We start from the raw sequence: 72,089 nt of genomic DNA on the forward strand, positions 1-72,089 counted from the left end.
AAAGAGCACACGACATATCTCAGCATGGAAAAATAAAATACCAAAAAAATCAGTTGAAAGATATACACTATATATCCGCAGGGGTTTGGACGACGCGGACCACATAGAAGAGAATGAAATTGGATACCGAGCAGTCCTGCATGGACGGGTAAATGGAAAACCAGAGGCTTGAAGCTTCCTGTTCGCTGCACCTCTTTTATTTCACAGGATTACCAATCTATGTATGCATTTTTCCGAGACCACCCATCGCCTTCTTTTTTATCCGACACGAGGCCGAGCGGATACCACTTTTCCTGGCGTCAATTTCGCTCCACGTGGCGAACGAAAAATAAAGCCTCTCACTTTACTTTGTTTTGAAGCTGACTTCTTAGTTTCACGATGGAGTCTAGAAATATCGTAAACGGAAAAACTATAAAGCCTAGGTATTTAAAAATTTGATTTCTTTATCGTTATAAAGGATCTTCGCATATTGGTGCAATATATAATTCATAACATATGCAAATTTTGACACAAGAGGACCTTGCGAGACCAATTCGATAATTTTAGAATTTCAAAATGTATTAATACCCGCATTTCCAAGCCAAATATTGAAGATTAATCCGTAGTCGAAAAACTTACACCATAGTAACATCCTAAAACACGTCGGAAAACGTTGAAAGTTAGCATTCTAACCTAAGTAAGCGAATTCATGCCAGCTTTACGAATTAATAGGGATTTATTAGTGACTTCAGAATATTTTATACGTTGTCTCGACATCATACTCCAAAAATGATACGGATGCACGGAAGAGATGTAGAAGTATTGAGAGGATAAAAATAACGACCCACAAGCTGAAATTATTTTATAGTTCCCTTCGCGTAAACTTGAGACCAGATAATGAAAAGCAAACCAAATTCCAACCTCCAATAAAAACAAGAATAAAGCACAGCTAAGCAGAATTCGATTCTCAAGAGAAGCCAGGAAACTGCAAAATTAAAAATATGAACCAGAAATCCAATAATACTGGTCGCTGAGCAGAAGAAAAACCAATAACCAAGGATACAAGTGTGTCTTATGCAGAGGATGAATGGAAAGAGGGTTATATATCCAAAACTATTTTAGTACTATTAATCCAATGCGAACATTAACCACTATATAACTTTAACAGACGATTTCTCTGAATTTAATATAATGAACATAAAGAAGTTGAAGAAATGCATCCCGCACACATTAACTTTAAAATTCACGGGGTCTGTTAAAGCTGGTTTTAAATTTTCTTATGCTATCTTCTAAATAGGCTAGCTCGACGCCTTCTTCAATAAAATATCTTCAATCATCTCCTTCACCAGCAACAACCCTAAGTACAGAGGAAAAAACATAAAAAAGAAAGAAATCGCGGAGCGTAAATAGTTTGAAAATGGAAAATGAAGGATATATAAAAATTCAGAGGGATATAAGAGACTAATATTCTAACAATAAACTAACTCACACGATTAAATTAGATATGAGATTTCGTAATTATTCCTACATTTATACTTTTATAACTGAGCAATCAATCGTTCTGTAATTTCTATCTAATGAAAAATTCTAACGAATATGATAAAAATTGTTAGCAACCGAAAATTTGACATTTAAAAATACTTTTCAAATATTTACTTCACAAGACGTAAGGCTTTTAATGATGTAGACTTAAATCGTGTAAATGATAATAAAGGGTAAAATATAAAGGAGGCAATAAAATTATTATCGCTTCTATGCAATAACATTTCATTTAGGGTGGTTTCAATTGAAAAAGTAATAGGACTATAATTAGTCGGAGGAACAATTTTCAACACAACGCTCAAAAAATATTAGAATAAACCTATATCAGGCAAACGCCAAAAACGTTCAAAAACAAACTTGTCGTCCCTCAGGTGCTCACAAAGCGTGAGTTAGCGGTGGGCTACGAATACTAGTGGATACAAAAAGTAACATAATATGTTGTAGAGCTGTTCAGTATATCCATTTTTAGAGTAAATAAATATCCTGATTTTAACTTTGTATCATAATCGTAAAGAAGAAGCAAAGGGGATGGGAAAACTTATAATTTTTTCAAGGCGATAAGCTCGAACGAAATTATCAGCGTGCATAACTTCATACTTTTCCCTGAAAACATTCCTATATTCAAGTTAACACACATTAATTAACAACAAAACGTCCATAACCTCTTCTTTAAACTCCTGTTCCAACTGGGAGTCTACGATAACAAGAGCCAATTTCTGACATCAATCTCAACCTCCAGATAATTACTCAGCAAATCCCACCGACAGCAATAACGAGTATGAAACAACTGCTTACCCAATAACCCACGCGAAAGCCAATGAGCGAGAAGTACTCACCTGAAAGTAGAGAAAATTGTAGAATTACACTATGAACGCTGTTCAAAAGATGAGGGTAGGTTTATAAATATAACAGAACATTTGTCACACACACATCCACCAAAAAACTACCAAATATAGTAGATGCTTGGTCTGGTACAGCCTATCTACTGTTGGAAAATTATCTGAAAGAATTTCAGCTGTAGCGGGGCAACATCATTATTACGCATCCCTACGATCTTATCATGCTACTTAAATGAAAGAGCCTTCAAATACAGTTTTCAATTTTAAAATCATCTTTTTACACAAAAATTGCATCATGAAAACAATGCAGAATCCAGAATGCATTAATTGAAAATAAATAATAGTTCACCACTTCAACATCAATGGCGCTCAATATTAGCATAGGCAACCCGCTGGTACAAGGCAAATTGGCTGGTTGCATACCTCTTGTTCAAAGCCACAAAGGAAAAAAAACACAGAAAAACACTATAAACACGCAAATACGATGAGGAACACATGATCATCATTTACGCAATGCTCACAGTTGCTTTAATTTTTCATTTAAGACACTCAACGTGGATGTCTTGATTTCACGGAATCCCGCGCATGCTTAAGACACGGATGCCTTGAATTCGAGGCATCGGTCCCCTCTATGTTTCTCAGCCCGCTATCTGTCTCTGCGTCTTGTGCTAGACCCTACAATTGTGCCCCGTGTCTTTCGCAGTGATCGGAAGCTCGTTGCTTGCTTGTAGCAGAATTTTTGTCTCCACAGTGCATATGACATTATTAAAAAAATTAGTTTCGCGTGGCGGTTTTTTTTTATATTTTTCAGCACTGAGTGAGTTAAGCATTTCATTCAGTGGTGATACGGGCGATGAACTCAACACATAAAGCCATCATCAGATGGCTTTGCATACAGTACCGTGAAATAAAGAGGGTCACGTTGCTAAATATAAGGTTAAATGTATCATTGGTTTACAAACATCTATCAGCGTGCCAAAAGAAGCAGTGCAACAACATCTACATGCAATTAATACAGTCTTCTCAGCACTTTTATCGGATTCTTTATGAAATTAAAGCAATATTTTATTGAATCATACGTCGTCGGTTACTCTAAATACGCTAATTGGGGACATATTCTTACCTACCACAATGATATGATGGAAAATTTAGCACAATCTCCATTTTAGGCCCACAAATACTATGACTCTCAATTATTCACCGCTTTCGATGAGCTAATTTCGCCATTGAAAGCAAGAAACACGTGGGCAAGTAGGGCTCTGCTATAACTACAGTGAAAATGAGATGTTGCGCAGACAGTCAAATAAAAAAGTTACGACTTTCAATTCCATTTCCGGATAATGGAAATCAATTGTGCATATTTGAATCTCGGATGAGAAAACTTTTTAGCCACCTTCCATTAGAGTCAAACAAGAAACCAATCATGCGTCGGCACGCTCACATCAACGGCCGAAACAGGTACAGACGTCTTCCTTCAAGACAAATGACAGCTATAATGTATTTGGCACTGGATGACAGTCACAAAAAACTTGTCACGAGATATTCATTCTGACGATACATAATGGTTACGCCCGCGCTGAAATCAAGAGCTGTAATCTCAAAGTTTTTCACACGCCCGCGAAGAATGTGGCAAATTAGTTTACGATTATGACGAACACTGACACTCAACACGCCGCGAAGCGATGTATACATTGACCCACGTGTTTCCCATATCCTTCCTTTTTTATGTCCGTCACCGAGCGGTGTGACTTGGCATCCGAGACCCATACGAGGAGGAAACCCAAAACCTGCGCGCCCACCGCCCGAAATAAAAAATAAAGGCCATTCCATGCCGTCCTTGATTTCGAAGACAGACGAAAGTGCGGGGAATACGTGGGCAAGCAGAGGTCTCCGATATAGCCAAAGTGAAAAAACATTGAGTAGATAGTCTTCCAAAATATAACTGACAAGCAGGCTACCCGGCGTTGCTCGGAAGGATAGTACTAAGAGAAGTGAGAAACTCGATACTTAGATTTCAGGCTCATGTAGGATTTTAATGTTTCCTCTTTAAGCTTGTCAAGAGGTGTGCAGGAATAATGGAAAGTAAAATGAGATTCTCTCGAACCAAATGGTAAAATTTCAAAAATGACAAAAATATGAATTGGAAAAAATAAAACTATAGCAATTTCATAACGAAATCCCTAACAATGGAGAACTTAAAGCATTAAATAAACTAATTAAAGAAATTAATATTAACGTATCTATAATTCATAAATTAATTAAAGATGAGTACCGCAAAATGAGTGAAGGACGCGGAATGACGTAACACCGATGTAAAATAAATCCAGGAAAATTGATACCTTATCATATCAAATTTATAAGCTGAATTAACTTTCTTAATTTATAAAAAAAATAGTAGGCCGTCACACACCTATTCCTTCGGAATCAAAGTCATGACCCATTAATTTTACGGTAGGGCCCAGGGGCGAATCCAGAATTTTTTCTGTGAGGGGGGCACAAGGCAAACGATCTTCTCATTCTTGAGATTAAAAACAAGATGCAACAATTACTGAACGAATATTCACTTTATTTTAATATGAAAGTTATTGTTATGAAATTAAATGATTAAGGCTCTGTAATGCACAGAAACAAACCGTACGTAATGATAACAGTATAAAATTTTTTGTCTAATTTTTAAGCGCTTGGGGGGGGGCACGTATCCCCATCCCCCACTAAATCTTCCTGTGGTTGGGGCCGTCAAACGGTAGAACAACAAAATCAATGGATCAATTAAGATCCATTGCTTTTGTTGTATTTTTAAAATACCACAGGCTAATGAGAAAGATTTTCCCGATGATTCAAATCCGGCTCACGAAGTCGGGAAAAGGCATTAACATGAACGGGGACTTGGCCCAAACCGATAAACGGAACATAAAAATACGAAGCGATCAACTTCTCCACATGGAATAAAAATATTTACCGGAGTATATCTATCAGCGATCCTTTTCAAATGTCTCGCAAACTGTCCGAGGCACTAAAAATACGCGACGAAACTGATATTAAACGAAGTTTTATCGCCTCTCCAAACTAAGCGAATAAAATAAGTCAAGCAGATAATGTACCGAACACAGCATGATATCAAGTAAAATATGGGACGATTTAAATAAGCATATTAAAATACGCGACGATTAGGATAAATAACCAGATGAATCACAAACACTAGAGAAGTAGCATAGATCATAAAAGATCGTCTCATTGCACTACATTTTCAAGAGGAAGGAGTTTTGAATAATAAATGCAGAAGCCAAGCCATTTTCTATCGATATACATACTATTTTCCATTCAATCAAGAATCCACGACAAACTTGCGAGGCTTGTAACTAAAATTAGCTTATTCAATACAAGTAATAATTTTAAGCTGTTTATTTGCTAATTTCAAGCAGTTTATCATCAGCAATCGGTACTTAACGGTACCAAACTGCAAAATGAAAAATTTAGCTTCATAAAATGATAATTTATCAAACAACTAAAATCCTGGTGCTCCATTTTCAACTTAACACAACTGAAATGAGTGATTAACAATAACAAAACTGGCACCGAATCGATCCGTCAACTTTTCCCTGAAAGGAAGCTTTAACTAGCAATGGAATTATTACCAAAAACCAAAAATCGAGGTACAAAAAACCAAAGAAAGGTATTCATTACCAACGCAAGGAGAAAATATACTTAACGAATTGGCTTCGAGAAAATTGAACACACCCAGCGATTAAGATTCAATTTCAGTATTAATTCATAAGCTGTTCACAACTATTTTCCCGTGTGAAAAAAGTAACTATATCCAAGACATATAAAAGCAAGTAGTTCATCCAATTTTTAAATGCCAATGATCTGCCTAATTTGTCGTCTAAGCTATTATTTCATTCTTGGAATTATTACCAAAAACCAAAAATCGAGGTACAAAAAACCAAAGAAAGGTATACATTACCAACGAAAGGAGAAAATACACTTGACGAATTGGCTTCGAGAAAATTGAACATACCCACCGATTAAGATTCAATTTCAGTATTAATTCATAAGCTTTTCACAACTATTTTCCCGTGTGAAAAAAGTAACTATATCCAAGACATTTAAAAAGCAAGTAGTTCATCTAATTTTTAAATGCCAATGATCTGCCTAATTTGTCGTCTAAGCTATTATTTCATTGAAGCATTTATTGCACACCGTAATACACTATTTCAGCCAAAACCACATGAAACGACAATAATTTATACAAAAAGAGTGCATTTGAAATATATCTTCGTTCTATTCCAGTAGATGCTCTTTCATTTCCTAAATCCCACGCTTATACTGCACCTTGGAAAATTCTCGGGTACCCCGAAGCACTTAACTTGAGGTCCTTAACACACCACCCCGGTTTATCAAACATTTAATCTATCCCTTGATAAAAATAATCCAAATAAAGAACTCGTGCGGGCTACTCATCCACGAAAAAAAAACAAGAGAGACGACCTTCGTGCGTCCTCGCAGGCAGACAGGGTCAGTAACCCCTAAGAAATCTCACCAACTAAAAGCGCATTACATTATCATACGGTCCCTGTAATTATACGAGGCAAACTTTATTTTCCAGTCCCCACTTCGCAATGAATTATACCCTCAATTTCGGACCACAAGTCTGACATAAGAGAGATAAATTCAACCTGTCCAAAAGACCCTTCAATGGAATTTCCGGATCTCTCTAGGTTGATACTGAACTAACCAAAACATTCGTTCTCGCCGTTTCTTGGAAGCCCTTTATTACTTAGAGGGCCGTAAAATGTTCTTCCGAGAAACACTTTGAATCCCCGCTCATTTCATTGGACTAAATTATGATCTCATTGGGCATTGGTAATCCCCTGAAATTGACTACACTTACTACCCTCATCATAAGTAACACATGAAGGAAACGGTCGATTGATTTACACTTCCAATTAGTATAACTTATTTCGTTGCGTAAAAAAATATTACTCTATCAACGAAATGATGGCATACTTTCTATTAGAGAGTCTATGGTCACTCAAAATTCCCAGAACCCACTCTACCGGGTGTTTTTAACGCAAACCTTAAATGATGTTAACTTTATAAATGGAATACATGGAAATACAAGATGTTCGACTGTAATTGAGCGACGAATATTTACCGACAGATCACTTACATATCAAACAAACTTTTACCTGAAAATTTCTTTACGTACTTCTTACATTAGACGTACCTCATTTCCAAAGGTGACACTCATATGATTCGGAATATTTTTTGGCAAACGGCAAGAGAACGATAATTTTTTTTAAATAACTCACAAAACAATAACATAATTAATAGCGTTATTAATTCATTTAGAAGGCTTTTATAAGTAAAAAAAAGTTCGTGGATGATATAATACTTATCTGAAATAACTCATTCAAGCAATCTAAATGTCGCTGAATATAGATTATTATTAAAGACCAAATATTAAATTACAACGAGTAAAGCGCCTGAGATAAAGACTGGCACAGGACTCTACTTCTACTTAGTCGCTCATTCACGTCGAAATTATCCAACCAAATTCTTATTTATCACTACCAATACTTTGCATAGATAAAAATGGAATCGATTACGAGTTACGAGGATCGCCTTGTTACTGAGGCATGGGGAGCCTAATTAACCCAATGTTGGAAGTCGCCAGAATATCGTAGACATACTTAATGAGTCACACACTCCTCGACGTCTTTATGTTCAAGGGTAATTCCATGAGCATAAAATGGGTTTTTAAGCTATTAACACGTTTATAACAGCCAACAATTTATAACAACCTTATTTAAAAACCGGGAAAACTTGATACAATGAGTCAAAATTATATGGGAGAGCTGAAGATACTTATAATACCCAAAAATATGTCAATCAAAATGAGATCACGTAATTAGATTAATTTTTCTTCCCCTCTTAACTTGACCATTACAAGTAAAACAGAGATAGGAATGAAATCAAAAGCCTTTAAAACTCCGTGAAGTTGAGAATAATAGTCGCGAACAAAAATTTGTTGGATCATTAAATGTTTAAAACAATGTATGAGAGAAGACGATATCAACTTACTAAAATGATTGTAATACAATACGCTAACGAGATTTTTCAAACGGCAAACATCCCAATCACATCGCATAAGGACACAAACAGGTGGCTACCCCCACGGGCGTACGACGCGGAGTCCAAGAGAACCTTGTGTAGATGGAGCCAGCCACGGCTATCGCAAGGGTGGCATCGCCGAGAAGGCAGGAGTGAGTGAATAAAAGTGAACTCCCTGACAATCAGAAAAAAAATCTCTCCCCACCAAGAGGGAGGGAGGTAAAAGAAAAACGACGGACACGGATCGGGAATAATTCATGAAAAAAAAATCGAACACTTTAACGGGAGAGAGAGAGAGAGAGACGAAACGGAGGGGTAAAATCGAGGCGGCGAATCATTCTCACTCGAGAAATGATAAATGCAGCGACAAGGGTGCTTTTAAGTTCGAAGCCCTGACTGTGCGGTGTGGGAGGGACGAGAGGTGAAGCCGAAGGGAAAATATATTAAGCAGCGAGACACTTGACACAGAAACAATGGGACAGCGAGCTCTTATCAGAGGGTTCAGGAGAGGGCACTTGACGGACTTCCCGCGCGTTGCAAAGAAACCAACGACGACAATGTAATGCAGGAAATGAAAACTCGGCTCACGGCCAGCATGAATAAAACAAAAAGTGGGCAGCGAACAATCATACGGCTGCCGACCGCTACGTAATGCCTTCCAAGTGAAACGTTTTATCACCAAATAACATCTGAAATTTAAAACAATTTTTTTGGCCGGCTCACAAGCGGAAAAGATATGAACTAAGACGCTCCTACGAACATTTTACGGGAAGTATTCGGGAGGAATGAACAACCGATCAATAAGTAAGTTTGATGAATCATGTCAAATAATCACATAGTATACGGAGAGACACTCGAGAAGAATTAAATACTACTTAAAATCAAACAAGAGACTAGCTGCAAAGAAAAAGCTTAGGGAAATTAAATAGAAAATATTTGACCGACTATTTCTTATGTGGAGTATTTTAAGAACTTGATACGGACGCTAAGTCCACGAAAAACGCAACCGTCAGCACTAATGCCCTCCGAGTGAAACGTTTATCACCAAATGACATCTGTAATTTAAAATAATTTTTTAGGCGAGCTAACAAGCGGAAGGGACGTCAACTAAGACGCTTCCATGAGCATTTCACGCGGAGTAGTCTGGAGGAAATTAATGACCGATCAATGTATATGTTTGATGAGGCATTTCAAATTAACACATAACATATGGAGAGACACTCAAGAAGAATTCAATACTACTTAAAATCAAACAAGAGACTCGCTCCATAGAAAAAAAAGGTGAGGGATATTAAAAAGGAAATACCATACCGAATATTAATTTATACGAGCCCTAAGTAAGAACTTAATCCGAACACTAAATACTCGAAAAACGCAACCAACAGTACTTAGTCAAGAGCACCAGTGCAAAAGCCAACGCTATCGCAGCACAAGTAATTCCGACAGCTGAACGTTGTACTCAAGAGCCAAAATGGCATATTAACCCTCTAACTTCACATCACAGATAATATTTTCTGGCCCAATCATTCACCTCAAACATCTACTCGAGACACAACGTGTACGATATTGATCATATAAAACTCCATGAATGATCTTTTTGAATACATCTATAGATATATATTCTTATTTTGACGATAAAATATGTAACAGAAGCAGGCGTTATGTAGTGGAATGACATTCTAAGTATTTTAAAAAATAACACGAAGATGGCAATATTCCACAAGTTTATTGTCTGTACTACGCGTTTCGACCGTTAGGTCATTATCAAGTGTGATAATGACCTAACGGTCGAAACGCGTAGTACAGACAATAAACTTGTGGAATATTGCCATCTTCGTGTTATTTTTTTAAATACTTAGATAAAATATGTATGTAGTACAGCAATACATAACAATGTTCTCACTTGTGTCTAATATGTAAAATACTTTCTCACTTTCACCGTGGGAAAAAATTTAACGATATTTACTGACTTTACGAAATCATATTTTATTTTTTTTATATAGATATAAATAGGATATTCTTCAACCAATTACAAATACAACACATATCATGAGGGAATAGAAAACGACCAGGCTTAAAATACCGGGCCATCTCAGCTAAGAACCAAGGACATTTACACGCATTTTACATGTGATAGAAAATCACACGCATAACAGCGTTGGCTACAAAAGCGCGTGCAAACCCAAGTGATTTGCATCCACGAAACATTCTACAAAGTGGCCTCACACTAGGCACTCGGCAGAGAAAACTACTCGAGATAGAGCAGGGAAATTTTCCCTTCGTCTTCCAGGCACCGAAAAACCATTAAACATTCCTCCCGACCTTACCCACCCTCTTGCTTGAGAGGAGTGCGAACCCATTGGCATAATTGAAGGACTCCCCCGTTCGCATTCCAGCCTTTGTTAGGACCGCTCTCGCCGCCACCCGCGATGGGGAAGAAGAATGCAAAGAGAGAGAGAGAGAGAGCCATTCCGACGGCCGCGAACAAACCTCCCAGACGACACGCGAAGACCACGGCGCAGATCGTAACCATGGCGATCGAATGGATGGAGCGGACAGAAATTGGCCGTTCTTGCGCGTGGAAAACCGCAACACCCCTTACCCCCTCAACGTCGCGTAGCCGTCGTTCTGGGGGAAACTCAACGTCGGAGCGGGCGAGGAACGAACTAGAGGGAAACGTGCAAGAGGATTAGTTGAGACGAGAATAGCCAGTATTTGCACCAGCAATTTCACTCTTATAGAGTGTATGGGAGTAAGGAATGGTCGAATGAAAATTCCGATTAATAGAAGATAATCAAAGTTATGAATAAGACGATTATGTTGGTTGCGATGAGGTGTCGAGTGATTTTTATTTTCAACCATATGGTCGACATCGCTGAATGCCTTAAAAATTGGGTGAATATTAATGCGATTAATAAGGAATATCTATGGACTTCTGCTGTGTAGAAAGAGGCATTGCAGAATAAAATCGATAAAAATAAATTGCGTACATTATAGATTGAGGAGAAATGAAGAGTAAAGCAATCAAATATTATCATGAAGAAATTTCGGGCCCACCATTTTCAAAAAGCATACACTATTTCAACAGGTTACATTCTCATACTTGGATAATCAATCACACCATGGCTATAATGTCAGACTGAGAAAAATTGCCTGATATATTATGAACACTATAATAATTCGAAGTATTATATGAATAGCGAGTTTTGTTGTTTCCGTGAGGTCAATAAAACAATCGGCACAAGTATTTCCCTGCATTTAAATAATTTTACCATTAGCATCGTAAAAAATATATGTCAACTAGACCCGAAAAAGTTAAAAACAAAATGTTAAAAAATTCATGAACAGAAATCTACTAAAAAATCACGACTTGATTGCATCGTAATACTCCCACATACATCCATAAAGTCTCGCTTAAAAAAATCAACTAGATCAATTTAAGGTTGAACTTAGGAGATAAAAGCGGGCAAAAAAATCACACAGAAAATGTTCCATCTCATGGCAATGAAAAATGCGGCTGACGAGTGCGGAGGTCCTGAAGCACACGAAGGAAGAGATGTTTGCATTCCATTAGCTTTCAAATCATCACTCGCTCGACAGCCGGACACATATCCCAGGTTTAAAAAATGAGCATTCTTCCGTTAAAACTCAAGTACGGAGGACTCTGAATGCGGAAGAAAATGTTCACGAGACTGTGCCGAGATTACTTTAACATCCACGGTACACTTGCGACGCATTTTGATCCCTCTCAGCAGTGTTGAAATATCGCCACTGGCATTACCACGGGATCTACTCAAAAAGTTGCTATGCAAATGGTGAACGAGGCCTGATAACGTGGAAGGTAGTTTGCATAGCTCTCATCGTCTAAAATTTCTGCCTCCGTGCATTCTGAAAATGGGCCACTCGAGAAGATGGAATAAGTTTGACGTGAAATACATTAAGTTGACCTTATTTACATAAATGAGGGCGATGGAACATTTTTTTCATCGTCGGAGAGGGAACAGCGGCGGAGGAAGACAACCTTATGATGGTGTAAATACAAAATTATTAGAAAAACATTCCGATATGTTCTTCCATGACTTGATCAAGGCATTAAAATTTTGCTCCAATTCAATCGAGGCCAATTATTTTCCGCCCTGATTGCCTCCATTACGAGGAACGACGAAATGCCGACTATGGTGGGTAAGGAGAGGCAGCCCCTAGGTACATACGGAGGAGACAGAAGGTATGGATGGAGAGAGTATTTAGCGGGGAGGGGATTTTTAAAACAGAGGATTTTTATATACAATGAAAGGGAGTTGGGCTAATTGTGATTTAAGAGGGATATCCATGAAGGGAGGGGAGACCACGAGAATACTTTGAAAATATTCCATGGACACCTAACTTAATCGGTAGAATACTTTAATAATCATAATGCCTCCATTAACAAAATTTCTCGCCAAATATTGAAAGTTAGGTGATAATTGAAGTCAAAACTACGGGTAATGAAATTTAGCCAAATATTTGAAGTTCCCAGTGAGATTTGGTGAAATATTTCCATCGTGAATCGCAAGACAAGAAAACAAATTCCACTTAAAGTGGAAATGCTATAATTACTAAAAGTAACGAAGTTAAGTGAAAGCTTTCATTCACTTCACGCGGATTTAGTTACAGTGACTTTCATTTACGCACAAAAACATTCAAATTTAGAAGCTAGAGAAAATTGAACTCCTTTCGTGATGTAAAAAAATATAAATCGATGAGATATGTGCTCCTGCAGGTATTTTGATGCATTCCTTGGTGTAACAAAGACCAAGCGATGGCATAACATGATTTTGGGGGAATAAATTCGCGTAGTTTGGCGAAGAAAGGGAACTCAGAGAGCAATACAAAAACGTAAAAAATAGGAAGGTCGCATACCCTTCCTCCACCACAGGTCTTCACAAAGTAATTACCTAATCCATAATTGCAATTCCATTAATCATGAGAACATTTCATATACATATGAGCACCTTCACTTCAACGAAATAAACATACTGTCGGTGAATCACTCGCAATCAATGATATCAACAAAGAATATTTTGTGAGTTCAAAAATTATAACCCGCTACAAAATCCCTTGAGTATAATTATTACATGCCTACCTACAGTGGCGTGACTAAGGGGGGGAATGAGGAGATGGATCCCCCCAAAGCTTCAGGGAAATTAAAAAAAAAATATTGTCTAGTTTTCACACATAATAACTACATCTGCTTAAAGTTAATTTATTTTTGGAAAAATGATGTAAAATGTATTTTCAGGCATGCCATTTTTCAAAAAGTTTACCAAATTTTGCCTGGGGGGGAAGTGATCACCATCCCATCCTCCCTCAAGGCATATTCCTAGTGACACCACTGCCCAACGATATAATTTAAAACAGATTTTGATCTCACATTTCACAGCATCTTTCACTAGGCACTCCTCAGCTCGTTTCTATTAACCTCGTAACTCCACTGATAAGCACAACAGTGTATATAATGCCTAGTAAAGAACGCCCATTGCTAGAAATCGCAGAAGGTATCTATTGGCAGAGGAAAACTTTTTGAATGTGAAAGTAGACGACGTGAAAGCAGCCTAGAAAGGAAAGATGGAAAGGCAAATCTTCTAACCTACGCAGTGGACGTCATCCATCAGGCAGTAAAGCGAATGAAAAGAGAAATAGCTCCCACGTGGACGTTCAATGATGCATTATACACACGTCTATCTCGGTAATGGGATCGTAAACGGAGAGAACAAGAAAGCGCCCAATCAAAATACTTAAGTAACTGTCCAACGATAGAGGATAACAATGAAATAAGTAACGCATGCTAGACAATACTAGGCATGACAACATCTCATTCTTCCTTGGTTGAAGCCGCTATTAGCATAAGTATGAATGCCACTCACTAATTGGAAATCACTAGACCCACATTTCACTCTATTATGAACCTTTACTAAATGCGAGCAGTCTGAAGAGACATAAAATAAAAGGAAATGTTAAACCGAAGTTTATTTTATAGTACAATAAAATCCTTACTAACATCCTAAACATAACCAGCAATACAGCGGAGAATTATAACACCTGGATTACTCGGTGGTCCTAACTGACGCGGTGGAATGCGTGGCCAAATCCTGCACAGATGACACTCGAAGGAAGCCTTATTGAACTTTAGTTCATCGAGGAAAAAATCAAGGCTCATATTTAAACTATCGTACTCTTTCCAACTTGATTTAAATATATATTTTTTTTTTTTATTTATCACAACCCCCGTAAACAGCACTTAACGGCCTTTCACAAGAAGGGTTTCCAATATTAACAAAGTACAACACAAACATCCATGCCCTGGATAGGGATCACCTACCCAGGCGGGATTCGAACCCACGATCTACGGTTTGGCAGTCGAGGACTTTACCCCACTGCCACCGAGGCCGGCAAAAGTAGTTATTAAATTAGTATAAAGTAGTTATTAAATTACATCCGGCACATTGAAAAGTAACCGATAATGCGAACCGAATGGCTTCACTCCTCGTTGGTTATAGATGAGTGCATTGTCGTCCATAATCATCACGTGATCAACACGGGAGGAATCTACTGATTTTGGTTAAAAAAGTTTGGTTTTCGTTTGGAAATGTGGTTAGAACCCAGGTGTTACCGTTGAGAAATAAATGCAAAGCCATTTCACGCTACAATCAATGATGAATCCGAAGATGTTTTCATAAAGTTAACCCTTTCTAACCCAGAGCTGCTTCTGGGAGAAATTAAATTTCCAGACTTCTCATTTTAAAAATGTGAAAATGTTCTACCCAATCATAATTACTGCATTAGCAACGTTTTTCGGCATTAAATTTTACAGCACAAAAGAACACGTAGTTTAATAGAAACTGAAAAAAACTTTGTCTCATTCCACCAATTAATTAAAACGTATGACTAGTTTCGACGCCACTGCGCTGAAATTGATAATGCCTTTACATAAATTGGTAGAAAAAACAAAGTTTTTCATTTTACTATTAAAATAAACTTCCAAGAAATTGAGCCTGAGACGATAGAGAAAACACGCAAGTGAAATTTTTCCTGAATAGAGCTGAAAATGTATTCATTTTGATGTTACTTGGTAGCAGCATAGGGTTATAATCAGAGGAAACCAAAACGGAGGGTGAGGAAGAAAATCGAATGTGAACAGGCGTTCTCGAATCCCGTCCCCTCTTGGCAACACTGGGACTGCCGGGATCCCTCGCGACAGAGCAGCAAAGCTACCAGGGGGTAGGACGTGCGTCGTCGACTGCGGCGGCCAGCCTCCGCATTGCCCTCCGGGTATCGAGCCTTCAAGGTCTAATGACGTCACAACGCGCTCGAAGCAAACCAACCACTTGCCACGAGACGTCACGGAAACCGACTACAAGCGGTGGAGGAAGGGTGATGCAGAAGACGAGGAAAGGGAGTGAGAGGGAGGAAAAATAAGTTCCTTGCTATTAGTTAGGTAATTGATGGAGGTAAAAGTCAAAATCTCTATTATTCAATCGAGGGAAAGCTATATCTGGGGCTCATAATATTAATGGTATCAGTCAGTTTTCGGATCCACCAATTATAATAGGTGTTACTATAAAGAGAACTATAGAAAGGCGTTTGCAGTAACTTCTTGGTAAAAGTAAGGTTATAAATAGAGGTCAAAGTCAAAATATCAAATTATTTTATCTAGGGAAAGCTATATCTGAGGCTCCTAATGTTAATGGTTCCAGTCGGTTTTCGAATCCACCAATTATAATTGGTACTACTACTTAAAAAATTACAACAAAGTTTGTGCAGTTACTAAGGGGAAAACATAAGCGAAGAATCATAGAAGAGGAAATACAAAACCTATGGGAGGTGGACGAGAGAGCCATTTATTTCCAAGAAGCAAGTCAATTCGGTCGTAAGACGATTTACACGATCCGGATGAGAAGGAACTTTCAAGAGCGATTTCAGAGAACACACAATGTATTAGAGATGAATAAGGAATCAACTATAAAAGGTATGGTGGATTGGTGGAGAGAATGAGGCAAGACTGGAAAGAAAAAGACTTGCCAAACGCGAAACTAAAAAGTCCAAATGAATATAAAATAAAGAAAATCCATTCCAAGCCCATAATATAATCTAAACAACCTCAAAACAAGTATTTAAGGCAACATAAAGTAATAAATACTAAGAAAACATAAAAGAATTATTTACTGGAATGCCTCCATCTATATGAGACTCTTGTCTCTGACAGTAAGGCAATTCTTAAAACTTTAAGAGGAATACCAACACAGTTTCCAACTACATCACGCTCTATTTAGATTAAAGAGGTCGAATGAGCTATACGTTCCATTAAATTTCCTCAGTTTCATACCGAGAATTTTTCAATTAAGATTTAAATACTTAAGCATTTCCAAGATACCATTACTACTAAACACAAGGGCAGTATAAATAGTAGTGTAAATATCAACAAAATAAAAACACCCACTGAATTATACACATCTATCTATTCTTTACTTTTTTGTCTCCTTTACCATGACTTCCCGAACGATCCAATACGACGCCATATTCCCTTAACTTTATTTACCACTCATAGTTTTTAGATATCATTCGAGCTCAATTTTCTCTGATATAGTAAGCATAGAATTATTTTATAGACTTCGAATTGTCTCCTCTGCACCACAGGGTTACTGAAGTTAGGTGATACGGAATAATAGCTGTTAATTAACTCGAAGACAAAATCCAAATGGCCGTTAATTAACTCGAACATAAACTTCCCATGGCCGTTAAATATACAGTGTCGGTCGCACAAGTGCCCCCCAGCCTTCCTCGGCCATTTGCGGATAGGTTCTTCCCACGCTGGACATATACTGCGCAAACTGAAATTACGTCCCCGATCGTGTAGTTTTTATGCAAATTTCCAACATAGTTCCGCCGTTCGAAAAAAAAAAAACAGAAAACGAACACGTTGGAAATTGAATAAGTACCTTAGCATGGCACAACGTAAAAGAAAAAGTATGAGGCGATGAAACACGACCCAAACTAAAACATCAGTACAGGAGAATGAAGGTAAAAATGAGTACTCCCCAGCAGATAACATCGACCCAACAGAAAGATCGATATCTCTTAAACTTGGATCAAGAGAGGTCTAATATATATTCCGATCATGTCACAACCGGTCGGTAGCCGTCATTATCAAAGGTCCTGCATCATCGAGAATCCAGAAACATGGCGTCCCACAAGGCAGCGTCTTGGGCCCCGAGCGTTTTGTGGAGGTTGCTGGCTTGCTGCAGAGGTTTTGTATCTGATCCCCAAGGTCGCCCCGGCGCTGGACTGGTCTCCTACGTCTACACCACCCTTCCCCTCCTCCACTTCCCCTCCTCCGCGCCCTCATGCACCTGCTTATACATTTTTCCTTCTCTCCCCACCCATATCATTCCTCCTGCCTCTCGCCTCCTCCCCCATCTTCTATATTATTTCTACTGTATAGATACCTTTTTCTCAACTTATACGCAACCAAACTCTACAAATGAGGTACCAAAATGCACAGAATTTATCAGAGAACATGCGACGGCATATCTTACTTCCAAAATATTGGTATTGTTTCCTAAAATTGGTTTTTAAATAATAAAAAAACGGTAAATATTCCCGACGTTAACGGCGCACAAACTGATACATTTGTTCATTTGCAACAATATCTCCCATTCATTAAATAACTTTTATCAAAATGCGGCTGATTCCACATTCAAGTCTCCTGTTGATACGTAACTATGAGTCATCATGTGCGTTTAACAGAGGATAGTGTAATTACTTCCAATGCTGTGTTTAAAGAGGTCCTCTGACCTCAATTTGTACATGAACATTCCAATTGAATTTGTACATAAGACCCTGCCTTTTTTTCTACATTTTAAAATTAGAAACGCGCCAATCCCTCCGTGGACCTGCATTGAAAAGAGCGGGGGAAGCCCGCTGGGAGCGGGCGCATCACGCTCGTTCTTACTTACTTCCACTCTCTCTCTATCCTCCAGATCGTTTCCGGCGATCGACACGACCGTTCCTCCACACTGCCTGTACTCCCACTCACAATGGGCAGAAAACCACGAAGGGATCGCCCCGGACCGGCATTCTTTGCGTGCCTGACCACCACGGAGAGTCCCAAGCAACCCTCCGCCGCCGCCGCCGTACATTTCATATTCGAGAAATTATGCGCTCATCAATGACCCCGACCCTTGAGGAGTAAATATTCCCTCAGGAAAATGTCTTCGAAAGTCACGAAGTCGTCACAATACCAGGAAAATAGTTTGCCGCGCCGACAGGTTTATGACGCCTTCCTTCCATCGTAAGATGAGGGAAATAGAGAGTTTTATACAACAAATACGAATGTGATTAGGTAGGTAATACAAGCGGAAATAAGTGATACAACCATAATTAAAGAACATTCCAACTGGCTACCGATTCTTTTAAAAACGACGAAATTTCTCCAAGTTCACAGATGAAATAGTCATAAACATAAATTTTAAAAAATTATTAAATAATCACATCCAGGGAAATAATAGGCAAAATGATAGATCTCAACGTATAATTGCTACCCTCGGCATTGATCTTCGTTCTGCATACATCTACATGATACCCAGCGAGCCGTCTCTAGGGTGTTTGGAAGGGGGAAAGAGATGTTTTCAATTAGATATTCAGTTTTTGTATTCTGGCAATAATCAAGCAAGTTATAACGACACAGCATTTATTCATTAGAAAAGTATTTGGAATGATGATTGCTTCCATCGCAAGACATGAAGTGAAAGGGAATTGCACAAGATACATGGCTCAAGGACAGCCGAAATCGGAGCATATAATATTTGTACCTTCAAGGCAGAGGTTCCTACGCAGCAATTAAGGGTGGGAGGACCTGTTATTTCCCATCGAGCGTCCCTTCAGAGCAGTCCGAAAATCCAGACAGACCCTCGAAATTCAAGGAAGAGTTGAAGTTGGTTCTCAGCTACTGAGGTCATTGAGGCCTACGCCTCTCGAGTATGTAAAACTAAGAACACACTAAGACATTAACCCATGCACAACTCATTTCTTACAATGCGTTTTCCAGGCATTAGCTGGTAAGGTTAAATTATTTTAACGCTCCCATTTACCATGATTTTTTTACATTAAAAAAAGTGAATCTATACTTTTTCAATGAGCTAATTGTTGTCGAGAGAATTTCGACGTAAGGAGTCTGTCTGCCAGGACAGTGCAGAAGGGAAAACTTAGGTTTCAGCGACTCAAAAAAACAAGTTAATTTCAAATTAATATTAATCTGTTTCCGTTGTTTCTGAGATAATTCTCTTATTTTCTCAAATGCCATACCCAGGATGCATACACCCATGCAAGGTAAATTTTACTGATTTTTTCACCAACCATAAGGTCGATTCAAGGCTGAAATTTCTCAGTTGTCTTCATACAACTTACTCTCGCATTATGTATTATATCTCGAGGCATTTACCTAACGGTGGACCAATTACTTCTTTAGTACAGAGGATAATGGTTATAATTCAACTGGCCTTAGAAAGGGGTGAGAGTTGTGTTTAGAAGTAACGTAGGATTTGAGAACTTCCATTCGAACTCAATTCACGTCTTTTCAGCGGCAGCCTGCTCCGACCTACCTCCACATCCTCCCAACATCGGTTCGCCTCTGAACCCATTAAAAAGGCTTGGCCGACACCCGCCAGGGTCATCCTTACTCCCCTTTCCTTTCACGTCCCACTAGAAGTTCTCTAAGGAATGAATCCGCTTTTAGGCCCTAATGTGACTTGCAAGGCAAATTGTAGACATTGGCAGGCCCAAGGCCTCGAGTGGTATTCTCCGATCTCGTGTGAATCGTCTCTATACTACCTTCCGATCAATAAGCACGTTAATAGAGAAATAAATACACATTCCATTTACATACCATTTGTATCCAGGAATGCCAGACCATTTCGCCAATTTTCAGACATTTTTCTTTTACTTTTTAATTACGAAAACACGCCCATCTATTTTTTTATAATTTCTGTTGGTTACTGCCATTTTATTTCATACTACGTCAAAAACATATGAGGCAAGACCGCCAATTTTAAAAAAAATATTTAAGGGATTATGAAAAATACGGCTGATAAGGAACCTTAAATTACCCGGATTAAACCATATTGACAAAAACCAAAGTTCGGAAAAAATATACAACTCTCGAGCCGCAAATAGTCATCTTTACATTTAACTTCGGATTTCCCAGCGTCTTTAACGTTTGGGATAGCATCTATGTAATAGGTAAATTACACTGGCGCAATAAACAAAAATATGAAGATGAGTATTTATAAAATAACATGGTTAAACCTTAATAAAAGATGTTCCCGAATAGACACCATTTTACTAGTAGTTTAAACCAAAATAATCATATGTTTCTAATCATTTCCTTAATTTTCCAACCTTATGATCATGTTTCTAGTCAATAAAACAATGTTCAATTTAATTTTATTTCAGCCCCGTTACGGCATTAATTTATATGAGAAAATATGGCAATTTTTACCACTTCCGTTCTTTCTCGATATTATTTTATTCCCGACCATCTCTCAAAAAGCGCACGCTATTCCTCGAGAGTTTCATACCCCCTGCTTTCAAGCGAGGACGGCAGGCGAACTTGGCTCGGTGGCATTCGCGAGAGGTTTTACGTAAATGCTGCGGGAGCGCAGCGTAATTCTATACGCACCGCATTCTCGCGCCTCATGGTTAACCTCCGAGCAAGGTTTTCGAGAGCGAAAGGCGGGAATGTGACGGTCAAGGGTTTTCACCGTGAAAGCGTAGGAAGCCATATAGCTGGGTAGGTAACGAAGCCCCCCATTTATAATGCATCGTAGAGTTCAGTTCACCGTGTGTAAACTCAGATAAATTCTGGGCTGCTTAGGACGTTCACTCAGACCAAAAATCGCAATTCAGTAAAGGAATTCGGTAGATAGAATGGAAATATGAGTCTACAATCCTCGATAAAATCTCGAGTCTACCTAATTCAGTCATTCTCGCATAGTTTTGAAATTAAAAAAACGCGAATGTTCTCGCTCATTTTTTTTACGAATTTTCAACCGAGGAAGAAGTCTAGGGTACCCCATCAGAGGACTTGGAAAACTATCATCCCGGTCAGGGGCGTGTCTTGATGTCTGACTCGAAATACACTCACGACGATTCTCATAAGCGTGAAAAGGAGAGCCACTGCAGCGTACACACATTGTAAGGGAAAGTAAACATATATTAATCAAATGATACATAATTTTATAAATGAATTAAACGGCTACGATCAGGGAAGTAACCAGGACGATTGTTCGGGGGGGGGGGGGGGGCATGACCCGGGGGATCAGGGAGGTGGAACTCTCCGGGAAAAATGTGAACCTTTTTACCTCTAGAAATACCATTTTACGCTATTTTGGAACTAAATATTACACAATTTATGTGTCGTCGGCAGGCTGTTTCGCTAAAACATATTGGTGGAGTAGAATAAATTTGTTTTAAGGGTTAACATTATTCTGCTAAAATTAATTGCTTTGGGGGGCACATGCCCCCTGGCAACGACGATATAAAGGTTCAGCGCCGATGGCCGATCGTTCGCCAGATTATTCAACTGTTGGACTCATCGTATATCCTTGATTTTAACTTGCATTCGCATTTAATTAAGTGCATTTTGAAACCACACCATATTTAAAATTCGCAAAATATTTTGAAGATAGAACACATCAACTAAGGGCGGGAGGAGACGAAGGTTAATGCCAGGGGCGCAGCCAGGAATTAAGGCTCGGGGGGGTTTACGTGCACTAATACCGGTGTGTGTGGTGTTGTGGAATACCCACTAGGATAAGCGATAGGTGCGAGATTAATAAATTGCGGAATTTTAAGATAAACGGTTCAAAATGGTGAGTTTCACGGCTTTCTGAGGGATATTTTATTAATCCTTACACTATTCTATTCTATTAGTAATATCAATCCAATTAAGTAAAATGGCTTAAACTTAAAAATTTCTCTTAGCTCTGGGGGGGTTTTAACCCCCTCGCTGCGCCACTGGTGAATGCAACTTCAAAAAATATATCACCTCCTCAAGAGTTACGATCTAATGAACTGAGGGATGAGTCTAAGAGCAATAAGAATCCAGGCGAGGTTTCACCGTGGAGAGAAAGAAATTTGCCCACATCAAACAGTAAATACCGATAAATCAAGACGCTCCATCGTCCACGGGCACGGAGAAAATCGACCGGTCACGATTCCACACATTAATGGTCGCTTTCGAAAGCAATAAAAGCACCGAGGAAGGAAGTCGGCGAGAGGGGCCCTAGAAGCGGTTCGACCCTTCACACGGGGGACTGTGCAGTGGCACATACCTACACTTCTCACGAGGCTGCACAATCAAGACGAGCACGAAGGCCTAAAAGGAAATCTGCCATATGGAAGATGAATCTAGAAGCAAGCGATGCGTCAAAAAACGGAAAAGTGCTGATAGATCTAAGCCCACGATCGCCTGAAACATTTCGGATAGGCATGGGAATTCGGTTTTTCACCCGCACGATACAGGGCTTTGATAAATGGTAGGCGTAAATTCGTATTTCCTTTTTATGTGTGAACGGCTGGTGTCCTAACACCCCTCGCCACCCACACATTGAGGTGGCTTGCGGGGCAGTAAGTAGATGTCCAATTCTAAAGTGCAGCCCCTTCAATACGCTAAGTGAGTCAGGATAGGAATCTGTACAGGAGCGCCAAGTATAGGCTAAAATTACTTAGTAAATACGAAGAACAATTTTTCTCAGACGACGAGAAAAATATCCTTCGTTTACCGTCGCACTATAGTAGAAGTGATCACGAGAATAAAATAAAGTAAATAGACAGCAAAACAGAGAGGTTAAAAAAGTCATTCTTTCCTCGTACAACCAGAGATAACAACGATTTCTCGATTAATAAAATTAATGGTGTCACTTTATATTTGATTATTATTCCTACTAGCCGGGAATTAAAAATCCAAATTTTAGAATACAAAGGAGGTAAAAGAATTGTGCGAAAGATCCACAGAGGAAAAATCATTCGCCTTGACCGGGATCCGGATCCCTCGATTTCCGGCCGAGTGCTTTAGCCAGTTAAGCTACCGAGGCGTCATTCTCCCCTGTGGAAATTTGTGGACTATACCGGATAAGATGGTAATGACTGCTGAGCATATTATGCGACTAGCAGTCCAGGTCGTGCGCATGGCGCCACAGCCGGAAAGCAAAGCCCGAACTTAGAACACGAGAAGTTTTCTCACTAGACTTATTTAAGTATACCGGGACTGGCCACGGTGATAACTTTTACGGAGTCACCCGCAATGCACAAATTGTGCGAAAAATCCAATTGTGGATTGTTCGCACAATCGTGGAAATTTGTGGATTTTTCGAACAATTTGTGCATTGCGGGTGACTCCGTAAAAGTTATCACCGTGGCTAGTCCCGGTATACTTAAATGAGGTAAAAGAAGAAAGGGAACAGTGGAGAAGCATACACCAGAGAAGGACCCCGTAAAGAGGTCATGTAAGATATACTGTCATTGCGACAGAAATATTATGGAGGGAAAATTTGAAGGAAAAGCGCCACGAGGAAAGTCAAAGTGTACGTGATGGGGCAGATCATGAGGGACACAAGGCAGAAGTACATCGAGGAATTCAAGGAACCAGCTTAGGAAGAGAGATATGGAGAGCTGCTGTAAACCGATCTTAGGATAGCAGTACAATGAACGAATTATGTGGTACAAAATATAAAATCAATCGCACCTGAAGTCCAGAGCATCCCTTTCCCTTACCCAACCCAACACGATCGAACATTGGTCGAAAATACACCATAACCGACCACCAAGCAGGAGTCGCTTTCCTTGCCTCACCCATGGGAGATGAACTCCCTTTCCGCCGATGAACCACCTCCCCTTGGTCGTTTTCATCATCGACGCTAGTCGAGCGTCACAGTGTTACAAGCCGGTTACACTTAACTTTCCCCGAGACGCCCTCAACAGTGGGCTAAGTGGAACTTTGTACAGCACAAGATGGACGACTCGCTTGAGGGCGGAAACCGAGACACGCCGGTGAGAATTAGCGGAGCCTGCCTAATTTCAAGAGAAAAGAATCAACGGCATTCCATCGCCGGAAAGGCGACTAAAAAATCGAAAAAACAAGGTAGAAAAGCAAAAGTAAAATCAAGAATCTCCGGAAAGGAATGCTTATCACATTGAAAAACAACATCAAAGTCTGATTGAAGGACTGAAGGAGTATGTAATCAATTTTATCAAGCCCTAAGGATCCATAACAGAACCTTACCATGAACTTGGGAATTACGGGAGGGAGTTATAAATACCCATATTAGTCAAAATGGAGGTGGCCATTGGAATGTGAAAGACTTTCCAACTTCATACGTATGTCATTGAAACGAAATAAATCTGAGAACTCGTTAAGTTTGAAACTATACCTCACGGAAAAATGAGACGCAATTAATGAATCGCTCAAATATTTTACGGTAAAGGTCTATGTTTCCCTTACACAGAAGTGAAGACTGAATTATTGGAACTGGTTAAGTAGGTGCCGGTATTTACTATTGGTATCCTAAGAGGTGGTTACTACTGGCTTCCTATTCTCTATCTAACAAAGCCAGAAGTTAGCGCAGACTTCTCACAGGTATTGCCCGATCTCTGCTTGAAAAATACGTTGTATGAACTTCACGTGCAGCACTTCGCCCGCCACGATCTTCATGGCGCTATCCGTTAACTATAACCATAGAGTAAGTATATATACTTACTCTATGCTATAACTAACAATAGGCTAAGGAAAACCCCAGGTTTCCACCCACCATCTCAACGGTGCGAAAGAGCTTAATTGTTTGCCTTAGATATATACCATGCTAAGAAATGTTGATAAAATGACCGGTGATATAAGGATTAGTTACTATGTGCTATAGATTAATTTTATGGAATCAAACCTACTTAAATTTACCTATCAATCATTGACTGGGAATACAGCTATTGATAACGTGGTCGAGGAAAAAAGGAATCGCTTTATTTCATCCCGGTGAAGAAAAATAATCTCTTTTAGCTATAATTGATAACTCCGTTCATTATTTTCCTAATGTTTTCTCTAATCCAAACGGCAATTAGCGCATTAACTTTAAAAACCTTGTCCATTCCACAAGGGATGTTGATGCATCAATACGGACGATTCGGAAAAAGGGATAAAATTTGCAACATTTGAACCTGCGCAAAGTACGTACACCATTTTCAAACTTCAATCTCTCACTCTAGCAGCAAGATTATCGATTCCATACGGTAAAACGTACTAGTGACAATGGCAGGAAAAACGAAACTGTAATGCCTATCTTATACGAGAACTAAAAATTTATTATAAACTTTCACTCTGATTTCATAAATGATTTCACTCTCCTTCATAAAAGCATTACTTATTTCAAGCAGCGTCGACATTTGATGTGTGAGACGCAAGGACAGCTCCCACCCGGGAGACGACCTCTAAATAATTGGTCCATTCAGATTCAGCTCCATCACGAATCACTTTCACCCCAATTCCACCACGTCCCATATTCTCACTATTCATTTGTCTCGACCACGGCGGTTGAACATATTCCATCACTCCCATTCCCCGTAACTTTCACATTCAACCACTACTTCTACTTTATAGTAATTGACCACATCTACTCGTTAGTTTGATCATAACATACACACGTCCTATACCGCCTTCCTCTCTGGCTAACGCAGCATGCACATCCTCCTCAAATTTTCCTGCATTAAATAATTGAATAAGAAATATAGAAAAATAAACGAATGGAACGAATTGAGTCATCTTTTCAGCTTAAAATTTTAGCAATTATCGTTAGCGCTGAAAATCCCAATCATAATCATCTTCAATGGCGTATCTGCGGACCAATAATTGACATATTCTAACATAAGTTACTATCTCTAGCGGGCGGAACATTATCGAATATCATAATATTAAATTTACCGCGATTGGTGATTGTGGCCTAAGAGGCGACCATAGAACAAACACAGCATGCTATTGAGGAGCTCTAATCCATGTACCAAATATTGTTAGTCCAAGATGAATTAGTGGGAAGTATGAGCTAATTATTCCTGAAATAAATGTTAAAGACAGCGATGAAAACTAAGTTAGCGTTATAAAAAAATGTCAATCTTAAACATTCCATCTTTGCTTATGAAAATTATGACCTAGGAAAAAAAAGGGTAAGGTCATATTGTAGACATTTAAAGAATTATGAATTGAATTAAATATTGTCAATAATGATACAAAAAAATTTACTCAAGAGTAAATGCCTACTACGACATAAGCATTTTAAAATAATTTTTAGAGCTAAGTGTGTTAGTTCAGGATTATTCCTACTGAAGCCGGCAAAAAAGTAGCATTTCCCGGTTAATTAGAAAATCAAAAGTCTCTTCTCGAGAAATCATTTCGCTAAGTTGACGAAATATTGCCGATAAAATCTGAAATTCTAAGCTTATTTAATTTTTTGAAGGAGAGTGAGTTCTTGACAGAGCCATTCCAAACCCAAGATAGATAATTTGAAGCAGAAATACAACTCGCCTAAATACGAACCAGCATCCAGCGTAAAGCCGCTGCTGGGACTTCCAGAGTCCACCAGAAGAGATCGCCACCAGAGTCCTCTATATTGCCATATAATAACTACGAAGTTGAGTCGTCGCAGTCTGCCATCTTCACTCTCATCATTAATGGCGGTCTGTGTTGTAGCATAGGTGTAACGTCGAGTTGGTGCAGTTTTTTACATTTTTGTAATTGATAAATAAGAGAGATGGGCGGTTCTTCTGCACCAAACTGTTCCATTAGTTGTAGGGATGTGTTCCGCGCTTTTGTTTTTCCTTGTAATCCTCAGGTAAGGGCTAAATGGCTACAAATGTGGGGGATGGATGAGTGGCAATCATAGCCGTCTTCCACTATTTGTGAGGTGAGTTAGAAGTTGATGTAATTCAATGTATTGGGTAAGTATTCATATGAAGATCAAGTTCTTACTTAGTTTCGGCATAATTTGATGAAAGGCTGTGATTTACTTCAAAGATTAATACCTTTGCCAATCAGTTTTACGTTGTATACGTAATGTAAACAGAAAAGAGTGCATAATAATTCCTGCTATTGTTGAGAGTTTTTCATGTATAGGTTTAAGGTTATTTGTGTCAATGGTTTTTACACTTTGATAGTGTCGTATTACTGATACAATTAACCCGTGCTACATTTAATTAATTAATTTAAACAATAAACTAGAATACGCAACTTATTCACACAATGGAATGTGGTAAGTTGTTATTATTTCGTCGCGTGAAAGTTATACTTGTAAGTGTCCTTGAAAGTTATACCTGTAACATATAAGTGCTTTCACGTTTGAAATATCGTGAGGAACTTTACGTGTGATACAATCAATGATACCAGTTTTCATTAAAGACATACTGAAATCATGTAATATTCATGTCCCTTTTGGAACTATATGTTGTTGGTAACGAATGTTTGTAGGTAATTGCATTCGAATCCATTTTGGATTTTACACCTTGTAATTACATGCGATTTATATAAGCCGCGAAACCTTCCTTAATTAATATTATAGTCAACCTATATTACATGCATGTATTTATTTAGCCATTTAATCATTAAGAAAACATTTTCCTGCGAGTTTTCCTTGCCACAGGTGCACTTATCGAATCAAAATTTGAATCCGCTCGGAAGAGAGGCTGGAAAATATTAAAAGCCCAATGATGTTCCGACGATTTTCGGCGTCGCGAATCGTCTGAAGCCTATTACACCATGAGGAGACCTCTAATATTCGATTGCCGGTCTTGAATTGAAAGTCTTATCCTTTGCTGAAGTTGAAGAGCCATCGAGTGTGGTATGTAGGTACGTATTAAGGTTGTTCTGTTATTCATACTATTGGCATTTGCTGAGAGAGTGTGTTTATGATGTTATCAGTGTCAGTGCATTGTGATGAACGGTATTATTATTGGTGATAACGAAGTATTGTGGCACCGTTCAATTGGGTTATTGTCTATCAGTCATCTGGTTGTTGGGCTTTGTTTTCTTTTGTTCATCTTGAGTAGCATTTTCAATTCCATCGTCCTTTGCTGTAACCCACATACCTACGCTCAACAGATAGCACAAGTTTCACTGCCCACTTATCTCTTCTTATGACGATTAACTTATGAAATTATTCAAAAGTAGCGCGAACGGCTGTCCTGTTTAGATTATTAACCAGCCTGAGAGACAATTACCTATTAGCTCTAGGCTGTAAAAATATGATTGTACAAGTACTATCGATCCCTTTATAAATGGGTTCATTGGAAATGTTTCTTACAAACAACTGGTGGATTGATAGTGATGCCAGGGCATTTATTAGGGATCAATGGCATCAACAAAGCATTTATGTATCCTCATCGTCCATTCAATAGTTTAGGTTCTCGGTGTCAGGCGCTGCCTGAAGTATTATTATTAAAAGGATGTGGTAATTAAACATACTCTTTAATTATTGGTTCAAGTTTGTACAAAGTAAGAAGTGGCAAGCATGCACAAGCAATTGCTTAAGTGATATCTCTACTTTCCCTTCATAGCTTCATTGTATTCTTGGGGTCTGTGAACTAATTTACAAATCAAAAACATTGCTGATATTGACAATTCAAATGATTTTGAAACTACCTTCATTTTGTGATACCATATTTGAACTCACTGCGGCTAAAGGAAGAAAATAAAGAGGACTTTTTAGTAATTAATTAAGAAGTACCTCATTGCTATTTTCATTGTTAAAGTCCTATTTGTTTACTTCTTTGATAGAGTACTTCAATGCTATATTAAAATGTGAAATGATGCAAATTTTTTGTTTGAAACCAAAATCATTGACCAGTGGTTTCTCGATAGTTTTCCTTGGAAAAAATCACCTGTGTGTAATTCATGTTTGGCATAGTCGAAGGCTGGATGAATCCAAGGTCTTGTTTCTAGGATAGGTTAAGTGTTTTTTGAAGACTACATGCAGTCTTATGGGCTGGAGATATTGAGCATGTCTTTATTTGTGTGTTTATTCATGTCATAAGCACCTATATTACCCTGAGTCATGGACTTCTAAAATCTCTTGTACATAGTTTGTCTGTTTCTATTATGCCTCATTTTATTGTCTTTAGGTGGTGTAAGTCCTTTCCTATCTTCCATACATGTCACCTGGACTTGGTATTTTGCTGAGATATGACTACATGTGTATATTTTTAAATGACGTATTTGTTAACATTCTCATTCATCTATTACATTTTGAGAAATCAGCACATTTGTTGTAAAATAAGCATGCAGTCTTTGCTAATGCTTATCATCTATCAAATAAGGTAGCTTCTCAAATTGACAAGTTTTCTTGAATGTAAGATTAAACTATATCTATTGCAAGTTCTTTTATTTCACATTGCCTTTGCTTATTTTCTGACAATTTTTCAGTTATAATTTTTCATTACTTCCATAGCATCCAAATTGCTTCTTTACATTGAAAAAGTGTTTTCAAAATACTTCTGGAGTAATTAAATGGAGTCACTGGTTGCTCTTATGTTAAGCTGTTTTGGTGACTGTCTGATTTGAGAACTACCATCGTGTTTGCTAAAGTCATTCTGACACTTTGAAATTCAGTATCGTTTCTTGATTAATATACTTTGGATGCTATTATAATTATGCTTCTATTGCATTAAACTTGAGTGTCTTATTCAATAATGTGCATAAATGTTTCTTCTTATCTGGGCTCATCATCTTGTTGCATCATTTAGAGGAACAGGGTGGGCAATATCTTGAATTCAGATCCTCCTAAATGGAGTGCTTAAGAATATTTTGGTACTGAATTTGGCCCATAATATTGTATGGATTAGCTTTTTTTATTTTCTAAGTGGATAGTCCTCTTACCAAGGTGTTCTGCAGTGCATATATTGTGCATTAAATTGAAATGCATGTAATGTGAATACCAGTGGTGATTTGTTATATTCTTATATGTTACTCAAGTTCACTCAGTTGATGTCACCAAGATTATTCCTTTGTTCCAGATTCAATGCTGCCTGTTGTATCATGTTTGGAATTGATGGCTATATAATGGAACGACTTCTACAATGATAAAATACAATTACTGCGTTTCATGTCCAAATAACCTAAGCAGAAGAAGCATGTGCAGCGTTATATTCACAGCAATCATCTTCTGCATTGGCATTGTGGTGTCACCATGTATTTTGCTTAATGAGAGAATATATCTGGAGTAGCAAAATGTATTTTTTCATAAATTTTCTAACTTGTTGTTTGTTTTTTCTATATTCAAGTTCAACGCTCAGTCTAAATCATATTGAACTTCTATTATGTTAAAACTGATTCCATGGGGTGTCATCTGTATTATTTATTTATGAGCAAGTGTTTGATGTTGCTCCACATAGCTAGTTATTAGAGCATCACCTCTGTCAGTGTTTACCTGGCCTTGATGTATTTTATACAAGAGTAATTTTTTTATATGATTACCTATTAACTACCTGTTCCATTGCTTTACTCTGGTAATTCACATAAGTGGTTACATTTTTGAGTTCTTTACATCAAATTTGAAGATGAGTTGCTGATATGGAATTTTCAATCTATTCAATAGCATGGAAGCACCTTTATTCTAATGCTCTGACATAGGTATATTTGGCCTGGTTAAGTGGTTTTTCCCTCTTTGTTTGTTGTGTGTTGATACGATGACTAATCAGTTCTTATTGCATATATCCCTCTTTGGCATATACACATTTTATCATTACCAATATGTATAATGTTTATACCATGAATACTTGGTTATCTACCAGTTGAGTCGTGGTTAATGTGGATTGTTGACGGCTTTACACATTCTAGTGAAACATGTTTGCATTAAGTTGTCTTATATAGAGATATAAAATCAACTGTTATATCTAATATTTCATTATTTTGGCATAAAAAGAGCAAAGTTTATTATAATTTACCACCTAGTATCAGAGCTTTCTGGTTTAAATATCCTTAGAAGTCCTTAATTTGCAGGAATGATTTCCAAGAACACTTCTTACCTAAGATTTTAATGAATTTTCAAGTGAGAGAAAGATTCTTACATCACTTCTAAAAGGTGCATGGTTTGGTCTTTAAAAAATTTATTTACCTTTGCTTAACATATTGTCAAGATTAAGAGCCATTTTTCACATTTATTCCCATACAGTACTACTACTAGTCCACTTGTTTAGAGAGAACACATGAGATCACATCAAAGGACTCATGAATAAACTTAGGTGATTCATGCATGTTAAATTTTTGTAACTATTATGCAGACGTATGGGAATCATTCTATAATTATGTTAATTATCCTAAGCATATCATGAGGATGTAAAAAATGACTACTAAGATATGGATGTCATTCACATTAATCTCCAATTTAAGGATATTGATACCTAAGTGTATGGAAATTGTATTTTATTCCATGGCATATTTCAGTTAGGCTAACAGAGATGTCCTGTTGTAAATCTTTCACGGAATTGAATTGAGACAAGAGTGGACTAAATGAGGAGCCTGCTGTTGACAAAAGTCATCAATCTAGCTGACTTGAAGCTAACTAAGAAGGAAGACTTATTTCCATATCTTATCATATACTTTTGAGTGTTTTGTTACAAAATGCATGGGCATGCCATTACAGGAGTTGTGTCCTGGTCATAAAAGACTTCAGTAATCTTTTTTGGATTAATAGCAAAATAGTTCATGTCATATATAGATTGAATTTTATTCCTACATTAGTGCCCCGGTATATATTAGGCATTTTGGCCTTAATATGAGCACTTTGGTTCTTCTTTATTTATCTTATGTTTCACTTCATTTCACCTTAAGCAGAGATGGGAATTGCTTATAATCACGAATATATTATCTGGGATTGGGATATTATGGGAGAAATGATCTCTATTTCAGTCATAAATAAATTTTTTACCAAATGCGTCTGCTTGGAACTTGAAAGTTAGTACCCTTGTGTCAACTCAGATTGTAGAAGTTAATTTTATATGTCTAGTTAAGTATTACCTACTGCTGTTATTAATCACAATTAACTGTTCACGGAGCTATGTTGTGTTATTAGGCGTTCATTCATTGTATCCCACAAATTTTTTATGTTGATTTAATTGCAAGAGTGTGTCTTAGTGTACGTACTAGGTTTTTTGAGAATGGTCTGACATGATCCCCTGTTAGATTTTGTTCTACTTTCACTTTTCAAGGAATTGTATGGATGTTCATTTTAGAATTGTTTTCTTTTGCTATGTGTTCTCTATTCCAAGGAATTATTTCCCAGGAAAAGACCCCAGTGGTTCACCTAGGCTTGTAGTTATTAAATTTTTTTTCAATTAGTGATGCAGTAAACAGTGGAAGGGCTTGCATAGGGATGATAATAAGCAAGTTGTTAAACCGTGATTCAAGTTTGTTTTTTCTAGGTTGCTGCAAGCCTGATTCCGGCTTGCATTGCTATTTGGGTACAAGGGCGGACTGGCCAGGTTGGCAATCTCTGAGTCACCCAAGCTTAGGGGGGCCCTGCTCCATCTTGAGGGGATATTAAAGGTGTAATTAAAAAAAGATATTCATTACTTAGGTTACTTGCACCAATATTTTTTGTAATTATAAAAAGTTTTGTGTTCATTGGTTGCTTTCTTTACTGCATACTCATTGTAAATTAAATGAAGTGAGTTAGGTGTCCAGAAGGTAAAAAAAAACTGTAAGTGCTTATTTGGAATGGTTATTTGGAAAGATTGTATTTAGTTTCTTTTTTTTAGATTTCAGTGCTGTTTCTGGGACAAATTCATTAAAGAGATATCAGCTCCATAATAAATTATTAATTTTCTCAATTTTCATAGTATTTTTTTATTAACTTTATCTACTATTTAAGAGCGAGAAAATTGTCAAAATCCATTTTCGGGCATGCAGTTCCCTAAAATTTTCCAAGGAAGACCTCCGAATTCCCCCCATCAGGACCCCAGACTGCTGGATACTACTATCATTGGAACAGATATGCCCTCTGTCTGTTTCTATCATTGGCATTTGGTATTGAGCACATCCATCCATGTGAGTACCCTGCAGGGGCCCAGGTAGTACATAAGACTGGGGGTGTGGGTTTAGGTGCAACTAATACCAGGGTGTGTGGGGGAACGGAATACCCTCCAGTATAAGCGGTCGGTGCGAGATTAGTAAATTGGCGAATTTTAAGATAAATGGTGAGTTTTATGGCTTTCTGAGGGATATTTTATTAGTCCTTACACTATTCTATTAGTAATATTAATCCAATTAAGTAAAATGGATTAAAATTAAAAATTTCTCTGATCTCTGGGGGAGGAATTTATCCCCCATAACCCCCCTCGCTGCTCCATTGGTACCCAGGATCAAAGCAAGGAGGACATGTCGTGGTCTTTCAAGTAGTAACATTTTTGCAAAGAATGAAGAAGCCAAAATTGTAAGTAAATTATGACAGCGTTTCATTGGTCTATACAATGAAGAGAATGACTTAAATTTGTTACATGTCTTATGCGAAAATAATTTCTTTAAAATTTTCGTTACGAGCTTTTCGCTTCTAAGGGGGGGGGGGCGTAGCCAGGAATTTCGTTCGGGTTAATGATCGAAAAAACTATTTGTCAAAGAAATCTTTTGTAAACTCGTCATTTCTCAATATTTTGTTTTTTAAATTAATCAAAGTAACTGTGTTTTCATATTGTCCGGGGGACAGGGGGGTCCTATCCCACCGCTCTACGCCGCTGAAAGGCCGTCTCCAGCTGGTTACGCCCATCTACCCGCTGTCCTACTATCAGATTTCAGTCATTAAACTCGCGGCGGAATTGCTTGTGTCAGTACATATTTTGCAAAGAGCCTTTTAATTGAGGGTAAGAGTTTCCGTTAATAGTATTTTCAGTGATTATTTAGCGCAATTGGGTGTCAACCCATTAAAATAAGGGTTCGATCAGGTCGTAATACGTTTAGCCTTTGCCCTGGTTTTACCTTTATTTTCGCCGTTTCCATTGTTGTCATGCCTAGAAAATTTGTACTTATGTTACTGAAGGTTTCGAAAATCAATATCACCTATCCGAAAATTACCAACATTCTTCGCTTACCAAAAAAACGAAGAAATTTTACCACATCTCCTTATGGGAAAACGGAGTATTTACACTGAAAATGGCGGACGTCGTGGTTGCCATAGTGGAAGCCTATGCGACGACTCGACATGATGAGAGAGTAGTGTTGAGAGAGCAATCTAGAGGACTCTGATCGCCACCCACCGCTCCTGCCCTCTGTGGTTCAACGAGGAAACTCTCTAGAGCGTCACCTGGCCGCAGCCCTGTGAACTTCGCGCCTTCATTCAGCAACTTGAAAGGAGTTGGAGGAGCGAAAAGAACTGCAACCGTATTAAATTGCAAAGAATTGCGACCAAAACAGGATGGAGCGAAAGAATTGCAACCGTACACGCCAATCGTACGAGACATAACTTCAACAAAATGCAAAAGCGGAAAGTTATAAATAATATAAGTACCAGTTGGCTGAAGAAAGATATCAACACTGTCACTGTAAAGGTTAAACTGGTCCGCAATTTTTTTTGACATTTTTCCCTTCGGGCTATTTCAACACGTTAAACTGGAAGATGTAGATTATTCACATCGTAGCAATGGCAATCATTTCAGGCCGCAAGGCCCAGTGAACATGTGGCTTTCGATCGATCGGAACGAATAAAGAATTTGCTTCTATCATCTGTGAATGACATAATTTTTCATGAAATAAATAAAAATAAAATTTCATGCGGGCACGAGGTGGGATTATATGACTGACTGTGACGAGGAAAGCATCTAATAATTTTCAACTGGGTACTTTGTTGGTAGTATCCAGGTAGGAATGCATTATAATCACATCAACGTCATGATAATACACCGAAAACACACAGATCCTGCATCAATATGTCAAAGTAAGAGAATTAGGTCTTGTTGCTACTTTGAAATGAGATTTACCGAGACCACATACCGCGTTGAATCACTGAGTGTAATACTTTTTCCGTCAATTATACGTCTTCCAAGAGAAAAAGCCAACTGAAATTCTACTGCTCACAGACAAAAAGATTTATTGAAAATACATCTGTACATCAAACAAATTAGATTATATAGAAAAAAGATATATTGCTCACAGACGTAAAATACGAAAATTGAAAATTCTTACATCGTGAAAAAAAAACAAGGCACGCAGTAAAGCTCAAATATTGAGTGGTATAAAATGGCTATAATTGAGAATATAAAAATTAAAATTTTACTAAAATCAAAAGCACAAAAACAATTTCTCCACTAACAACAATTTATGGCGCTGTGTTCCGTACACGCACTAAAGATCCTCATCCAGCGACAAGAAACTAGTGGACATCACGGCAGGCACATGAACCATCTTCATACGCTTTTCCAATAACCGCTGCGAGAGACAGATGTTAAAAAAACTTCCTCCGGAACTGAAGGAGAAAAACGATAGATACTTATCGGAGTTTGCCCCGCAAGAGGGAAGCCTTTTCCATGCATCCATTGGAATCAGCTTTATGACAGGACGGCAAATCGGAGAAAATATCTACTAAGACGATAAATGTGGTGAGTATTCCCGCGTTCAATTCCACCAACTTTCACTAGTGATAGCAAAGGTATTTGTCAAGGTACACAGGAGTACCTTCTCCCTCTTTTCCGTTTTCATATTCCTCCTCGCCCCTTACGAAACAACTCTCTGCTTCACATTCCGCGATTCCGTCTCTCCATCTCTCAACGCTCTCTGCTCTACCGAATCCCCTCCTTGTTTAACTCCACAGCTTCAAAAATCCCCTCCCTGGACCTATTTTCCTCTGACACTAGTTACAAAGCCACCTTAAAACGCCATCTGAGTAATTCACCATTCAAATTCACAATTCATCAATAGTGCCCCTTCTTATGTTTAATAATTTCGTTTTCTGTCAGTTTTTATTTTTTTGTGCTATTGTTTGTTATCTTTTAGGTATTATTTATTTAATGAACAGCCAATGTAAAAGCCTTTGTGCCGTTTTTGGTGATAAAATAAATAAATAAATGCACACGGGGTGATAGTGGTCACACATCAACCTCGAGATTCAGATAAACAACACAGCGAAGATGATAAAAACTACCGGAAATGATATACGGACGCAGAATAGATCCGATCTAAAGATTAATATCCATCTTAAATAACTATGAGACATCTTCCACGCTTTTAAGGCAAAAAAATTTATAGGATTAATGTATACACGGGAAAATAATACTTAATGCGGCAAACCGGGAAATTCAAATCAATCCGAAAAATTCATATCGCTTTACAACAGCAAAATTCTAAACAAGAATTAGGACCATTTTTACAACTCAAAGAAACACTTCTGCAGAGTACCGATTAAGAATTTTCACCCTCATGCTCAAGCAAATGAAAAGAAGCAAAGGCATCAACAGTATTCAATATTGACACAACTAACAGTACACCCTTTGAAGAAATCTACCAAGATTTACTCAAAAACAAAAATAGCTATTTACAGTATTGAAATATCACTTATAGTACTATAAGAATAACACATCAGAGAGTGATAACAACAAAATGGGTGAAGAGTAAAGATCACTAATTACGGACTACCTTCGCATTAAGGAAAAATAAATACCATGATTTAATCGAATACCATAATAAACCGTGATAGGGGGTAATGTAATAATTAACATACTAGGCTATTCTCGGAGAAACACTCCAAACAATATTCACTGTCAAACTTACGCCGAGTGCAGCGACGGTACGGACAAATAAAAAATGTTTCATGATTTCACCAGGTCTATTTGCCAAATGCATAACGAATGCGAAGCTCAGGCACCAACGTATTAGAGTTCGCAAGGCACTTCGAAAACTTGAAAAAAATCATACACTTGAAAAAATACTGCCGCGAGGATACAGATGGAATGAAATCCCAGATCCAAGGTTAAACTAAGGGGCGACTTGGTACTAAATACGGTTAAAAAACGTTGGAAGAATGTCATGTGGACAGGGTTGGAAAAACTTTTCCCTAATGAGAACATTAAATCTTTTGCATTTTTCCAGCCTGAGAGAAAATTTTACAAATGACACCGTAGGGAGAGTCCAGCGTAATTGAAACAACGCATGAACCCCACCAAGAGAAGGGGGCCCCGTGAAAAAGAAGACCTTGACGAGAACCCAAACCGACACGCGACCCCTATCCCGCTAGTTAACTTAACTCAAAACTACGATTGAATGTTGATCCCAATTCGAAAACAAAACGGAGAATTGACCGGACGCCGCGCCGCTTCCAATACATGTGACGCATTTTAGACATTGCCCTATCAGGAAAACGATCTATATTTATCCTTGATAATTTAGCAAATTAATACAGGTTAAATAAAGGAAAATGTTCTATAAGGTCTCCATAGACTAATAGTAAAAAAAAGGGGATCTCCAATGACCGTAAAAAGAACAACTTGGACTTCGTAGATAAAATCAAAGACTATTTGTTACCTGCGGAAGAAATAATGGCATCATTTAATGTTACAAATTAGGTTTATGGCCATTGGAGACCCCTTTTTCACTGTTAACTTAGGTTGGTAAAATGCGAGTGAAATTATAAATGCGTAAAGGTTGGTTAAACGAAAAGTAAAAGGAAAACGTTAAACGAAAGGAAAAGGTTTAAGCATAGTGCAAGAACCTAAATCGGTAAACATACGTAACCGAATTTTAAATTTGAACAACCAAAAAAAAGATGTAAAATACTCGTTTTGAAATTGTTAGTTGAAGCTTAATCTCCGAGTAGTTTAACTCCCAATATTATGTGCACCAGGTTTTCTCATACTTCTAGGGCATGACATGTCCCTCTATATCACATGTATCGCACATATTAAAGAGAGTCCTTCTTACAGAGATAATACGTACTTAAAAATTTCAACAAAAATTTACAATTTCACAATTAATGATAATATTACCACCGCAGTCAATGAAAGATGTGGAAAGATTAGTCAACAAGTGAACTGCAACGGAGAGCTGCGACAAACCAATCTTATGATGGACTTAACAAAAACCGTCAAGTACGGTATTCCACGTGGCCAGCAGCCAGCTGTGCTGCACCGCATGATAGAAAAAACGATCTTATTTCGGCGTCGCAGGCGGTCGTAGATCATCTCGTCGGATCACACGCTACATTCTTTGCTGCATACGTGATGCAAATACTTAGAGGTAAGATACCCAACTTTTTATTATCTTACAAAAAAAAATCGAATAAAATCATCGTCCACGATTTTGTATCGTATCGATCAAAAATGCAACAACTAAGTCGTGAAAGTTAACGAAAATTAACAATATCAAACCGGTAAATAAACTTGTGAATTTTTTGGTTTCATTTCATAACAACAAAAAGTTTTCAATTAGTTTTAATATAATGAGTTCAACAAGGGCATTTTGTGCGAAATTCGTTCACCCTCGAGGCCATGTATTCTGTTTATAAAAGAAATCTATGAAAAATGGTATGTGTCAAAACATGCACTAATGTATTAGAAACAAATGTACAAAGTTTCAACTTCCAGCCTCAAAAAAAACATTTTTGCGGCTTTGGACAGCTTTCTGCCAAAATTTTCCTTATTTATGGTAATTTAATTTAACCTTTTCAGCGTTTTCATTCACTAAAAATTGGGAAATATACTAAGCCGTACTCTTTGGTGGGAGAGAGGCGTGGTCTTCGAACGAGGATATTACATACCATGAGCCTGTATGCACAAAATCGGTTTCGTAAAATCCTGGCGTTAGAGAGAGGTGGACTCGCAGTAGGAGTGGCAGCTAAGAGAATTTACACTGTACGACATAAATTAATCCTCTTTAAGTTCTTCCATGACACTACAAACGAATCGCTCCGACTTCAATCCAAGGGACACTACGGCAGATAGTTACGAATGATGCTGGCAAGATGGAGCGGATGATGACTTTACGGACGATCCGCGTTCATTAAGACTTTTTTTGGGAGGGAAGAGTGCAGTGCACTTTCGGAGGACCGTAGCCAGATAGTTCGATCGATGCGGGGAGCAGGGTGTGCGGGACTGGCGGCGGCGGCGGCGAACGGCGATTCCGCCGCCAACGGCGAGACCGCCCGTCCACCCGCTCCGACTACTGCTAATGGCAGCAGTTAACTTGATAAAGCTAGCTGGCTCGCACCGTGACCTACTAAAGAGAATGCTAATTCGAATGGCACTTCCTGCCTCGAGAAACACGCTCGCACACCGCTGCACCGGTCCGACAAACGCATTTCCACGATGCACACCGCCGGCTCGACGTCATCCTTTGATGCGGTAATTGAACAAAAAAAATGAAGGAAAACAAATGACTGCGGCGAAAATGAAAGCGTTCGCTCACGTGCACGTGGAGTCTCTTCGAATATTATCAAACAAATGGATAATAAAGAGAAAAGGGCACTCGATGATCGGGTGCCTAAAAACCTATCCACTTAAGACCCTGTACCATGGTAAAAACCGTCATTGATTTCTGTATATGCATTTCATTTCCACGAAATGCTTGGATTCCGCGGCATTGCCACCGCGCGAGTAGGATACCAAGCAGATACACTCAAGTAAATTAAGCACGAGATGAAATTGAGAGGGCCGAAAGCACTGAGACGGATTTAAAAAAACTGTCTTAAATGAAAAAACGGGGAATCCTACCACTCATTAATAATCCATTATGAAATATTCGATTGTGGGAGAGGAAATATTCCAAAATGCACAACTAATTGGATCACATGAAATCAAAAACAGATAACAGATAAAAATAATTTGAGGGATTAATCCCATCGAAAAAAGGGGCCTACTTATCACCTGAATTTTAATGGATTCAATAGAGAGTGAAATAATATGGATTAAATAATTCGGGTCAGAAACCAGTTCAAAATATTGAATGAGAGCAAACAGCAATAACAGATAAAATGGGCTAACCACAACGATGACATAATACGAGTTATGTCTATGTTGTGCTCCAGATGTATAGTTAATTTACGCCATCAAATAAATATCTCCTGTAAAACGCATTAATTTTTTCCAAGGAAATAATTCGCTGAAGTATGCATTGTCTTAACGTAGCAATGTGTGGGATAGACATCCCACACACTACAGCCATTAACCGTAACCTTTGGCAACTAAATGACCGATGACCTTTCGTCACATTAAGGGAAATTCCAAGCGGATAAATGCACGTTCTCTAATCACACCAACAATGTCAATCTTTCACGACAAAATTCACAAAAAATAAAGGTCAGAAGTCTAACAGAAGAAGGGATAAAAAATAATCAGAACGCATATTTGCATTGAACTCATAACGACACCTTTGCAGATATTTCACGGAAAACTAAGAAATTTCACTCTATTCACCCTGTAATCTAATACTTTATCACAACATTTTACTTGCAAAATTATTATTAATTATTAGCACGATCCGCGTTCGATGCACTACAGAGGACATTAATGGTGGAAAGATGACAAGTTAATCATTTGAATTAAAATAACCAAGATTGCTCTCTATATTTCCATTTGGGAGACAAATATCGTACTAGAATTTGTAACTAAAGGTATGAGAATTGAAATGCCGATAGCTATAAGATATTAGCTGCAACAAAAACTATAAAAAACCTACAAAGTTATCGGAAATATGCGAAAGGTTTAACTGAATTACTTCGTATATTCAAAGGTAACTTACCAAAGTCAAGATTAATAGGCAATTTAAGGGTGTGAAATTGAAGATTATTGTTTCATGGGCCACAAAACATCTAATTTTCATAATAAAAAATTAAGAGAAAAAAAATGTCAAGATTTTTCACCTACAAAGAAACTGTTTAAGTTTACGCATAGAAACAGAACTGGCTCCACGGCGATGACTCTGCTTGAAGTAAACCATCAATTGCAGAGACGATTCGCCAATGTCTCCGCACTCTTGATATCGCTCAAGAAATTCAAAATAGCTCCTGCGTTGCATTAAGAAAGGACTCCACAAATAATTAAATTAATCTCCAACATTCTAGATCCAGGGGGCTAAGATTTAAGGCTGCATCGTACCCAACCCTCTCGCTTCACATTTCATAACTCAATGAGTTAAATTCATCAACATAAATACATCCACAGTTAAACGATGAAAACCACAGCATTGAAATGGCATAGGGAATGCAGCTCGAACAACGAAGGCGAAATTACTCATGGGCATACCACGTAACCCAAGCTAGCATGGCTAGTGTTTAAGATGCCGTAAACATTCCCTTTACCCCCAGCGCGCACAAACAAACTTTAATCTATCTCCACTCAGTCCTTAAAGGAAGAATATTCACAGTAGGCCCCCCAACAATAACAACCTTCGAGAAAATCCATTCTTATTCCTTCCCTATTCGTCTTCCCTCCTCGCCCCGATGCTAAACAGAATACAACGATCCACCGCCACAGCCACCCGCATGGGATTAAAACCGACCCTTCCCCATGCTATGCCTTCCCTCCCGCCAACTCCTTCCTTTAACCTATCCACTCAGGACCGTTGACCATAAAATAAAACCCTCCACAACTTAAGTAACTAGAATTTTCCATTCTGACCCTATATTCAGGTTAATTGTACCAATTTCCAATCGAGAAGAGCACAACGCCAGTAACGGTAATCTGAGGTCTAAGTGATGTGATGCTATTCTTTGAGAAATGATTTTTCACGCACTGACTTATAACAAAAGAGAGGTGTCGTAACGATGGTCGATTTTCATTTCATTGTGTAGTTTAAAACCAAGCATTATTATACTGTGTGATACAATAAATTACCACCGAGGGAAGCCTGAGACTATATCTTCTATTCATGTACCACTTTCAATTACAGCAAGGGCAGAGTTTATTACCAATTAAAGTGTAGACATGTATAATAATACTAATAATTCATTTTTTTGAGTGCACACTTTTGGAACATAGCATCGATTTATAATTGTGTAAAAAATTATTAATGCAGAATTAAGGCAATCAGACAATCAGGAAACAAACAAAGGAAAATACCATAGGAATTGTTGACAATAGACATAAAGGTAACAACGATATCATTCAAAAGAGGACAGACTCAGGTGATAAGTAGACCCCAACGAGGAACAGATATGGGAACTCGTACAGGAATAGGTTGAAGTGAGGATTGACCGTTTTACTAGCAAAATTAAATAATGCCACGGGATGATAAGGAGAATGAGCTCAGGCAAACGAGATGTTGCGTGACAAAAAACAATAGCCCAATGGTATGGGTAATTACGGGCACGGGATGCGCAAATACCTAACACTATTGACAGTAATTAATCATTTCTTGGACTGTGTATCAGTAAATTAAATGCAAAATGTTTACCGACGTTTCGATATTATATTATATCTTCATCAGGACTATGAATAATGGTTAAAATAAATTAATACATGAGGAGATGAACAATTTATACTATGATATTTTTTACAATAATTAAATAAAAATATAATAAAATGCTCGTGTACATAAATGAAAAGACAAGAATTTTGACACCTTATTTGCGTTTTGATTTGATTTTGGTCTTTTCTTTTTTATTTATGTACAATAGCATGTTTTGGGCCACATGAGGTAATGATGAAGAAATCGATTTACTATTGACAGTACATAGACGACGATGTACTTCAGGGCTGAGCGATAATTTTAGATGTTCTGGCTTATATCCTTGGGGCGTCCTCATGAGAACTACCTCGCAGCGCCACACCTTGGTAATTTCCGGGTGTCAGATCTTCAGGGGAAACCGCAGGCGATGCGGCGGGCGGAACAAGCCCCCTCCTTTTACTTAATAAGCGAATTTCACACGCGCGCCGCAGCGATGGGTCAGACAAAGGCAAACTCCACCCTCTTGCCCGAAACGGGGGCGAAAGCCTCACGGCCGAAGGTTGCGGTTTTAATTTCAGTCTGCCGTGATGGATCTCGGAGGCCTCTTAAGCATGAAGCTTCTTCGCAACGTGAACGCAACTTGAGTTAAAATCCGTTTTAGATTTAGTACAGCGGAATTCTTTATCATAAGCATTAAAATTTTTACGTTTCAATCCGTACTAACGAAATAAAACCGACCCGAGATTAATCGCACGTGGACGATTGTCAAGGAAAATGATACATGAGCACATAGTTGCTGATACCTTTTTCGGATTGAGTGTCGTGCTTCGGTTGTTACATTCCAATATTACCCAAACTGCTGTAGTGTAATTTATTCGGAGAAAATCATAAGTTATAAAATTATTCGATCTGTGAGTTCTGGTAACCCCAGTTCAAGTACTGATCAAGGCAAATAATTTTCCATCCGTAGAATTTTCGCAATGACTGAATAACAGACATTCCTTTAGGTCCAACAGCACTGTGCGGCCAAGAAAACCAGCGTTAGCAAGTTAAATACCCAACAACAGATGGCAAGGAAATTCGGCATGTATAAAAATTCCATTCGCCTAAATCTCGACTTGGACCAATATCTCCTGAATTAGAGTCGGGTTATTTTACCTCAAAGTTAAATAAAGCTAACAAGATCAGAGCCAGTTGTGTAAGGTGCATGCACTGTGGCAAGCTTAAAGAACCTGATAGAAGTTCAGACGACCACGATTCAGTTTAAGGGTCGCTCTAATAATTTCAAATAAAAGACTGTCATTCGTTGACGTTAAGGCCTCTAATGACCTAGTTCTCATAAAATACGGTTGCAGGTGATATCGAATGATTTTTCTCCTAGAAAAATGTTCACACTTTGCTGAGCGACTTACAATAGAAGACCACCTTGCAACGCAATTTTCTATGCCATATTTTTATGGTATTCGGAATACCCAACGCTTCTAGGAATAGACAGTGGTTTCATTTAATGGGTCATTGTTTGGTTGTAATTAATTTATTTTTCATAGTCCATTGAACATTCCCTACATTACCTTAAAAATAGCAGCCCGCTGGTCATGCAGCTGTGATAGTGTAATAGTTCGTCGTATACTCCCAACGTGGGGGCCAGGGTTCGCGCTTCCAAAGAAACTTATTTTGTCGCCTTCAATTTAATCACTTTCGCCCGGCTTCAATTTAATGTTAATTGCAGCAACCCTAGGCAGGAGAAGGATTTTTCACCGCCGTAAAAGCTTTTAGGTATTTAAGGAATATTATTACGAACGCGAAAATGGGATGCCTACACTAGAAAGGGTTGGTGTGCGCTCACACTTAAATTTTTGTTAAGCTAATACTGATCAACTTCCAAATCAAGAGAAGGTCCATGTGAAAAATGATTCTTTTGAAATGCCCATACGAAAATAAATTTGGATCGGGTTACACGGGAGATGAGAGTAGCCTGTACGAGTAAAACGTGAAGAGATGAGGAAAAATAAGTTTCTACAAGGGAAGGACTCCACCATCAAAAGCCAACCACGCGCTCAGAAGATTTCGGAGAAAAAGGGAAGCAGAAGACGGTGTTGAGGGATTACGGCTCAAGAAGGAAGAAAGGCAAACGGAGCCCACGCTAAGAAACCGCGGGTTGGTTATGAGGGCTGAAAATGATCTAATTAAAGCGGACGAAAAATACGCTCTCAAGATGGTGATGAAAAGAGGCAGGTAGTGAAGGAGGGAAAGGAGATAACATAAATTTTCCTAAAAATCAATTGAAGCCCACCTCGATATCGATCCCACGAAATGAAAACACTGTTGAAAGTAGCATACAATAGACTTTGAATACGTAGACGAAGTACGATCTAGTGAAAGTGAAGAAGGGATGAAAGACATACGGTATTAAGCGGCAGACCTACACAAAGGTATGGCAATTAGCATATCCTTATTGTTTCGTTTAAAATTAGAGTCGCGGTGAAGGGAACTACTAGTAATGGTACGTTTGGGACAAAGTCACTATATAGTCACACGTGATAGGTAGAGGGGCCTTTATTGTATGATGCGAATGGATATCATCTGTCAGAATAAATGGCGAATAGTGAGAGCTATCCCTGTCATATCATTTCACGTACCAAATGGACAACTTCTACGTATAGCAAATGTATTTGTATATTTTGGATTTTTCAGATATGCTATGGTTATGGCATCCATTTTAGCATAGAATTGAAGTGATGTGTTAGGTAGCTTTGAAACGCACGGAGGAAGTGGAGAGTCTTGTACTTCATTGGAATTCATGGCTTCAATTATGTAGAAAGGTTTATCATAAATACTTTCCAGAAAATATAAGCGATAATAAGTTCACGCAAGCAATGAAAGAATCAAATTTAGGGGAAACACTGGGAAGAAATGAAGCAAAAAAATCATGAATGAGTTTTCCCAACGAGAGGTCCTGAGTAAGAGTGACTTATAAATCACAACCGCAGTATCTCACAGTTGACGACGTTGGCCGAATAATGCTATTTCGGGCGCGCAGCTATCCCGCGTAATCGATCATTTATGACGACAAATTACTCGCCTAAAACTTATGCTATTATTTTGCAATAATCTTGTTACATAAGGTGGAACCAAAGAAAAATTTAAAGGTGAGTCAAATTTTCCATTCATTACCTAAGCATTACCTCAATTAAAAAGTTTTACCCTAACGTTTTATTGGATTCATTTTTTTAATATTTGTGATTGAGATAAATGATGGCAAAAATACATCCAAAAAATGTCCAGGTAATATCGTCGAGTTTCAAAGAAGTAATACGTCACCAAAAAATACAAAACTGGACCAATCGAGGCCAGATGAGGAAGATGTCCCTTTCCTAGAAATACATGACCGCATTTCTTGTGTATCGCTCCCTTATCCCATATACTCCCTTGTACTCCTTGTGAAGAGGAAGGATTCCTCCGAGGAAAATGGGACCTCGTGCTGTGATGATGATTTTTGGTGATGAGTTCGAGTGAAATGGGTTTCGAGGAGAAGTGGAGGTGGAAGCAGGCGGCGAAATGAATCCATTGGATGCGCGCGGAGGCAAATAAGGCCCCGGAGGATGTGTGGAGGGGGGTGCCACTTTGTGGGGGAAGTTTGAGGAGCACGCTGGGTGGGAGCTGAAATGGAATTCGACTCGTGGAATTGAGGAGTGAGATGAAAGATGGATGTGTTCTTTTATGTGAACTGAAGAGAGGAGAAATCAAGTCTAGGATTTTAAATGAGATGATCACTACCCGTAAAAGGAAACCTTTTAAAAGGAATCGCGACACTATGGGAGGCACAAAGGAGATTTTTCACAAGGACGAATATCATACATGTACGACGATATGCGACATTTTCTATTTCATAATTTTATTCCAATCATCATCATCATCATCACTGGTCAACAATCCTAGGATTGGTTTGACGCAGCTCTCCACTCAGTTCTCCTATCAGCTAATCTTTTCACTCCTACGTATTTCTTCTCTTTCACATCTCTCTTTACTTGTTCCATATATTTTGTCCGAGGTCTTCCTTTTCCATTCTTGCCTTCCACTTGCCCTTCGACGATTGTCTTCATCAGGCCATCATGTCTCAAGATGTGGCCTATAAGGTTGTTCCGTCTTCTTATTAAGGTTTTCATGAGGCTTCTCTTCTCTCCTACCCTTCTTAGCACTTCCTCGTTACTAACTCGGTCGATCCATTTGATTTTCATCATTCTTCTGTAGCACCACATTTCAAAGGCCTCTATCCTTGCTTTCTCCGCTGCGGTCATTGTCCATGCCTCACTTCCGTATAGGAGCATACTCCAGATGTAGGTTCTTATAAATTGTTTCTTTACATCCATAATTAAGTTTCCCGCTGTAAGCAGGTCTCTCTTTTGGTGGAATGCTCTCTTCGCCTGGGCTATTCTGCTGATAATTTCTTTCTTGCTTCTCCCGTCACTAGTTATCTTGCTTCCCAAATAACAGAATTCATCCACTTCTATCAGTTTTTGCCTCCCTATTTTAATGTTGGTCTTGACTTCTTCTCTTCTGCTGCATACTAAGATCTTGGTTTTCTTCGTGCTTATTTTCAGTTGATATCTACTCATTACCCTACCCATATTAACCAGAATATTTTTCAAATCCTTCTCTGTTTCTGCTATAACGGCTATGTCATCGGCAAATCTTAGCATGCTTATTTTTTCTCCATGGATATTCACTCCCAATGCCTTTTCTTTGATTTCCTTAATGGCTTTTTCAATGTAAACGTTGAAAATTACGGGTGACAATGTACAGCCTTGTCGCACTCCTTTCTTAATTCTTGCTTCTTCACAGCTGGGCCCTGATTTTATCACGGCTATTTGGTTTTTGTATAAACTATAAATAGGAAAAATGTTTCTTGAAGACAATGAGGCGCCTATTCGCGGTGTAAATACCATGTATCACTCAAACCTTAACAAATGACTAGTTGATACAAAACAATAACAGTAATCATAAAATCACACACAAGTTCATCTATGGTATTCACCCGGACTACATACACTCACAATACTTACCCATTCACAACATTCCTAGCCACTAGGTATTTACCCCGCACACCTCAATAGGAATGAAAGTGGGGGACAGTTTATCAATTCAATGCATTCCTAATCCATTAGAATCCGGATATTCAGTGAAATAATGGAATGAATAAAACATTACGATAGGCAATGCACTTTAAAATGTATTACTCTTCAAATGTACGAATTTCAGGGCAGGGAAAAATAGTATTTCTATAAAAATTCACCGAAGGGTGCCACTGGAGATGTGGTAATATGTGAGGAGATTTTTCTTGAAAAATCCCCGGGTGAGATAAAAGATGGTAGTTTTTTGTATGGCTTGAAGAGGGGATAATTGAGTCGGGGATGGTCGAAGGTATAGCCATCGGGAGTGATCGATCGGTGTTTCGCATTTCTCGGGGGATATATAAAGGGACGGAAACTGACGACAAGGGCCAATATAGTAAAGCAATGAAGAATCAAGGGCCACATATATACCCCTATCTTAGGATTACCATTCTCCTTGTGAGCTTCTTACGATACAATTAATATTACTCAAGCATTTAAGCCTGCGATACATTTTCACAGTCACCTAAAGTGAATAGAGACCCCACAATACGTTAACGAAATGATTTATAGGCTAAATTTGTATTTGCATCATGTTCATAATATAAACTTTTCATAATCCCTAATGGTTGATTGGATAAAATTGTATTGGTGTCATGTCCATAATATAAATTCTAAATAATTATGATTGACCAGAGCAAATAACGCAATGAAATAACTTTCCATCCACTGCGTTAATTACATAAAATACTGAGGATTACGAATCCCCTGAAAAGTGTAAGGGATGGTTTACGGACCCCGTGTGGGTAAAATGGGACTATTACATTCACTTTCATATAAAGAGGCCTGCAAGAGGATGAGTAACTCCTACGCAAAAGGTCTCTTGATGCGGCGATAGTGTAATAAATACTCTTGGATATATTTCGCCGATCGAATAATATTTTTTACTTGTACGAGCACGCTGGCCTATACCAGGAAACAGTTCTATCCAAAAGCAGTCGAGAAATAATGTCCTTGCATGAAAGGCAGAAAAAGGAAGTAAAGTATGGAATGAAGTTGAAAGATTCAATGCCAATAAAAGTCGCAGGTAAGATCATGACGACCAATATTATACTGCCCTCGTTGAAATTTGTGTCCACCTTGAAGGGTGTTGCAGATAATAGCAGGAAAATAAAAAAATCGGGCAATTAAAGTCGGTGAAATGACAAGTTTTTTGGCTTCCCATTCTCAGGACCAGGTTGTTATCGCGATTGTGGTGCAAATTTTTCAGAAAAATTCCAATCCCCGCTTCGGTGCAGCTAAGAGAGCACTTCAAGTAGAGCACTCCGCCGGTTAGACGGGACTTCTAAGACCCCGTGGCGGGTTATGCTAACGCCAGCGCCGGGTTTCTCCCCACTTTCCCTTCCTAGAGCAAATAACTTAGCTGTCGGGCGTCTATCCCAAATATCTATCATCAATAAATCATTCGAGTATGCAACTGACATAACTATTCCCGATTACCACTTCTAGGTAAACATATTACTCATTGGTATTAGACGACTTTCGCAGGGATTAGTGTATTCAATGTACCTCATCGTCGGGTTTTCAACTGGGTACAGTAATTTATTAATGACTCAACGTCTCGCCTTCCCTCGTACCCAGACCCTCAAGGAAGAGAAGCTCTCGCCATGACTTTGAGCGACCTTCCTGATTTTTCTCGAGTCAAACAGGCTATCCAGAAAGCAGATACACGACAGCGCATCATCTAACGATGAACCCAGAGAAATAAATCATCGCAAGGGTATCCTGTAGGGCACAGAATGGGGAAGATAAAAACACGTCTCCAGCAAATTACGGAGATAAATCCACAAGAAGACAACACACTATCCTCACCACCAAGTTCATGAGACCCTACATCAGTTCCTTTGGGTGGCATGAGTTTTTTTTCCACACAGAACATGGTTCAAGGCGGTCTCACATTATTCGCAACCAAAAACCGAGTGAAATATTATTGAGCAGAAGGCATAATAGAGAACTAAAGAGAACCGGCATCGTCATTCACTCACTCATAAAAAATACGCCATAAAATGACGATGATTTTATGTTTCCATGGTGGATTACACACTTTTCTCGGGCTCCACAACGACTTAGCACACTTTGGTATGAAAAAAGAACGTCATTGGATAACTACTTCACATTCCCCTTATTCAACGATGAAGGGTGCTCGATATGAACAACAATCAACATGAAGAATAAAGAACATTAACAGAGAAGGATCCGTTTCTCTCGATGTGAACAACTAACAAACATTAACCCTTTCTCTACTCAATTTCGGGGAGTTTTTCCCCTGATATCTCATCAGTAATGTAATTCATTTGATGGCTCATGGTATAAATTTCATGGTTAAACTCATGGAATACATCTAACATAGAGTATTTCAGCTTTTCTGTCTCATTTGATTTATCCCGAACTCACTGAGACAACTCCAAGATTGCATACAACACCTCCCCTTGATAAATGATGCAAATCTAAAGACTATTTCGATGAATCTAATAATTCCAAATATTTTCCCTGAAATAGGCAGTCTGATATGCGGGTTATTTTGATATCACGATGTACGTAGGCTGCGTTACCCTCGAAGAAAGATTTTGTGCTTTCTCGGCGAATGGACTTAGTGAAGAGTTCTCGGGATCACCACCGGGAACTCCATATCTGCCGACGTTTCGATGTCCGACTCGGTCATCGAAACGTCGGCAGATATGGAGTTCCGGACCCGGTGGCGATCCCGAGAACTCTTCACGAAATGCGTTACCCTTCATCACCTGGCCAATGTTGAAATCGCGCTGAGGAGACAAGGCACGAAAGAAAGAATGAAAAGTTAGGGGTGGGATGCAGACTGTGAGAGGTCCAAAGGCTCTGAAGGACGGCGAAGGTTCAGAAGCGGCTTGGACGGCCCAGCGACCACTCCATCGGAAGTGGTCAACAGCGGCCGGGGGGAGGATGGGGAGGCAGGCCGACCGCCTGAGGGCCGATCGGGGCAATTTGGAAGGCGGCTGGTGAGTGAGAGATCATGGAGGGCGAACACAATAGCCGAGCGAGGCGAAAGGGAGAGAGCCCTTCATTCACCGAGATTTGGAGAATGTTCGAGTTTTTACCGCGACTGAACGGCGACGCCTCGTGCCTCAAATTTCCCGCGCTCGATTTTCACACGAAGACACGTTTATCTTCTATATTATTTCTACTGTATAGATACCTTTTTCTCAACTTATACGCGACCAAACTCAACAAATGAGGTACCAAAATGCACAGAATTTATCAGAGAACATGCGACGGTATATCTTACTTCCTAAATATTGGTATTGTTTCCTGAAATTGGTTTTTAAATAATAAAAAAAATAACAAAAAAACAACAAAAAAAAAACAAAAACCAGTAAATATTCCTGACGTTAACGACGCACAAACTGGTACATTTGTTCATTTGCAACAATATGTCGCATTCATTAAATAACTTTTATCAAAATGCTGCTGATTGCACATTCAAGTCTCCTGTTGATACGTAAGTATCAACAGAGTCATCATGTGCGTTTAACAGAGGATAGTGTAATTACTTCCAATGTTGTGTTTAAAGAGGTCCTCTGACCTCAATTTGTACATGAACATTCCAATTAAATTTGTACATAACACCCTGCCTTTTTTTCTACATTTTAAAATTAGAAACGCGCCTATCCCTCTGTGGACCTGCGTTGAAAAGAGCGGGGGGAGCCCGCTCGTAAATATATAAACGCACTCATACTTGCTCCCTAGACCATACCCTAAGGGATTATTCCGACCCCAAAATCTCTTATTTATTAGCTTAATTTCTGTTGCCGAATTTGGCGTTATCATCGGTTTTCAAATGTGTCCACATTGCAGCTAAGAACGCAGGGCGACCCATTTATTTTTAATATTTGCACTCCCAATGGTACCAAATAATTGTACTTAATTTCACTCGTAAGAATTATCATCGAAACGTAATGAATCAATTGCACATACCATCAAGAATAAATTTCGGTTGACATGCCTAATTGTAACTTATTTTCCCACGAATTACGGATCGCCCCGACCGTCAGCGCTCAACAGGCGATTTATGTAAATAAATTCAAATGCGGTTCGCGTAATGGCATATTTAGTGGTCGACTGGAGAATACTGTCACATTCGTGCCGATGCCGGCAAAAATATACCAAGTACGTGGAGTTTTCGACAGCAGAGTGAGATTGCTGGCTATCCCAAGGTCATATTTATGTACCACGTAACTGATATGATTCCTTGATAATATAAACAAAGACTTTTACAAAATGAGTAAGCACAAAGAGTAATAAGGGAATTACATGCCTCTTTAGGCAATTGTCTCGCACAATGGCTTACATCAATCAACTTTTCTATAGCAGACCTGTATCTGCCTTCATCTAAATCTGAATCACCATATGCATTTTCCTATAACATCATAAACGTTACAAATAAGTTCTTGTTCTCAAAAACTAAACCTAAAATTGTGCTGTGAACTATTGATCTCCGAAAACAACGATTTTTAAGAGCAGAAATCAAAGTGAAAGTTACTTTACCATACCCGAAGGACCCGCCGATTTGTACTAGGAGTGGAAAACCGACAAAGGCTTACCTGAAAAGAAAAAAACAACGTTAGTGGTTAATGCTAATGATAAGTTTACGTTCATTTGGACTATACTTGGTTGGCAGATGATAAACAAAAGCATACGTCAAAATATAATCCCCAAACAAAGAAAACTATGATACCTCCAATATATAAAATATCCAACAAAATAATAAACATCCAATCATTTTCGTATTCTTAGAAAAGCTGATTTTTCAGTCAAACCTTATGAGCTAACTATGGTACAATTTATTTGCTTCTGCATCAAAAATTCAGAATTAGTCTCGTTTTATCACGATTTTTATCGTAGAGCGAACTTCTCAACAGTTTTGTTGCTATACGGATAATTATATTCTAATTCATACCAACACTTTTCCTATGCTTAGGCCAGCATTGCCGTAATAGTAATTAAAACATTTTCAAATGCAATTTTCAGAAAATATAGCACGCCAGCCTATTTTTTACCGTCAGTCGATGAATAATATACTTTAAGAAACAAAGGATGAAGTTCGCCGTGAAAATATATTTGAATTAACCGGGATTCGAACCCGGATCTCCCGATTTCCGGCCAAGCGTGTTAGGCTGTTAAACCACCAAACCATTTTCTCAGAGCGAACTTCGGGACGGGTTCGGGTTCGAATCCCGGTTTAGTCAAATATTTTTTCATAACGAACTTCATCCTTTGCCGCATTTAACTTTGCAAACGCGCGCATGACTGGGTAAAAAGTCAGTTTTTTCATGTATTACTTACTACAGAAACTATAAAACGAGGACATTTTTGAATTTTTATAACTATGACATCTACTTCTCTCGGCGGAATCTCCTCAAAACCCTCACTGAAAATCGGTGATGCTTCTGCGGAATAACTTCGTACTCGTACTATCCCGCCTAAGCTAGATTAATGCTGCCACTTCGATAGCTTTTTTAATGTTTTCAGAAATGTCCACATCGCCGCCATACATAGCCAGACGTCTCTACACGGCATTCTCAACTCTACCGCACAGGGTTAAAACTAACCTAGTTGTTAAAATAAACCGCAATTTAGAGGACTATAGGCATAGCTACCTCAAATTTATTTATTTATGTTCTTAACCCCAAAAACAGCATTAATAGGCCTTCCCATCGGTGGGATAGAACACAACGACGATAGGCGATAACTGACATATCCATGCCCTGAATAGAGGTAATCTACCCAGGCGGGACTGGAACCTGTGAACTTCAGCTTGGCAGGATAGGACTCTAACCCGCTGCCACCGAAATATTCTATCTATCTCGTAAAATATTCAAATGTTGATTTAGTCCATAGTGTCTCAATGTATTCAGAATCTTCTTCGCGCTTGTGAAGAATAATTATCAAAATTTATCAATTCCATGCATTAAATCATCACAAATATAAATTTAGAACAATAGCTCTAATTATAGATTACTTCTGTGAATTTCTTATCGCTCTACCGTCGCGAGGACTATTTTAAACATATTGAATACGGGGCAAGTGGCAGCACACCCAGTGGCAGAGTGAGGAATCCTCCATGTTAATATTCGTTTATTCGTGTTCAAGACCTTACATTCGTCACGCACCGAACGCGTCAAAGTGGGTCTGCCTACGGCAAAACATCAAATATTGATTTTTTAAGACGACAATACGGAGGATGAGTTCGCTCGTTATTACCTCATCCTTTCATTCGAAGTCCAAAAGCCTCTTTCCAAAAACCTCAGAGTGATTTTCGCCCTCGCCGCTGAATTATTAAACAGCGAGGCGGAACTCCGGCGAGGCTCTCGAAATGAAAACTCGAGACATCTTTCCGAAATCAATCCGGAAATCGAATGAACCTTCACGGCTACAATTTTCGTCCTCTTCCAGGAAGACTCGCGATTGCAACTGCCGCAACTATTCCTTAATTCACGTCCCGGGTCTAGGAGCAAGCCTTTTGCAAATCTAACGGCTGAAGTCTTCAGTCATGCCTCTAATGAAGAACCTCGCTGACTACACTCCACCGAGAGAACTCATTCGTACCGCAAGTGAGGCTTATTCTAATAAATAAGAATTTTCTGGCTCTTCAAGATCGTCATTCGTCATGGAATACGTAAAAATATAAGGTTGGTAATGCTGAGAAAATTAAAGCAGCGAGATCACGAATAAATGACCGAATGCCTTTTGAATGATTCACACAAACACTGGCCTCCTCACACAAAGCAACAGCAGGATTATACAATTCTCATATCTTTTTCTTAGCAACCAAACCTATCATGCTTTACTAATAGAAACGACAATAGTAATTCCCGTATGTTTATCGCATATAACATTCGATCATCAAACACAGGACCCAAGAGAGGTTCTAAAGAAACGCTTACTAGTAACTTTTACCAAGCCAAAACTTAGACACCCAGCCATGGGTCACGCACGGCCACTGCTTCGAGAAAAAAATGTGGAACAATTTACAATGGCATTCGATAGAATCAAGGAAAGAGGTGGCCAGACATTGATCAGACAACCGAAGAAGTTTACATCAAGTTCAGAAGGTATCCACGAAAAACTCTATATCTGCCATTAGCACAGAATACGGCCATCTCATTTTGATCCAAGTTCCCGCGTCAAAGTTCGGAAGCTAAAAACTTATTTTACACTAGGCTATTTTCTACAGTTCTATTATAGCACGCAATTAAAAATAAGAATCTCGTAAGTTATTTTTAGAAGTATTTTCCTTGCTAATTTAGGCCAATTTATTTTCATCCGGACCAAAAATCGTTATCTTCCGCGTTAACACAAAATTATTTCCTCAAATTTCTTTAATATTTTAAACATCCCCGAACCCTGAAATACTACACTAAATCTCATCATCTTCTCTCCTCTTCATCTAATTAAGGAGTGCCTTCGCCCACAATGACGATTAACTCCTCATTGGGTTTTCTCTTCTTTTATCTGAACTTCTCCATTCTCAACATACCAATATCTCAAAATACCCTCTTCTCCCTACACTAAATCAAACGGCACAAGGAATAAAAGGCTTTGCCGGCCTCGCTAGCGGCGGGGTCAAGTCCTGACTAGCCAATCAAGAGGCCGTGGGTTCCAGCTCCGTTTGGGGAGGTTGCCCCTACCCACGGCATGGTCGTTCAAAATGTTATCTTTGAAAACCGCGGTATAAAATGCTAATATTTGCTGTTTTCGATGGTATGGGGATAAATAAATAAATAAATAAACAACTTAATAGAATTGAGAATATTTCATCTCTTAATACCTTGTGAACGACTCTGCGAGCAAGGAAACCTGAGACCCCAATATTGGATCCACGAAGCATAATGACCTGAATTGGCGTTCTCACTCGGCACTGACAAAGCGAATGCAAATGACTCGACCGTCATCATATGAAGGCCTGCTGAAAGAGCGACGGGCCAAGTACCGCCCCACATCAAAACCGTCTCTATTCCCGCCACCTGCCTCAGTGAAGAGAGAGTGAAATTCTTATTGCAAGGACCACTTACTGCCCGAATTGGAGTACGTTTCCACTCAACCACATTTTGAGCTTGGCGAGGTGGGCTCTAAGGCGAAAACAGTTGCAATAATAAAGCTACTACGCTAGTATGTATGAACGCAATAGCGCTAGCTGAGTACAAATTCTGCAAAATGGGAAAGCTAATGACCGCCTACTATAGTAAACGGTAAAGTAAACCAATGAACAAACCATGGCGCGTTGCGGCACGCGGTGCAAAAACGTGGATTCTGTGGAAGAGAAATGAAACTAGATCGAAACTTGAAGCATTTACGTGGTGGAAGGACTCCATATTAATAATGAAAACACTTTGTTACTTCCACAAAATTCACAATTTCTATTTTATTACCGGTTTCGGCTATTACACCATTTTCAAATACTTGTACTTCAAGTATTTGAAAATGGTGTAATAGCCGAAACCGGTAATAAAATAGAAATTGTGAATTTTGTGGAAGTAACAAAGTGTTTTTCATTACTAAAATGAAACTAGGTGAAAGAAAAACGTGGGTGGAAGAGAATGGAGAATGAGGGCAACAGAAAAGATAGAATAAGAAAGAGCTAAAAACTTATGGGATAATGGGACACACGTTCGAAAAGATTACGATGAGGGACAGTAGAAAGTTGGAGAAGTACCTGAAGAGTAAACGAATGCTGAAATCCATCCTTGAGGGTAAAGAAAGGAAGAAAAGCTATTATTCTAAATTGATGAAAGAAGATCCGAACCAACAGTAAACACCATAGGGCGCCCTATCCTTTAACTTTTGACGCAACCAGTGTATCATGGGCTGTGCAATGCAGTAAAAAGGAATACTCGTCCCAATAATTCCAAGGAGTTGGGTGATATGGATCCATATTTTGTCCACTTTCCAAACGAGCTCCAATAAGAGGTCATCACTTTCACCCTGCGTCACAATATAGGCGAGCTTCTGGTCTGTAAAAATTATCGAACAACTTAGCATGAATCTCAGTCGATTCTTTATTGAACATTCAATGCAATCGAGAATAAATGGCAACGATGAATTTTTCTCTCCCTCATGCAAGATGAGAATTTTTAAAATTCGTGAAACTTAATACACCTTAATTAACAGCACATAATTTCATTTTATTTTACAGATGGATAACCAAATACAGCAATATTTCCATTTTATAGTGACCAGATAATAACGACATGAACAAGGACAATTTTTTTCTCAGCAGGCACTAAGTAATTACGATAAAGCGTAAAGGATGACAGAAATCGAGAAGGTGCTTCTTTTCTATGTGTTCGGAAGTAGTTTAATGAATCATATCCTTGTAACGAAGGAAGTCAACAATTGTCGTTTTCATCACTTAGATCTCCTTCAATTCTCGCAACAGTTAATCATCAGCTTACAACGCTCATATCGCCATTTGAATTCGCACCATCTTGTTACTATTTCCCTTCCTCAACCACATGTATCGACGACCTATTTCCTGGAATATCCGTACTTATTCATACACGCGACACACTTAGGTCTGTCATTCGCCAGGCCTCGCAGTTTTCCTCAGGGAATCATTTTCATGGCCGAACAGCTTGTACCTCGGAGGACCTGGCGCTAAGAGCCTCCCTTGTGTTAGCTCGAATAGACTCAACCTCCTGAACCCTTGCTACATGAACCTTACCCGCTGTTGACCCAGAAATCCCCTGTTCCCCCCACTGGTGGAGGGCTGTGAGGGCAGCGAAGTGTCGGAGATGATTAACCACCTCATTGATGAATTGCTCTGCGCAAGATCGATGAGCTAAAAATATAACCACCAGCATAGCGAAGGATGAGGATAGAGATATATTGCTCGCGAGCCAGTAAAGTGAATTTATACGCTGTCGTCGGCTATTTAAATATCATTTCGAACGCAAATGACGTTTGAAATAAAATTTTGCGCACCTGACCCTTGCTTGATACATGCTATTGCTAAAATGACTATTTTACACAATAAATGCACGCAATATAAAGGCGAATATCTTCTTATGATAAACAAACAAGTATAAGCACAGACTAATGCGAAATTGGTATATGTTCCAAAAATTTAGTTCAATTTATTTCTTGCCCTATCTTAACGAATATTTTTCATTGTTCCCTCTTCGAATGAAGTACGATGACGTCAGAACACCTTAAGGACGGCGATTCCCACAAGCAGTCCCTTCCTTTTTCATATAAGTATAGAATGTACATGGGCATCCCTTCTAACCAAGAAATCCACTTAGTGCATCTGTTCACATAACGATTTCTCCAGAGACTGAAATATTTTATGTATATGTATATCTACGTGGACCATTACCTAGCTTCTGGGTCGGCAGGTAACTGACTAATGAAATAAAGCAAATGATCCCAATCTGAGATCAAACCTCACTCTCGTACTTACAGCATAAATGAACGCACGCACGACACCCATAATACAATAATACTTCCCGTCAGTTAAAAATTTGGAGATGTATTAGCGAATATATGTTCACTTTTACCAGCTCCCTTTATTTTCCGCCCGTAAAATAGCTTGCACTTGTGCACTACACAATAATACTTCCCGAAAGTTAAAAATTTGGAGATGTATTAGCGAAAATATGTAACTTTTACCAGCTCCGTTTATTTTCCGCCCGTAAAATAGTTTGCACTTGTGGTCGACTAAGGAAAGAACCATTAATTACGTGAGGCGTTTCGGGGGTGGAAGGGCTCAAGCCGATTTTCACCCAATCTCACGTGGGACTCCTGGGAAATATCACGTAATTTTTCCCGCAAGAAAAAGAATAAAACTGCGAGAAAACTCGGTTGAATTGAGCACGTAATTAGCGATCGAAAATACTAGTCTTAACTAATCTTAAATAAAAGTATTCAAACAAATTGTTTTTTTTTTAATAAATCTTACGCAATGAAGCATACATTAAAGTACGATATTTACACTGAAAATGCGAATTTTGAACAATCTTACGTGAGATTAGAGGGAGAGGGGATGAGGTCGAGCCCAATCTCAGGATATCTCACCAAGGGGGGAGGGAGGTTCCAACAATCGCAACAATCGCCTCGCGTAATTTATAAACGCCCCCTATTTAGATTGAGTTACCATGCACGTTTTGGAGGGCAGATACAGGTTCCACTTTCCTTGGATTTTAAATGGTACCACAATTTAGATAACACCTGCAAGAATTTAATCAATGTAACCTTAATTATTCAATACGAAACCGTTGTATATCGAATAACTGTCTCAGTTCTAAATACAGTCTTACTAACTTCATTTCTTCAACAAAGTTGAGCATTAATTCGAGAACATGCTGCGACAATTTTCGCTTTTCCTGAACGTCATGAGGAAAGTATGGTGTTCCATTTCATATTACAATAAATTTAATAAAATTTCTAGGAAACTATACCATATTTCAACAATTCTATCTTATTTAAAGGTATTGGACTCCTTCCTACTATCATTCCATAACAATTTAGACAGGTTGACTTGAAAGTGATTCATTCTTCATCTCATCCCTTCATATTGATAGAGAAGCTGGTATTTCCATGGGGGGTATTCCTTCAGCAGTATGAACTATGAGATGTTTTTAATTTATTTTTGAACTACGAAACATAGACAAGAGTGAACTCTGTGGCAGCTTCGATTCCGTCGTCATAAGATTATACAAGGTAAATGAAGAAAAAATTTCACATGAAAAATTAATGGTGCGATGTACAGCAACTTCAGCTTAATTACACTGGGGAACACCCATTTTGTTGTCTTAGATCTGAGTCTTGTTTTTCACTAACTTTTGGCCTCTGGATAAGAAAAAAACCTCAATTACTATCCATCACGTCAACTTTTTAAGCTACAGGATACCCCTTTTTTGTCTCATATATCATACAAAATTTGGGTATGAATGAATTTAAAGGGAAATCTTACCTTATATACTGGTAGATATGGTATTTGGAGGAAGCGACCGACAACTGAGGTCATTTGCGCCATGAGGGATGGATATGGAAGGGAGGGTGGAGAGAAACCCGGCGTCGGCATTAGCCTGCTCTTGACGAAAGGCGCCCAGGGCACCACGGCTTAACGTCCCATCCGACGGACGGAGAGTTGCGCTTGAAATGTCCTTCACACAACATTCAAGCAGGGATCGGGCAGTCTCTGAAAATTCCCTGCCACCGAGCCCAGAGAGTGGGAAGCAAACACTGAAGCCACCACACCAACCCGATCCCACCTTATAGAATGGTTTAATTTATACAAGGTTTATAAACATTTATAGAAGGTCAAAATTGCGATCAATCAAATTGTGTCTTTTTCATTAAACGATAAATATAAATATTAAGGTAAACATTTTCGTCTCTAGATTTTCTTCTGGAGTAGTTAATCTGTAGACATTTATCGGTGACAATCTATTTGAGAGAGGCTCAAATCTCGCACCAAATCATTCGACTCATGCTGGTCTAATCCCTTACGAACGGAATCATATTCAATTTCAATGTATTCTTCATTGGGGTCCCATCGATCTTCACCAGATTCGTATTCCTGTATTTGAAAAGAGATGAAATGAGATATCCTGAAACCTGGCACTGGGATTTCAGCTAGTTCAAGCACTGGCGTATATATGATGATTGATAAGGATACTCTAAATTTCATTTTCTTGTTGCATAAAGACTTTTTTGCCCATTAAAAGCAGCAGCATGTGTGATCTTTGGGCTTTCGCAAATCGTAGGCATATCAAATAGAAATGAGTCGTGTTCTCTTCCTCCAGGTCCGTTATTTCTTAACATACTGCTAGTTCACTTTGTGCGGGGCCCATGATTTATCTTGATCACTAATTTTCACCTTAAACTAGGCCAAAAAGGCTTGCCTGACGAGTGCATTACTGTATGTCTTTTGACGCTGACTAACACAGGCAGACAGGAAATTCGAAGGTCCCAGCGTGATGGAGTGAAATTTTTGCAAATTGAAATGAGCAAATTCAAGACGGGAATTTTTTCTGTTCGTATGGATGAAAATTAAATGCTATTAATATAGTAAAAAGAATCTACATCAAACCATGTGAGAACCTAGCCCAGGAGACTCTGTGCACTGTCCCTCTACTTTTTGATATAGTTACATTTCATAATGCCTGCCAATAACCAACGGTAAATTAAACTTTCAGCAATATTACAACGGAATTTATAGGTGATCTAGTCAAAGGGATGGTTTACCGATGCATATGAATTGATAACAAAATAGCAGTGTATGCAACCTGCTCAACATTTATGCTCTCTATTGAGAAAATTTTGGACTATTAGTCTGCGTCTTACTATATCATCTCGTGAATAACTACACAACTATGCACCTGTCGCTGGCCTCTTACGGCGTCAGTCACCTGGCAAGAGTCGCATAAGGCTAATGTCAGCCAATTGGAGAGCAATGATGCCTCCTGTGACCGACGCTAAATCAATCTGAGTGTAGTCACATTTACACAGGGAATAGGGAAAAAACTTGACGTAGTAGAAGAAATCTAACTACAGTTTTGAAATCAGCATGCCTATTTTAATCTAAGACAGCTCAAAAATTGAATTCAACACAAAATGAGTTAATAATTGTACCCGTCACCATAAAATATTATCTCATCTTAAATATATACTCAAATAAAAAGACGAATTCAATATGGGTAGAAGTAGCGAGAGATATTGGCAGAATTAACAGGCGTGGAATAAAGAATGTTTTCGCTGAGTGGAAAAAAATTGACAATCACATAATAAGGCCATTATTTTCTCAACTCGTGGCGGAAAGCCAGCAGCGCTGTGGTCGACATTAGCGCACGATGTCATTCAATATTCATATAGAAGGCGATGCCTAAACGTACTTTAATTTTCTGCAGTCCCATAATTGAACACGGACGACTGTTGTGTTTATCTTCTCGCTATGGTAATTAATCGTAATTAAGTGATGAACTCTAATGTAGAATGGTCAAAGAAGCAAATGAACACCTACCGTGAAAGGGCTCATTTCAGCAGGGGATTTTCGTACACTTTAACTGACAAGAATCTTATGATTTCGCTTGATTTCACCGCAGTTTAATTTTGAACAGATATATGGCGCAGCTAAGATGGCGCTATTATATAAAGATGCCACTTGAATCATAGAAAAAAATAAAACCAAAGAAAAATATTATAAATACATAAACTTTAATGACCATCCACGAACATATTTAATCGTGAAGGAGTTCCACAAACTATAAAAGCATCTTGTCTCTTATACAGCTTCTGACGCAACCTGAAGCTGTATCCCATTACCCAAGCCCAGACATCACAAAAACGCACGAGTTGTCGATCCGCACTACACTGCGATCGCGAGTTATAAAAGAAATAAGGCACGACATAAATTTCCCAATATTCGTGGTTAGCTAACATTCGTTCCAGGAAAAAAACAATTCTAGCAACTTGTAGAGCACTTCAAGTACCAACTCTCACCACCGTGGACTCAAAGGTGGAAAAAAAAGGGTACCTACACGCAACCGACGAAGGCAGGAATCACTCTATTTCCTACATAACCGTTGTAGTCGCAACACAAGAGACAGGTACGGCAGTTCTTTCAGAAGCTAAAGCGGCTGAGTGTTTCTCGCTCCATTCCCAAGACTCCCTGGGGTCATTTCATGTCGTTCCAAGCGTTGCGTATTACTTAGAGCTCGGTGTCTCCCTAGTGCACTCACCGCAGGGAATAAAAATAAAACAAAAAGAATTAAAATGCCTTCTCGCTGATCCTCGACAATGCAAACTGGGAGAGAAAAACGAGGCTTATAAGACCGCGGCCTTCGCGCTCACCGTTGTTGAGGAGATGTAATTGAAGAAGTAGGAAACGAAGACGTAAGGAGTACGTCGAAGAAGGTAAGCATCCACGTCTCCATTGTAGCCGAGGCATTGCACGCGTCACGGCATCACCCAGCCAATTGTTACGGTGCATGAGAATGGAAAATGAAGAAACTTAGGGGCTCATAACAAATGAATAAGAGAGGAGTATCAGAAAAAAATGGGTTTCGTCAATTCGGGATTTTATAAAATTTCCTCAGTTTTATACATGAGGAGTATAACCGCTCCTTGTTTTAACACAACGCCACACAGTACCACTACACGGAGCACATTCATTTTTCACAATTACCTCCAAGTTCCAGAATCGTTGAAACAAATAACTCAGGGATAAGGTCTGTTCAAGGAAAAACAATTCAATCGAAATGGTGATCATCACAACTTCTTCAGCGACATGACGAGGAAACCAACAAGAGAACTCAATGTTATCTTGAATGGAATGAAAGAAGCGAGAGAAAAGGGGGTTTGGATTTTTGGGGTTTACATTAAAATTCCAAGCATAAAAATATTTTTGTACATTTGGAGAAAAAGTACTTCTTCACTTGACATCACGCCAGCTAAGAGCATCACGCAATTCCTCTCTATGAAGCATGATTTATTATTCTCAGAATTGCCTTCAAGTTCAGAATTCTTAAAATAAATAACACGTGGGTATGAAATGATTGCAGATAAAATATTCATGATTTAAAAAAATTAATCATATTCATCAACATATTTATTGACAACACGTTCCCGAGTAAAAATTGGAACATAATGTTCTTCGAAAAATAACTTACGTTATCTTACGCGGTATTGACGCAAAAAACTAGCGTTCCTTAGGAATGGAATGAATGGAGAGGTTTCTTCATTAAGGGGATTTCGAAAAATCCCTAACGAGAACATTGTTTTACACATAAGGAGTTTCAACTACTACTTTTAATACCGCACTATTCGAGTGCATTGCATAATTTACTTCAAGAAGAAAGAGAAATTTTATTCTTAATTACTTCTCAGTGACAGATACGTAAAATTAAAGAAGACAAACGAACGACGTGGAAGAGAAAAAATATAATTGCAGGAAGCTAATACCGATAATTAAGTTTCATATTGCGTAACTAGTGAGTCCTTGGGCAAATACGCAACATCCTGAATTGTCTACCGACAAAAACTTCATTACGAGTTTCTTTTCATTTATATTTGACATATCGATTTAAAAGTTAAAAAAAGAAACTGTAATGTCAATCATACCTATTTATATATATGTTATTTTCGTATCAGCGCGTATTTATAATCACGTAACGACACACACGAGAAAAAAAAACACAGAGCAAAAAATTTTTAAATTGAGGGATATTCAGTATCCATCATCTAGAGTACCGGGGCCATTTGTAAAAGGACTCCCGACAATTTTCGAGGAAATTTCGTGACTGAGGAGTTGTATAAATAAACAACCAGGAAAAGCAATCCTATCCACGTGTGGTGCTAATTGGCACGCGTAGGCCGAACGTCCACGATTAACGGATGTCAGTCCCAACAAGGAAGTGCGTTGAAAAGGGGCGAGGAGTTTAAGGTACGGCACACTTGTGCCCAATGCAAACGGAAAAGAAAAGGAGTAATCAGGGTAAATGATCGAGCAATAACATTTGATCAATCCTAAACCATGTTGGAAATTTATCTTCGAATTTTTCCCTGGAACGTAAAGAAAAGCGAAGGAAAATTCCAATACCCATTTAAATGTTTGTTTTTTCAGAAAATCCCAATACACTCACCCCTAACCCGCCTTGAAATATATATGAGTACATTCTGCTAATGCTAAACCATTTCCATTCAAACGGGCATGATAGCCGTCATGAAGGCGTAACTACGTACTTTTCGGAACAGGCCAACTTAAAGGCAGAACTGAGTCAATGTTTCACATTTGACGCTAACAAGACACACTTTCATAACCACGCAATTTCGCGAAATTTATTCACTCAACAAAACGCCACATATGCACTGATGAAACCTAAACTGGGAAACTCCAACCTTTCAGACCATTTCGGACAGCAGCGCAACCTAAAACTAAACCAAAGAATAGACCATACAAGATAAAATAGATTTAGTCATCGACGGGCACTCTGAGCGGATTTTTTTATCGATTATAAATAATATTATGCACTTATTACCTCTTACTCGGCCGTATTCAACCAACCAAAAAGGTTTAACAAGATTTTTCCATTGAGAATTCTCTTTGAAATTGATTTGTGCTCATTGAAACCAGTTGAGGAAGAATGATTTAGTACCGAAAACTATCTATTTTATTTATTTAAAAATACCAAATGAGCTATGACGCGGGTGTATAGATAAACAATTTTCCACTTGGATGGTGGTAAACACAGCAGTAGAAACCGGTCATCAAAATAATGCCATTCAAGTGGAAAATTGCTTATTTATTTATTCGTCCCACAATGAAACAGTTCCACTACGTAAACCGCGATACCTTTTTATGCACGAGTATTTGTTGGAATGTGAAAACTGGCACCAACGATAAGCCCCATCCACTAAATGTGAGATAGACAATGAAGTTATTTTCAGGAAATTTAATACATTGTGTAGAGCGGATGTGGTCCATAAACAAGACGCATCACTCCATTTCTACCAGTTCCATTATAATTTTTTCCATGACGAATTACCGATTTAAAACTTTGCAATCATAGTGACATTCTCACAATACACAGAATAAATCCAGATTCACCATTTACTAAAATGTAATAACTTCAAATTCGAGATAACACAGGTTTTACTTTCAAATTTAAGATGAAATCAATTATTCAAAGTAGTTTACCTTATTTCATTCTGAACTCTTCAAAATAACAGCATGAATTTAACGATTAATGCGTCTCTAAAATTGACTGGCAAGAGAGTGCATTCCCTTAAGTATATGCGAAAAACGTTTGACAATCCTCTCCATCATTTGCGCTACCAAACGCGTTAGAGACCCACCTTGAGCTTTGACTTCACGCTCGCTTTGCGAATGAGCCTTAATCGCCACGGCGGGAAGCTAGCGGGCGAAGACTGAAGTCATCGCTCGAAAGGACTCGCACAATCGACGAAGATTTCGAACTTCCCCCTTTTTTTTCACTCATTTGCCTCGCGCACGTCAATAATGACAAGCGCGACTGAATAGGGGAGACCCCGGTGAGGTTCCTTGAACTCGACTGCTCTCTTAGGGACTCGCCTTTCGGTCGCGAAAAGGATTCACCGAGCGCGGGGTTTTTCAACAGAAAAAAATCGTCAACACAGCCTATTCAAATAGGGCGAAGGGGAAAATGGCGCCCGATCCTTGACGTCCCAATCTTTCCTTTGACCAAGCGGTGGAGAGATATCGCGCGGAGGTTGTTGGCCTCTAGAGAGGAGACGACCACACCGAACCTATACCTCCCACGAAGACACTTCCACGCCTATGTCTTAATAAGGAGGGAGGCACGTGAGGCTTATTTATGCTGATACTTCGGTCACTTTGATTACCATACTGGTCAAAATGTGCGCTATTATGAGGCAATGAGATTAGGGTCACTCCACCCTTCCACTCCTAATTAATGCACAAATTGCGGCTTTTTAACGGTTCTATAGACACAATTTGTCGCAGTGTCGCATTGGTCATCCATTTAGGATACTAAGAAGACTTCAGAAGTCCAAAAACGTATACTTTGCCCAACACCACCTTCGATAGTGATCTCGAAGTCTATACTAGTAAAACCGCAATATTCTCTTCAATTTTGAGAACTCTTCGCAATTATTTTTTGTCTCTATATTACTTCATTTGTCTGCTTTTTTCTTGGGCGATATTTTGAATTTCTAGCGTGTTATTTTTCATAATTATATCTACTTGTAAGGAAAGCCTAAAAAGTAATGAATTTACTTTTTCAGTACGTATTTACTTATCAGCGAGTAGAGTACTCCATTAAGCAACCTCTGCCAAATCAAATAAGATTCCAATGGCATAAAACTATCGATAATTTCCCTCTCAAAAATATCCATAACATGTTTTCATGGTTATTAACATAGCTATTGTTCCTAGAAAAATAGGACTCAACAATTACTGATTAAAATTTTCAGCTACATGAGTCCAATTTGGTCAAGGTGGCTAAGTATCCAGAAGTCAAAGCCAAAGATTTTATATATGCCCTTACCATGAGTATGAAAGAACAGGACAAGCACCAAAAAAAAAGGTTCCCCATGGCACACTCCTTTGTTAACAACGGTACTCAAATTTGAAGAGCCATCAATTGGTAATCAATCATAGAGCTTCATTGAAGTTCGACGTTCACAGTATCACATCCTCCTTCATTTCAAACCACCGCTGGCAATCGCTATCTATCTCAACTGAACCCTCCGCCTTCTCGTATACCCCTTCAGACATCCAACTTCCGACAAGATGTTAATCCCCGCGAATTCCCGCGAATGAATTTGTTCGTTTCGCACGTCGTAGGGGAAAGTAATTGGGCATTCATTAGCCCCGTCAGCCTAAGTGGAATACGGCGCACAACGTCTCCTACAAATATCGCGAACGACGTAAGGAAAATTTAGACGACGCATCACTACCGCTCGAACGGTGGTATTTTGCCTTTCTTCGCTATGAATACTTGTTAAATACTTGAGCTGTCACGTTGAAATTTTCACGGCATATAAAGTAAATTTTTGTTGAAATTTCCCTACATTCCAAAAACAAACAAAAATTAAGTTTGAGAAAATACTGAGGTGAAAGTTTCAAATTTGAAACACGAACAAATATTTTCGAAGACCTGCCTTACATATCATGATAATTTCAAGATGATAGCCTACGTTTGAACAAGTAAAACGCCGCGAAAAAAAACTAAACAACGACAATAAGTAGACACATAACTATGAAGTGTCTCCGTCCACATTAGAATGAACTAAATTTATTTTTTTAGAAAGCCGTCAGCTCACACCGTTCTTTAGGAGCTAAGAGAGTCCTAGTAGCGTATTTGTATTTTAGAAAGGAAATACTCTATTAAATTTGTACCATGCTCATGTTCGGTTCTTCCTGATCTTAGGCAATTTCCCTCGCAAGGTCCTCGAAAACATGGGCAGTGGGCCACTGTTCGGCAATGCAGCGGAAATGCCTTAACAGTTAGGAATCATATCCATGCTCTGCGAACCCGAAAGTCGGTACAAAAAAATTTCTGATGATGAGAGATGAACACAACGACCTGATTAGATCTTCTGTCCCCTGTACGGCAGGGGACCACACTACGGCGGCAGCGGAGAGGCGGTTGGTTGAGGAGACAAAAACCTACGGAGTGATTCACTCCCTTCAAGAAGACGAGAAGAAATTTTATAGGATCGGGCACTACTAATACAACAAAGGGCTCTCCAGTAGGTCTCAAAATATGTCGTCACCCACCGCGAATTTAAATGGGTTAAAAGCAGTTGCCATTCACGTCGCATACGGGAAGACCGATAAGAATTAAACGGAGAAATGAGCCTTAATTGGGGCTAGGCACAGGGATATTCGTGACGTTGCAATCCTTCAAATTCATAAATTTTCGATGTTGTGGGACATGATTTTTTAAATAATATAGTAAATACTGAAAATAAATGGATTGCTCTCGTGTCATCGCTTCCCTGCGTACATTTTTGAAAACTGATTACGATGCACACTAGATGTGGTGGTGTAGCGGTCAGCTTCGTCAACTCCCATCGTGGAGACCAGAGTTCGCGTCACCGTCAAAGCGAAATACTTTGGTGGCTTCGGTGGCGGCGGGGTACAGACCTTTCCTTCCAAATTAAAGACCGCGGGTTCGAGTCCCGCCTGGGTAGGTTACCCTTCACCAGTGCATGGTTATTTGTGGTCGTACATTGATACTTATCATAGTCCCCATATGAAATAGCCAAATGGCGCTGTCATCGGGGTGTTCGTATTAACACTTAGCGTGCAAAGGGCGTAATACTACGCAACGTGAAATCCTTCCATTACTCTATAGGCGTCATAATACGCCATCCGTCTTTTGAAAAATCGTAGTTTACCATTTTTTTAAAAAGTGGTACTGACCTCCAAATAAAAAATTAAAAGGTTCGAAATTCAATCCATAAAATGATACCAAACACCTATTCCTGAAATCAAAGGTTGGTTCTTAATAAATAACACAAACGTATTAAATATGGCCAGCACTGGGGAACTGATCATCAGTAATAAGGTCGGCACATTAAGTGTTAATAAAATAAATTTTTTTAAATACGCCCAAAGTTGCAACGAAAATCGAGTTTTAACGGGACGGAATACCTCCTCCATGTAGTCCCCTTGTGATCGGCTTAAACTTTGATGACCCGCGTGGCGTGACATCGCCGAGGAAGAAAACGCGGAATCTAATTAAAGGAGCAAGACGCGTGGTGGATGGTGGAGTTCGAGGTGTGAGGTGGAGATGGGACATGGTGAGAGGGGAGAAGAAGACTAATGAAGACGGTCCCGGGCAACGATGGATAGGGGGCGTGTTCGCAGGGGCAAAGTTATCAGAGGGGAACAAGCAGTAACGGGGGGTGGGTACGCTTAAGACGATGGGGAGCGTTGCGTACGCTAAGAAGAGTGCGTGTTCTCCGATTTGAATTCATGGCGAAGGGAATGCTTATTAAAAATTAAACGCCATGACGCCGACACTGAATTACATTTGGAGATGGTCCTCCTTAATTACATTTCCACTCCGGCCCCGACAAAATGATTAAAATCAGGGGTCTTTGCTCAACGTAATCACCCACAGGATTGGATTTGGAAAATACTGAATATTTAAGCGTTTTGATTCAATGATCTGAAGTTGTAAAATACAACTCAGAGAGTCAAGTCCTGAGGTACGTCACACTTGATTCGATATTTTTCCTTCGCGACCGCAGAGATCCTCTTTAAAAAAAATGATTCGTCCACGCATTCTCTCCGAGTTGCCCATCAATTTGAAAATCAGAAGAAAATCGTAATTATTCACAGGAAGACACTGATTTCATAACTAATTATTAGGTTCCACAAAATCATTACCGAATGAATATTTTAGATTGTCCAAGCGTTCTCAGTGTATAAATTATTTTCGGAATTTCAACATGTTATTGAAATCAATCTTCATCGACTTCTTGATGAAAGACCGGCTTACAGTCTCCAATCAAAAAGCTCTGCATTTTAGACGATGAATAACCAGGACACTGAAACGTCGCGACGTGTCGGCGGGGGAGGACATCTTTGCCTAGATGAAGGCAAGGGAAGAATTTACTCAATCATTAACGTAAATCGCGGAGAAAACGTCCAATGATTACTTGAAATCCATGATTAAACCCTTGTTTTATGGCGATGGAGCTACACGAATACTAGAATTTACCATCCTCGCGGTTCAGACAAACCAACATTTCAGACAATGATAAAGTTAAACGCTATCGAAAACTTGTTCAGAGGATGGAAAACATTCTGAAATTCGCAAGTTTAAGCTATTGTTGCACACTTGGTAGTTTGAGTGTTACTATTTCTCATACCCTTCATGAGATGATTTCATCAGTTCCGGTTATTGAACGTCTTTATACCAACTGTCGCGTATACAAAATAGTCGGTTGCGAATTGTCTGGTTACCGATTACCGCGGTTACGAGATGTTGTGGTAACGAAATGTCGTGGTTGTGAACTGCCCGTTTACGAGATTTCGATTACGAAATAGCCGTTTACGTATTGACGTGGAACCGACATACCTGCTTTCACTTTAAACCAGCACTTGTCTTCCAAAACACTGCTGATTATATCACCGAATGAATTACTCTCAGATCACTCCCAACACCTTGGAAAAGGAAAGGGATCTTGTTTTTTCCTTCTTGCTCCGTTCACCATGTAATTTGGTCGCTTCGTGCCCTACCGGGTTTATTTACACCGACGAGATATATACATCGTTTTCCCAGGAGGCGACCGCACGGGACGATAAATTTCCGCCGTTTCTCGGCTGGCCCGCGCAATCCTTCCGCGCTTACAATTCTCTTCAATCCTCTGGCGGCCGTTAACTTTCCTCTTCGCCGTGGTTTCCGAGAATGCGACGCCCGGTGCGTTAACTTTCCATCATCCCCAGGGGCCTGCGACGAAGACAGTCTCTCTCAAAACCCTCTAAGGGCATCATTTTTTTTCCTTTCCTGCGAAACTTCTCTAAGGCGTCCCGCCGAAAAGGCACCTTTTGTCGTGACCGGGGCGGGCAAGGATGCCAGAGACACCCGCATCGTCCGTCCGCCGAGAGGGAAGTTGTTCTAACTTAGCGGACGAAAGGGGTCAGGACACAGCTATGTTGGGACTTTCATCCAAACTTCGCCAACCTCCCTTTCACTTTCCTCATCAATTAACTTTTCGCAATTGCTCCGATACAGGTGCAAACTCATGAGGACCAGAGGCAAAGCGACTGAGTTAAAGTTCATTCGTCAGGTACCTAACAATAGGAACATAATGCAATAAAATTACCATAATTTCATTTAATCACGAGTTACTCTTTGGAGGATCAGGTTGATGTGGTGGCTTGAGTCTTAGTTTCCAACCTTTAGGGTTCAGATTCAAAACCCGGTGGTGTAGATATAAATTTATCCCAGACTGCCCGAACCCTGCTTTGTGGAGAGCACTTCAAAAAGAGCACTCCTACCGTCGGATGGGACATTGAGCCCTGGTACATATACCCATGTAGGATTTCTCTCCACTCCCCACGACGAAAATGACCTAGGCCGCGGGTCGATTCTTCCAATTATCTACCAATGACAATTTTGACTACATCCAGTCCAAGCTTGACAAGGTTAAATATATTACGTCTTTTCCGCCCTGCTTTTAATATTTTGCCGGCCTCATTGGCGGCGGGTTATAGAGTCCTCGCCTGTCTATCTGAAGGTCGCAGGTTCGAATCCCGCCTGGGTAGATTAGCCCTATCCAGGAAGGGTATGGATGTCAGTTATTGGCTATCGTCGTTATATTCTTCCCCACCGATGTAAAGGTGAACTACTGCTGTTTTCGGGGTTAAGAAGATAAATAAATAGTCAAAAACTTCAAAGAGTGAACATCCATCTCACTGATCCAAGCGCCTATGGACACAGACTTGAAAGCCAGAACAATGAAATCATAACTTCTGGAACTCAATTACAATTACAATAACTGCGCTGATATATTCATAGGAGTGAG

The 72,089-nt window shown here is 38.9% G+C and overlaps 1 long non-coding RNA gene across 2 annotated transcripts; it reads left to right on the plus strand.

Annotated features, from left to right (window-relative positions):
- Positions 1 to 28,344: 28,344 nt before the first annotated feature.
- Positions 28,345 to 30,618, plus strand: LOC124158988. 2 transcript variants are annotated; one of them, XR_006864892.1, is made up of 2 exons: positions 28,345 to 28,381; positions 30,552 to 30,618. It is a non-coding gene; the product is annotated as an uncharacterized LOC124158988 (long non-coding RNA). The 2 variants fall into 2 exon arrangements; XR_006864893.1 differs by having other exon boundaries at positions 28,349 to 28,385.
- Positions 30,619 to 72,089: the final 41,471 nt, after the last annotated feature.

This window comes from Ischnura elegans, chromosome 5, assembly GCF_921293095.1.
Source record: "Ischnura elegans chromosome 5, ioIscEleg1.1, whole genome shotgun sequence".
Taxonomy (NCBI): domain Eukaryota; kingdom Metazoa; phylum Arthropoda; class Insecta; order Odonata; family Coenagrionidae; genus Ischnura; species Ischnura elegans.